Source organism: Leiobunum rupestre, chromosome 1 (genome assembly GCF_980474605.1).
Source record: "Leiobunum rupestre chromosome 1, qqLeiRupe1.1.hap1, whole genome shotgun sequence".
NCBI classification, from domain to species: Eukaryota; Metazoa; Arthropoda; class Arachnida; order Opiliones; family Sclerosomatidae; genus Leiobunum; species Leiobunum rupestre.
In genome coordinates this window covers 94,304,509-94,376,597 of record NC_143384.1, presented here as the reverse complement: position 1 = coordinate 94,376,597, position 72,089 = coordinate 94,304,509, and the positions used below count along the sequence as shown (strand labels likewise).

The 72,089-nt window shown below is 38.4% G+C and overlaps 2 protein-coding genes across 3 annotated transcripts; one reads left to right on the top strand and one right to left on the bottom strand.

Moving 5' to 3' along the window:
- Window positions 1–17,374: 17,374 nt before the first annotated feature.
- LOC149969004 (fatty acid synthase-like) lies at window positions 17,375–54,969 on the bottom strand. Of its 2 annotated transcripts, XM_090155078.1 has the most exons (14): window positions 54,861–54,969; window positions 52,676–52,907; window positions 52,377–52,529; window positions 49,673–50,170; window positions 48,987–49,217; window positions 47,535–48,626; window positions 47,225–47,411; window positions 37,597–40,010; window positions 37,082–37,537; window positions 35,788–37,017; window positions 34,344–34,828; window positions 26,111–26,368; window positions 25,106–25,360; window positions 17,375–19,311 (listed from the first exon to the last, which is right to left on the bottom strand). In XM_090155078.1, the coding sequence occupies exons 2-14, from the start codon at window positions 52,893–52,895 to the stop codon at window positions 19,189–19,191; spliced, it is 7,602 nt and encodes a 2,533-aa protein (XP_090011204.1). In that variant the 5' UTR covers window positions 52,896–52,907; window positions 54,861–54,969; the 3' UTR covers window positions 17,375–19,188. The 2 variants fall into 2 exon arrangements, with proteins under 2 accessions (XP_090011204.1, XP_090011203.1); XM_090155077.1 differs by having other exon boundaries at window positions 47,225–48,626.
- A 14,726-nt stretch (window positions 54,970–69,695) lies between these two features.
- Window positions 69,696–70,310, top strand: LOC149969003 (uncharacterized). The gene is made up of 3 exons (XM_090169828.1): window positions 69,696–69,958; window positions 70,025–70,180; window positions 70,249–70,310. Exons 1-3 carry the CDS (start codon window positions 69,703–69,705, stop codon window positions 70,308–70,310), a joined length of 474 nt encoding a protein of 157 aa, XP_090025954.1. The 5' UTR covers window positions 69,696–69,702.
- The last annotated feature ends 1,779 nt before the right edge of the window (window positions 70,311–72,089 follow it).

Here is a 72,089-nt window from a genome sequence, read left to right as displayed (position 1 = left end):
CGGTTCCTACTTTGAGGAGAATTAAATCACTGCTAACTTGGGGCCCGGTGCAGAGACATTTTTAAGAATCGCCAAATTGCGATTCATCGCCAAATTAACAGAAAACGCGCGTGCTATCGAACTTCGCGCCGAATCGGTGTGCAGAGACATCTCGCTCGCAAAAATAACAGGAAGTCGCTCTGTTTATTTTGCGAGTGGTCTTGGGCAGTCGCTAGCCGCCGAAAAGCTCGCAAAAATAATGGCAGATTGTGTTACATAAAGAGCTCTGGAAATAAATTGAGAAGTAAACGCTTTTTACCTACTTTAATAAGATAAATTTTACAACACGATAGGTCAGAATCTTTTAAATTATTAAAATTTGAGTTTCTAGCTCATTATCGCTTCCCGAAAAATTTTTTTGTCGAATTATTGTCAGAGCCAAGGCCTAACCACAATCACGATTTACGAAACACTAAAATAAGCCAGCCACTCTTACAAATTTTACAGGTAAGAATAAATTATAATAGGGAATCTTATACACTACTACTTTGGGTGTATTCAAAGCCTTGGTTTATTTATAGATCCTTATTTGCTGGTACTGTATGCAGTGGGTTTTAACTAATGAGTCGGTAATGACATGGTGAATTGGTTCAGTGTATCAAGGATCTTAAGCTATCAACCAGCGTTTATACCAATTCATCTACCGAGAAGAAACCTTTCCTCAGGTAGACTAGGGAGTTGCGATAAAAGATGTATTGGAATATTCAAGTTTATTTGGCATGCATCAAGAGCTTACCGAGCCAATAATTTGATGTATTACCTTAAAAGTGTTCGTCAGTTAATTCTACACGCTTATATCATTTGTTACAATTTATACCTGGATTAGGCTATGTAAATGCCAGATAATTAGGTAGAACAACAACTTTTATCAAATACTAGGACCATTGTTTTACGTGTGATCAATATAGGATATTTCGCTAGAAATTGCTTTAGACAATTACCATTTTTTGTAACCTCGTGAAATTGCTGTTTTTTATTTATTGATTTATGTTATAACTAGTTTTATTTTAATTGCTATCAGCTAAGTTTTTAAATAAATATTTTCCTAAAAACCAAATGATACGGCTCATTTTCTAACAGAGAATCATTTTCGGAATATGTTGGCTTATAATAGTAATGAATCTTTTTTTTAATTCGTTATTTTATTGATGTACCAACCATATTATAAAAATATATCTTTAAAATAACAAAACCATTAAACTGTGTAATAAATGCAACCAATCTAATAAATAATAAGAGTAAGAAAATGATATAATCAGAAGAAACTAATTTTCATGCACTATTTAAGGCTTTAAAAAGATTTTGGATAACCTCTCATTCTTCAGAAACTGTTTTGCTTTCCCTTCGTGGCTATATTATATAAATTTATTTTAATAAAATAACGGATTTAACTATAAAAATTATAAAACCTAATAATATAATTAGAGTTAGGAAATTATTAATTAGAAGAGCCAGGATTTCATCGTCAAAATACAAACCAAACATAACCACGTGATAGCTTTTTGCGTCAGAAATGGAGCTCTCCCATTGGTCCGTTACTTGGTTAAAAAAATTTGGAAAAATAACAGCGTCGCCGATTAACAGGAATCGCTAAAACGTCTCTGCACCGCGATTTCGATTGCGAGGATCGCCAAATAAACAGCTCGCCAAATCTGAATCGCTAAATTGCGATCGTGTTAAAATTAACAGGAATCTCAAAACGTCTCTGCACCAGGCCCTTGGTGGTTTATAAGTAGGTAGTAAAATGGTACAGTGTGTCTTACCATAAACGGGAAACATTGAACGCCATTCGCTCCTACCGATGTTTGAAAAATAGCCGCGAAAATCCAGAATTTAGTCTCTTTCCTCTCGATAGCAGATCTGAGCAATCGTATTCTGCCATTGAGAACTTGGACGTAAGTATGAACAGACGATTTGATGAGCCAATTTAAAGCTCGCCATTTCGACCATTAGACAATTAGACAGGCTAAGACCACCCTCTCGAGAACGTGTCAGGGAAACATTTAGGAGTGTAGATGTAGCTTAATAATAATCATAATAATAGGCTATGTCGGTTTCAAACGAAAATGACACGCAGCGCCTCTCAAGGCGAGATCACGCGTAACTTGGTTAAACGTTTTTCCCCGCCCCCATTGAAATTAATGTAAAGTTGGCGATAATTAAACGTTAATTATTCTACCAAATGATATAAGAAATATTCCACTGACAATTTTTCCCGTTTATATGAACTTAAATGTAGATAATCAAACAGCTGCTCGTCTAGGTAAAGTTTGCGTTGTCAACGCGCGTATTAGAAAGCAAAATGAGATTTTAAAAAGTAGGTTGTAATTCGGAACGATATTAATAGTTTTCGCGAATTTTGTTATCAGTTAATTATAAATATGACTTGAAATAAGTTTCAAGGTTTATTTAAAAGCTAGTTTAATAACTTTTCATCCATTGGTTCGTTCACAATGTATTTTTTAAGTAGACGAAAATTTTAAGGCGTTGACTCTTGCCCAGTCTTAAGCCTCGGTTTAATCCACCGCGTATTTTGAAACGCAAAAACCCGATTACTAACGTTAAATGATGGCGAACGCTAATTGTAATACGAAACAAAAAACGAAATACGTGGGATATTTGCGTTAAATGGACTTAGAAAATATTTTTGAGAACCTACGTTTAAAAAAGGTCAAGTTATTTTGGTAGGCAATCGTATATCTAACGTTAGGGAAACAGTTTACGAAGACAGCTCAGTAGTTCAAGGGCAATGCATACGAGAGACGTCGGTGACTAAAAAAGTCTACGATATAACAATTAATGTAAGTAATTTAATTTTAATTGTCATATAATTTCTATAAAATATTACTCTCGGTTGTACAAAGATAGAAGTATTTAAATTATCCGGTAATAACCGCAGTCTCCCTAGATATATATCTAAGCATACGCGTTAACTTCGAGTCCACTTATTTCGAAAATAAAACGATTAAATATTTCTAAAAGGCTTTTTTTGGGTTTCTTTTAAATTCATTTATAATGGAAAAATGTAAATCAAATATTTTACTAAAAACGATTTGTTAATTTACTTAAGGTCATCGCTACATTTACATTAGCGTCAACGGGAATTGTAGTTTATTTTTAACCAAGTTACGCGCGAGCTCACCCCTAGAGGCGCTGCGCGTCAATCGCTCGTACTCTACAATAATAATAATAATAATAATAATAATAATAATAATCAGCTAGGCTAATACCCTTGGCACCACCTTAGGCCTAAGTCATCGAGCTACTTTTAAAGCCTTTAATTCAGTGGGCCGGGTTACAATGCGTAGGAGGGTTGCAGCTGAAAATGTTCTTGAGAAAATATATGTGTGTAACTCATACCATGATTGATAATTTAAAATACATAAAATGTGGCCACCGCGAAAGAATTTGGTTGAAATAAAGATCCTAGGGAATTTCCACCACAAGCGGGAAAAGGATAATCTTCACTGGCGTGGGCCTCTATCACCTCAAAAGACGGTTGTAACTATCTCGAATTAGAATAAATTATCTTTTCCAATAACAAGTACGCGGATAAGCGCTTATTGTACGGACGGACACGAAGAAATGGTCTAGACGATCAAAGATTGTACCAGTAGCATATTCCTCAAAGACATTCGAGACTGTAGTTAGGCAGCTACGAGAAAACTGACCAATCAATCTTTCTTTCGATTTATATAACTCAACCGGTACTGACCATTTTTTAATTAGATGTTAATCATGTAATGATATGGCGAATTCTACACCAATTCCAGCCATAGCACTTACCAAAAGTACAAGCTTTAAACGAAGCTGACTATCCTCGTCAAGTGATATGTGAACAGAGTAGGCCTTCAGTTAACCTTCAGTTCCTCAGAACTCTGCTAACATCCGATGAGGTCAATTTTTCCCACAACGGAATACTTAATTTATATAATTTTGAGGTCTCACCAACAGCAGTTAAGCCTACGTTTTTTGCCAGATATTTCACTATACTTACTCAAAGATGCGGGTGTCAGAATCGCATACCTGAACAATATAACTTTTAAAAATGCGATTTTTAAATATTGAGTATTTAAAAACCTACCAGTTGGACTTAAATGGAATATATAACACGGTATATGAACCTGGACACAGCTTAATGGTTTAAATTTGAACTCTAACTATACTGCTGGGAGACCTTTACTGCACTTCCAGTAGCAGCTTAATGGTTTGAATTTGAACTCTTACTATACTGCCGAGAGACCTTTACTGCGCTTCCAATAGCAGCTTAATGGTTTGAATTTGAACTCTTACTATACTGCTGGGAGACCTTTACTGCGCTTCCAATAGCAGCTTAATGGTTTGAATTAGAACTGTTATTATACTGCCGGGAGACCTTTACTGCGCTTCCAATAGCAGCTTAATGGTTTAAATTAGAACTGTAACTATACTGCCGGGAGACCTTTAATGCGCTTCCAATAGCAGCTTAATGGTTTGAAGTTAAACTCTTACTATACTGCCGGGAGACCTTTACTGCGCTTCCAATAGCAGCTTAATGGTTTGAATTTGAACTCTTACTATACTGCCGGGAGACCTTTACTGCGCTTCCAATAGCAGCTTAATGGTTTGAAGTTAAACACTTACTATACTGCCGGGAGACCTTAACTGCGCTTCCAATAGCGGCTTAATGGTTTGAATTTGAACTGCCAGATATTTCACTATACTTACTCAAAGATGCAGGTGTCAGAATCGCATACCTGAACAATATAACTTTTAAAAATGCGATTATTAAATATTGAGTATTTAAAAAGCTACCAGTTGGACTTAAATGGAATATATAACACGGTTAATGAACCTGGACACAGCTTAATGGTTTGAATTTGAACTCTTACTATACTGCCGGGAGACCTTTACTGCGCTTCCAATAGCAGCTTAATGGTTTGAATTTGAACTCTTACTATACTGCCGAGATACCTTTACTGCGCTTCCAATAGCAGCTTAATGGTTTGAATTTGAACTCTTACTATACTGCCGAGAGACCTTTACTGCGCTTCCAATAGCAGCTTAATGGTTTGAAGTTAAACTCTTACTATACTGCCGGGAGACCTTTACTGCGCTTCCAGTAGCAGCTTAATGGTTTGAATTTGAACTCTTACTATACTGCCGAGAGACCTTTACTGCGCTTCCAATAGCAGCTTAATGGTTTGAATTTGAACTCTTACTATACTGCTGGGAGACCTTTACTGCGCTTCCAATAGCAGCTTAATGGTTTGAATTAGAACTGTTATTATACTGCCGGGAGACCTTTACTGCGCTTCCAATAGCAGCTTAATGGTTTAAATTAGAACTGTAACTATACTGCCGGGAGACCTTTAATGCGCTTCCAATAGCAGCTTAATGGTTTGAAGTTAAACTCTTACTATACTGCCGGGAGACCTTTACTGCGCTTCCAATAGCAGCTTAATGGTTTGAATTTGAACTCTTACTATACTGCCGGGAGACCTTTACTGCGCTTCCAATAGCAGCTTAATGGTTTGAAGTTAAACACTTACTATACTGCCGGGAGACCTTAACTGCGCTTCCAATAGCGGCTTAATGGTTTGAATTTGAACTGCCAGATATTTCACTATACTTACTCAAAGATGCAGGTGTCAGAATCGCATACCTGAACAATATAACTTTTAAAAATGCGATTATTAAATATTGAGTATTTAAAAAGCTACCAGTTGGACTTAAATGGAATATATAACACGGTTAATGAACCTGGACACAGCTTAATGGTTTGAATTTGAACTCTTACTATACTGCCGGGAGACCTTTACTGCGCTTCCAATAGCAGCTTAATGGTTTGAATTTGAACTCTTACTATACTGCCGAGATACCTTTACTGCGCTTCCAATAGCAGCTTAATGGTTTGAATTTGAACTCTTACTATACTGCCGAGAGACCTTTACTGCGCTTCCAATAGCAGCTTAATGGTTTGAAGTTAAACTCTTACTATACTGCCGGGAGACCTTTACTGCGCTTCCAATGGCAGCTTAATGGTTTGAATTTGAACTCTTACTATACTGCTGGGAGACCTTTACTGCGCTTCCAATAGCAGCTTAATGGTTTGAATTTGAACTCTTACTATACTGCCGAGAGACCTTTACTGCGCTTCCAATAGCAGCTTAATGGTTTGAATTTGAACTCTTACTATACTGCCGAGATACCTTTACTGCGCTTCCAATAGCAGCTTAATGGTTTGAAGTTAAACTCTTACTATACTGCTGGGAGACCTTTACTGCGCTTCCAATAGCAGCTTAATGGTTTGAATTTGAACTCTTACTATACTGCTGGGAGACCTTTACTGCGCTTCCAATAGCAGCTTAATGGTTTGAATTTGAACTCTTACTATACTGCTGGGAGACCTTTACTGCGCTTCCAATAGCAGCTTAATGGTTTGAATTTGAACTCTTACTATACTGCTGGAAGACCTTTACTGCGCTTCCAATAGCAGCTTAATGGTTTGAATTTGAACTCTTACTATACTGCCGGGAGACCTTTACTGCGCTTCCAATAGCAGCTTAATGGTTTGAATTTGAACTCTTACTATACTGCTGGAAGACCTTTACTGCGCTTCCAATAGCAGCTTAATGGTTTGAATTTGAACTCTTACTATACTGCCGGGAGACCTTTACTGCGCTTCCAATAGCAGCTTAATGGTTTGAATTTGAACTCTTACTATACTGCCGAGAGACCTTTAATGCGCTTCCAATAGCAGCTTAATGGTTTGAAGTTAAACTCTTACTATACTGCCGGGAGACCTTTACTGCGCTTCCAATGGCAGCTTAATGGTTTGAATTTGAACTCTTACTATACTGCTGGGAGACCTTTACTGCGCTTCCAATAGCAGCTTAACGGTTGGAATTTGAACTCTTACTCTACTGCCGAGAGACCTTTACTGCGCTTCCAATAGCAGCTTAATGGTTTGAATTTGAACTCTTACTATACTGCCGAGATACCTTTACTGCGCTTCCAATAGCAGCTTAATGGTTTGAAAATAAACTCTTACTATACTGCCGGGATACCTTTACTGCGCTTCCAAAAGCAGCTTAATGGTTTGAATTAGAACTGTTACTATACTGCCGGGAGACCTTTACTGCGCTTCCAATAGCAGCTTAATAGTTTGAATTTGAACTCTTACTATACTGCCGAGAGACCTTTACTGCGCTTCCAATAGCAGCTTAATGGTTTGAATTTGAACTCTTACTATACTGCCGGGAGACCTTTACTGCGCTTCCAATAGCAGCTTAATGGTTTGAATTTGAACTCTTACTATACTGCCGAGATACCTTTACTGCGCTTCCAATAGCAGCTTAATGGTTTGAAAATAAACTCTTACTATACTGCCGGGATACCTTTACTGCGCTTCCAAAAGCAGCTTAATGGTTTGAATTAGAACTGTTACTATACTGCCGGGAGACCTTTACTGCGCTTCCAATAGCAGCTTAATAGTTTGAATTTGAACTCTTACTATACTGCCGAGAGACCTTTACTGCGCTTCCAATAGCAGCTTAATGGTTTGAATTTGAACTCTTACTATACTGCCGGGATACCTTTACTGCGCTTCCAATAGCAGCTTAATGGTTTGAATTTGAACTCTTACTATACTGCTGGGAGACCTTTACTGCGCTTCCAATAGCAGCTTAATGGTTTGAAGTTAAACTCTTACTATACTGCCGGGAGACCTTTACTGCTCTTCCAATAGCAGCTTAATGGTTTGAATTAAAACTGTTACTATACTGCCAGGAGACCTTTACTGCGCTTCCAATAGCAGCTTAATGGTTTGAAGTTAAACTCTTACTATACTCTCGGGAGATCTTTACTGCGCTTCCAATAGCAGCTTAATGGTTTGAAGTTAAACTCTTACTATACTGCCTAGAGACCTTTACTGCGCTTCCAATAGCAGCTTAATGGTTTGAATTTGAATTGTTACTATACTGCTGGGAGACCTTTACTGCGCTTCCAATAGCAGCTTAATGGTTTGAATTTGAACTCTTACTATACTGCCGGGAGACCTTTACTGCGCTTCCAATAGCAGCTTAATGGTTTGAAGTTAAACTCTTACTATACTGCCGGGAGACCTTCACTGCGCTTCCAATAGCAGCTTAATGGTTTGAATTTGAACTGTTACTATACTGCCGGGAGACCTTTACTGCGCTTCCAATAGCACCTTAATGGTTTGAAGTTAAACTCTTACTATACTGCCGGGAGACCTTTACTGCGCTTCCAATAGCAGCTTAATGGTTTGAAGTTAAATTCTTACTATACTCTCGGGAGACCTTTACTGCGCTTCCAATAGCAGCTTAATGGTTTGAAGTTAAACTCTTACTATACTGCCGGGAGACCTTTACTGCGCTTCCAATAGCAGCTTAATGGTTTGAAGTTAAATTCTTACTATACTCTCGGGAGACCTTTACTGCGCTTCCAATAGCAGCTTAATGGTTTGAATTTGAACTCTTACTATACTGCCGAGAGACCTTTACTGCGCTTCCAATAGCAGCTTAATGGTTTGAATTTGAACTCTTACTATACTGCCGGGAGACCTTTACTGCGCTTCCAATAGCAGCTTAATGGTTTGAATTTGAACTCTTACTATACTGCTGGGAGACCTTTACTGCGCTTCCAATAGCAGCTTAATGGTTTGAAGTTAAACTCTTACTATACTGCCGGGAGACCTTTACTGCTCTTCCAATAGCAGCTTAATGGTTTGAATTAAAACTGTTACTATACTGCCGGGAGACCTTTACTGCGCTTCCAATAGCAGCTTAATGGTTTGAAGTTAAACTCTTACTATACTCTCGGGAGATCTTTACTGCGCTTCCAATAGCAGCTTAATGGTTTGAAGTTAAACTCTTACTATACTGCCTAGAGACCTTTACTGCGCTTCCAATAGCAGCTTAATGGTTTGAATTTGAATTGTTACTATACTGCTGGGAGACCTTTACTGCGCTTCCAATAGCAGCTTAATGGTTTGAATTTGAACTCTTACTATACTGCCGGGAGACCTTTACTGCGCTTCCAATAGCAGCTTAATGGTTTGAAGTTAAACTCTTACTATACTGCCGGGAGACCTTTACTGCGCTTCCAATAGCAGCTTAATGGTTTGAATTTGAACTGTTACTATACTGCCGGGAGACCTTTACTACGCTTCTAATAGCACCTTAATGGTTTGAAGTTAAACTCTTACTATACTGCCGGGAGACCTTTACTGCGCTTCCAATAGCAGCTTAATGGTTTGAAGTTAAATTCTTACTATAGTCTCGGGAGACCTTTACTGCGCTTCCAATAGCAGCTTAATGGTTTGAAGTTAAACTCTTACTATACTGCCGGGAGACCTTTACTGCGCTTCCAATAGCAGCTTAATGGTTTGAATTTGAACTCTTACTATACTGCCGATAGACCTTTACTGCGCTTCCAATAGCAGCTTAATGGTTTGAATTTGAACTCTTACTATACTGCCGAGAGACCTTTACTGCGCTTCCAATAGCAGCTTAATGGTTTGAATTTGAACTCTTACTATACTGCTGTGAGACCTTTACTGCACTTCCAATAGCAGCTTAATGGTTTGAAGTTAAACTCTTACTATACTGCCGCGAGACCTTTACTGCGCTTCCAATAGCAGCTTAATGGTTTGAATTAGAACTGTTACTATACTGCCGGGAGACCTTTACTGCGCTTCCAATAGCAGCTTAATGGTTTGAAGTTAAACTGTTACTATACTGCCGGGAGACCTTTACTGCGCTTCCAATAGCAGCTTAATGGTTTGAATTTGAACTCTTACTATACTGCTGGGAGACCTTTACTGCGCTTCCAATAGCAGCTTAATGGTTTGAAGTTAAACTCTTACTATACTGCCGGGAGACCTTTACTGCGCTTCCAATAGCAGCTTAATGGTTTGAATTAAAACTGTTACTATACTGCCGGGAGACCTTTACTGCGCTTCCAATAGCAGGTTAATGGTTTGAATTAGAACTGTTACTATACTGCCGGGAGACCTTTACTGCGCTTCCAATAGCAGCTTAATGGTTTGAATTAGAACTGTTACTATACTGCCGGGAGACCTTTACTGCGCTTCCAATAGCAGCTTAATGGTTTGAAGTTAAACTCTTACTATACTCTCGGGAGACCTTTACTGCGCTTCCAATAGCAGCTTAATGGTTTGAATTTGAACTCTTACTATACTGCTGGGAGACCTTTACTGCGCTTCCAATAGCAGCTTAATGGTTTGAATTTGAACTCTTACTATACTGCCGAGAGACCTTTACTGCGCTTCCAATAGCAGCTTAATGGTTTAAATTTGAACTCTTACTATACTGCTGGGAGACCTTTACTGCGCTTCCAATAGCAGCTTAATGGTTTGAATTTGAATTGTTACTATACTGCTGGGAGACCTTTACTGCGCTTCCAATAGCAGCTTAATGGTTTGAATTTGAACTCTTACTATACTGCCGGGAGACCTTTACTGCGCTTCCAATAGCAGCTTAATGGTTTGAAGTTAAACTCTTACTATACTGCCGGGAGACCTTCACTGCGCTTCCAATAGCAGCTTAATGGTTTGAATTTGAACTGTTACTATACTGCCGGGAGACCTTTACTGCGCTTCCAATAGCACCTTAATGGTTTGAAGTTAAACTCTTACTATACTGCCGGGAGACCTTTACTGCGCTTCCAATAGCAGCTTAATGGTTTGAAGTTAAATTCTTACTATACTCTCGGGAGACCTTTACTGCGCTTCCAATAGCAGCTTAATGGTTTGAAGTTAAACTCTTACTATACTGCCGGGAGACCTTTACTGCGCTTCCAATAGCAGCTTAATGGTTTGAAGTTAAATTCTTACTATACTCTCGGGAGACCTTTACTGCGCTTCCAATAGCAGCTTAATGGTTTGAATTTGAACTCTTACTATACTGCCGAGAGACCTTTACTGCGCTTCCAATAGCAGCTTAATGGTTTGAATTTGAACTCTTACTATACTGCCGGGAGACCTTTACTGCGCTTCCAATAGCAGCTTAATGGTTTGAATTTGAACTCTTACTATACTGCTGGGAGACCTTTACTGCGCTTCCAATAGCAGCTTAATGGTTTGAAGTTAAACTCTTACTATACTGCCGGGAGACCTTTACTGCTCTTCCAATAGCAGCTTAATGGTTTGAATTAAAACTGTTACTATACTGCCGGGAGACCTTTACTGCGCTTCCAATAGCAGCTTAATGGTTTGAAGTTAAACTCTTACTATACTCTCGGGAGATCTTTACTGCGCTTCCAATAGCAGCTTAATGGTTTGAAGTTAAACTCTTACTATACTGCCTAGAGACCTTTACTGCGCTTCCAATAGCAGCTTAATGGTTTGAATTTGAATTGTTACTATACTGCTGGGAGACCTTTACTGCGCTTCCAATAGCAGCTTAATGGTTTGAATTTGAACTCTTACTATACTGCCGGGAGACCTTTACTGCGCTTCCAATAGCAGCTTAATGGTTTGAAGTTAAACTCTTACTATACTGCCGGGAGACCTTTACTGCGCTTCCAATAGCAGCTTAATGGTTTGAATTTGAACTGTTACTATACTGCCGGGAGACCTTTACTACGCTTCTAATAGCACCTTAATGGTTTGAAGTTAAACTCTTACTATACTGCCGGGAGACCTTTACTGCGCTTCCAATAGCAGCTTAATGGTTTGAAGTTAAATTCTTACTATAGTCTCGGGAGACCTTTACTGCGCTTCCAATAGCAGCTTAATGGTTTGAAGTTAAACTCTTACTATACTGCCGGGAGACCTTTACTGCGCTTCCAATAGCAGCTTAATGGTTTGAATTTGAACTCTTACTATACTGCCGATAGACCTTTACTGCGCTTCCAATAGCAGCTTAATGGTTTGAATTTGAACTCTTACTATACTGCCGAGAGACCTTTACTGCGCTTCCAATAGCAGCTTAATGGTTTGAATTTGAACTCTTACTATACTGCTGTGAGACCTTTACTGCACTTCCAATAGCAGCTTAATGGTTTGAAGTTAAACTCTTACTATACTGCCGCGAGACCTTTACTGCGCTTCCAATAGCAGCTTAATGGTTTGAATTAGAACTGTTACTATACTGCCGGGAGACCTTTACTGCGCTTCCAATAGCAGCTTAATGGTTTGAAGTTAAACTGTTACTATACTGCCGGGAGACCTTTACTGCGCTTCCAATAGCAGCTTAATGGTTTGAATTTGAACTCTTACTATACTGCTGGGAGACCTTTACTGCGCTTCCAATAGCAGCTTAATGGTTTGAAGTTAAACTCTTACTATACTGCCGGGAGACCTTTACTGCGCTTCCAATAGCAGCTTAATGGTTTGAATTAAAACTGTTACTATACTGCCGGGAGACCTTTACTGCGCTTCCAATAGCAGGTTAATGGTTTGAATTAGAACTGTTACTATACTGCCGGGAGACCTTTACTGCGCTTCCAATAGCAGCTTAATGGTTTGAATTAGAACTGTTACTATACTGCCGGGAGACCTTTACTGCGCTTCCAATAGCAGCTTAATGGTTTGAAGTTAAACTCTTACTATACTCTCGGGAGACCTTTACTGCGCTTCCAATAGCAGCTTAATGGTTTGAATTTGAACTCTTACTATACTGCTGGGAGACCTTTACTGCGCTTCCAATAGCAGCTTAATGGTTTGAATTTGAACTCTTACTATACTGCCGAGAGACCTTTACTGCGCTTCCAATAGCAGCTTAATGGTTTAAATTTGAACTCTTACTATACTGCTGGGAGACCTTTACTGCACTTCCAATAGCAGCTTAATGGTTTGAATTTGAACTCTTACTATACTGCCGGGAGACCTTTACTGCGCTTCCAATAGCAGCTTAATGGTTTGAATTAGAACTGTTACTATACTGCTGGGAGACCTTTACTGCGCTTCCAATAGCAGCTTAATGGTTTGAATTTGAACTCTTACTATACTGCCGGGAGACCTTTACTGCGCTTCCAATAGCAGCTTAATGGTTTGAATTTGAACTCTTACTATACTGCTGGGAGACCTTTACTGCGCTTCCAATAGCAGCTTAATGGTTTGAAGTTAAACTCTTACTATACTGCCGGGAGACCTTTACTGCGCTTCTAGTGGCATCTTAATGGTTGGTGTTTAAACTCTTACTATACTGCCGGGAGACCTTTACTGCGCTTCTAGTGGCATCTTAATGGTTGGTGTTTAAACTCTTACTATACTGCCGGGAGACCTTTACTGCGCTTCAAATAGCAGCTTAATTGTTTTAAGTTAAACTCTTACTTTACTGCCGGGAGACCTTTACTGCGCTTCTAGTGGCATCTTAATGGTTATCGTTTAAACTCTTACTGTACTGCCGGGAGACCTTTACTGTGCTTCAAATAGCAGCTTTATGGTTTTAAGTTAAACTCTTACTATACTGCCGGGAGACCTTTACTGCGCTTCTAGTGGCATCTTAATGGTTGGTGTTTAAACTCTTACTATACTGCCGGGAGACCTTTACTGCGCTTCTAGTGGCATCTTAATGGTTGGTGTTTAAACTCTTACTATTCGTAAGGTATATTTTCTTACGAATATTTTCCGACGTTTTCCCTTGGAAATTCGTAAAGTATATTTCCTAACGAACATTTTCCGAAGTTATCCCTTGGAAATTCGTCAGGTATATTTTCTTACGAATATTTTCCGACGTTTTCCCTTGGAAATTCAACAGGTATATTTTCTTACGAATATTTTCCGACGTTTTCCCTTGGAAATTCGTAAGGTATATTTTCTTACGAATATTTTCCGACGTTTTCCCTTGGAAATTCGTAAGGTATATTTTCCGACGTTTTCCCTTGGAAATTCGTAAGGTATATTTTGTTACGAATATTTTCCGATGTTATCCCTCGGAAATTCGTAAGGTATATTTCTGTGGAAATATTATTTGATGTTTTTCTTCGAATATTTTCTGTAGTTTTCCCTCAAAAATACCAAACATATATTTCCTTCACTCTTAAAAGGGTTGGGTCAAATGGTACCCAAAATATGTTAAATTTTACCCAAACCTTTATCACTATTGCACCTATCCAAGAAGTTGGGCAAACCTTAAAATACCTAAATTGGGCCAAAAGTATTACCCAAATGTGGGTCAATCTAAAATAACCTAAAATTTCGGGTAATATAATATTAACCCAAAAATGGGTTATATTCAAAATAGCCCATAATTTAAGTTTAAATTTTTAATTTAACTCAAATATCTTGGTAGTTTAAAATACCCAATTAAAAGGGTTGATTGAAAAAGTGGCTCAATTAAAAGAGCCAAATAATATTTTTGACCCAAAGAACTGTATTACTCCATCAGAAATTTGACATATATTCAGTCGTGAAGGTACTTATTCCACCATTCCCAATTTTCCACTGTTGCTAACCATTACACACCCAGGGTGCCCTATATGTGAGCGGTGCATTGAATTTTACAGCAATGTTATTCACCTTCTATAGCATGACGATCGCTATACAACAGACAGCTTTTAGGCTCGAGCCTCTATTTGAAGCTCTAACGTTGAGAAATATATCCAGAGTTAAAATTTCAGTCAGACATTCCAACCGCAGACCGTTACCACAAATTGAGGCTAATCAACACTGTGTAGGAACTCCGTCTCTACTCGGAAGAAGCTGCCGATATCATTAAACTAATATACATCCAGGGTTCCCTAAATGTGAGCAATCCATTAAGATTTATAGTGAAGTTATTCACCTATTATTGTATGGTGGTTGCTATACAGCAGACAACGTTTATGCTCGGGTTTCCGTTTGAAAATCTAACGGTAAGAACTATATCAAAAGTCAAAATTTCAGCCAGAGATTCCAACAGTAGACCGGTTCACCCTATTCTCTGAAAGAAATTTTGACATTTAATATCATTTTTAACGTTGGATTTTCAAAAGGAAGCCCTAGCATAATTGTTGTCTGCTGTATAGTGACCGCCATGCAATAATAGGTGAATTACCTCACTATAAACTGCCATGGACTGTAGTAAACTTGATCAGTGGCAGCCATATTGTTAGTAGGCCAAATGACCAAAACCCTTATCTTATCAGGCCTAACACCCAAGGGCACCGGTGGTGGCGCCAGTGTGGGAGTTAGTATAAAAGGAGAGAAGCAGAGAGAGAGAGAGAGAGAGTGAGAGAGAGAGGCATTAGGGGCCTTAAGAGGCATTCAAGCAGAACTGTAGAGTCAGTGGTTAAAAGCAGTCAGGAAATAGTATGGGAGTGGCTAACTCCCAGCTAGCCTGCTAGTCAGTTGTAGTTTTTCCCCCAGTGGCTGCCACGTTGCATTCTCTTCCCTTGGTGGGAATATCTAAGAAATATTAGTATCTTATTATAATAGGATAATTATTGTATAGTTCGCTCTAAGGCCTCCGAAGGCACGTTACCCAACCTTCTAGAGTAGATTGGCTATAGGACTGCTCACATTTAGAACACCCTGGATGTTTATTATTTAACTGATATCGGCCGCTTCTTCCTCGCCAAGACGGAGTTCCTACAGAGTGTTGATAAGCCCCAAATGGGGGAAACCAATTTTGAGTTGGAATCTCTGAAAATGAAGTAGAAAAGGTAGAAAATGTACAAGAAAAATGAATGTAAATGGAAAAACTAAGTATAAGCAAATGAAAATAAAATAAAAGGCTTTTGTTGAAGTTATCTCTAAAGGAAATATTCTTTGGCAATCTTAAGAAATCTTAAGAAGTTATTCTTTAAAATCTAAAGAAAAATTATTTTTAAAGTCTTCAGAAACATTATCCTAAGAAATTTTTACGAATTTGTTATTAAGAACTCCTTAGGGATTTGGTGCAAAGAAATCCTACAGGAATTGTTCCAAAGAAACTCTTAAGAACGATCTTGGGAAAAAGGTGCCAAATTTAACAATAATTCCCATGATTTTTCCCTAAGAATTTCTTAAATTTTTTCCCTTCTTTTCTTAAGAATCTAAAGGAATATTTTGTAAGGGTACGTACATCACTCGCAAGACCTATCCGGACTCCATTCGCCGCGTTCATTTCCAGGAATCTCCCTCCATTGTCGAATATTTCCCCGATGACATGCCCTCCTTCATCGTGTCCCGTTGCGATGACCAACACCCACCCCCTTTCACGCCTCCCGTCCAAAACATCATATATCCCCCCCACGACCCTTCACCCCCACCTTCCTCAGCTGCTTCTTCAACCCTGGAGGCTCCTCGACGCTCTACTCGCCGTCGTAGCAGCCCTATTCGGTTTTCACCTTCTTCTTTAATGTTTTTTATCCCACTGGTAGTTCGCGTGTGTGCCTTCTTGTGCTGGTCGTAGTCACTTTCGCTCTGCATTTTTCTTTCGGCTCAAACATTCGTCCGCCATCCGCGGCGATCCGCCATGAAACCGTGAGCCACACGCCGCCAGCAGAACTTTAAGGCTCACGTGAAAAAGATGAAGCTCACTGCTCCTCTCAATCCTCGTGTCCTGGGAAAGATCGCTTAACAGGAAAGACGAAATCTACGCCGGCTACAACGTGCGCTTGTGTCTTCAGTGCCCAACCAACCAATTGCCGCCGACGATTTTCCATCCCTCGACGCCGATGTCATCACCGATCATATTGATGCCGACGAAGAATTTCACCTTCTGGAACAGGTTGATCGCCAAGGCGGCTCTTTTTCGCAAGGGGAGCTGTCGCGCCCGCGGACGGACAGGACGGCGGGAGAGGGAAACGGCATTGACCATCATGGTGAAATAGGAGAGAAAAGGGAATTTCGCCACGTCGCTTCACCAGCGGGGTATAAAAGGAGTTATAAAAGGTATTACTCCTACTTCTTAAAATAAAGCATCTTCTTCTACCAAACATGTCAATTTCAATTAGTTAAAGCATTTAATTTTAATATTATTATTCCGTTTTGTGAAATCAGAGGATGTGTACGAAGGGTATTTGATTGAAATATTTGTAGCTAAGCCTTGGTCAGAAAAACCGATCGTTCTTCAAAATTTGACCAAAAAAAGCTCTTCTGTGGCCAACACGTGAAAAGGTTTTTTTTTTCTCAGTCATATGGAGCAAATTAGTTTTGGTAGAATTCATGTCGAATTGATCATTCTATGGACGTATCACCCATTGTGTTGGTATAGGAATCTCAGATCTTTGATGAGATTAAAATTCAGCTCATTTTAAATTGGTGATGTATACTTAAACGAAAATGAATTGCAAAAATTGGTCACTTGTTGGGTTTTGTGTTTTTACACAATTGTTTTTTGCATTTGAACACTTTTTTGATGAACTTAAATTCCAAGAAAAAATTTATTCAAAAACCATATTTATTTATTTTCAAGCACAGATTATCAAATTAAGTGTTAACATATTTCGTCCTGGGGTTGATAATTTAAAGTTTTCGTCTTTTCGACCAACCATTAAAGCAAGTGCCGGCTCGACGTGAAGTAGCTCTTTTTGCAACAGATGTCGCTATCGTGGACATCAAAACAAGATAGTTAGGCTACATCGTGACTCAAAAGGAGTTACTTATAGGTACCCCTCGCGTTGATTGAATCTTTTGTAAATTGGTCAATAACATAAATTACAGTAATTTTAAAGAATATTTTTAGATGCAATAAATTAATTAGGTTAAATCCCACTAAATAGAGTATAAGTTGTTAATATATAATACTCTAATATGGCTCTCTGGTGACTTTATCATATGGCTATTTTGAATTTTAGCTTCCTTTGCCATTAATAGATGGCACCACGCTCTCCACTAAAGTCGTTTTTTTTTTTCGAAAAGTCTGATAAATTCATGGCCCTCTCTAATAACAGTTGCTTTAAGTTTTCCGTATTCTTCAGGCGAGATGAGGTGTTAGGATTTTTCGAGCGAACAGTTCATTATATCAATCTTAGGTTTTAATGTACGTATTTATTAAACCTAACGTTAAGCGGCTTAAGTTATAAGTAATGAGAGAGAGGGGGGGTGCGCCTAGCCTTGTTCTTTATTCGAATGACGTATACCGCCAACTGGTGGCAATGCGTTTTACCAGCAGCCTATAAGAACAGAAGCCTCTAACTCGCCCAAAATCGTGAAACGTCTCGTTTTCGAACTAGAGGTATTCGGAGGGGTACAGATTTGTTAAGGCGATATGTGCCCAGAAAAAGTAGTCCTCTCGATATATTCATACCGAGGGACTTCAGTTGTACAAATCAGCAGTGAAATTACGTAAATTTGGTAGCTTATATAACTTTAATCAATTAAATATTGAAATCACTTGAAATCTGAAATCGGATGTACAAAATGTCTAACATTGGAATGATTGGATAGCCCCTCGAATCATACGCGAGAATACTTTCAAAAATGCGGACGATTCTTTACATTTTAGCTCGTAGAATTCCCATAGGATTTTGAGAGACTCTCCTTGTTTTGATTGAACTTGGTAATTTCTACATTATAAAGGTAATAAATGTTAAAACTATTATTTGCTATCATTAATATACATACAAATGAACAATAATAATGATTCTGAAGGCGATTTATCCGTATAATTTTCTCAATAGAGTAATGGCACTGTGACGTCCCAGTACGTCACCCATGTTCTTTCCTATAGATAAAAAATTTGCGACCAAAATGCCGGCCATGGCCAAAGGTACGGAGTGCTACTACTCTATGCGCTTTGAAAAACCTTAAGCCTTGCCCACCTTTCGCCTTTAAAGTTTTAAACCAAGGATGATCTATACCTACGTTTCAGGTTTGCCAACCGACGTGTTGGACAGCAAACTATTTTTTCTCTACAAAGACTAAATATAGCGGTCACTAGATTCGCTAGTCTCAGGCCGGCGGCCGCGTTAATTTCTTCTTCGCTCCGTGTCGAAAACAAGACGTTTCAAAAGTTTTATGTTGAGGGTATCGGGAGTTAGAGGCTTCGCTTATTATAGGCTTCATGTTTTACAAAGAGGTGGAAGTGAGAGAAAGCCCACTTCCGAAAATTGGTATCGCCATCTAACTTGATGGCGATGTACTATCGTTACATGTTTCATAATTATAGATTAGATCAAAATTACATTCTTCCATAGTTAGATACTTCTCGTAAGTAATATAATATATTCTGATTATATTTATATAATTTTGCGTTTCTAAATTTCAGTAATTCATTTACAGGTGGCGTTTAGTTGAGAGTTCATTATTTGAGCCACTTGTTGGGCACTTGGTCCTTCCAGGAAAGAAACGTGGTTTCCAACGACCGTGTGAACGTCAATCTTGCCTTCGACCATCTATAGAAAAGATTTACTTGTATTAAAACCATAAGAAATTTACGCATTAAATTATCTTCCTAGTACTTCACTAGCCAAAAATACTCAAAGCACGAACGTCAACTTCCAGACGTCATAGTTTATAATGAAAAATATCAATTAGGAGGGGGCGAATCAAAAAAAAATAAATGTATAGGGCGTAAGAGACCCACTGAAATCTTGATTTTATACCTTTCGTATTTGCTGTCATACGCTTTCGCGCTCCCATTATGTTTAGCCTTGTACGATGGGTAGCTTTATGGATAAACCACGCTCAGTCGCTTTAATATAAGAAAACAGCTCAAAATGATTTTTATTAATTTTTTCAACGGTTAATAAAACGTTTTAGCAAACTGTACTATTCATAAAATCGTCAAACGATAAAATGACTAACTTTTTTAATAATAGAATTTAAAACCAAACGTCACGTTTACGTGAATTCACGAGTTGCGAAAAATTTATAATGGTCGCACTTTTACAATTGAAAACAAGATGTCATTGACACACAACCCTCTCGATGTATTAACTATATTTTAAATATTAAATTTGAACCAATTTCCAACTGCTTGTACATTAACTTAATAACCCCAGATTAATTTTATCGAAAAAGAATTTTTTGAGTTACCTGGTTTTGGAAATAAAGTAGCGAAACGCGTACACTTTAATTTCAATTATTTTTTTACAAACCGAATTTTTCGAGTTACCTGGTTTTGGAAAAAAAGTAGCGAAACGCGTACACTTTAATTTAAATTAATTTTTTACAAACCGAATTTTTCGAGTTACCTGGTTTTGGAAATAAAGTAGCGAAACGCGTACACTTTAATTTAAATTATTTCTTTACAAACCGAATTTTTCAAGTTACCTGGTTTTGGAAATAAAGTAGCGAAACGCGTACACTTCAATTTAAATTAATTTTTTACAAACCAAATTTTTCGAGTTACCTGGTAACCAGATAGATAGGTGCCGGTTCAAAAGGACAATATAAGAAGTCTCAACGGAATCAACGCAAATGTAAAACGTTATAAGACCGTTAAGCTTCACTGAACGTAGCTACGTAAGATGTTTTATTTAAGCGCCTACGCGTAGGCGCTTAAATAAAACATCTTCCCAGAAATTGCCAAGAAGTAATATTTCCGACAGCCAGGTATCATAGGTAACTTTTATATAGTGCTTGTTGAAATATTAGAAAGCTGGAAACTTTTCTCGAACATAACATTGGTTTTTTGCTAAGCCTTAACATGCCAAAAAGTTACCTGATTAAAAGGAAACACTTGTTGCATACCGTACTGCAAAAGTAATACGTCTAGTTCTAAAGGAATTAGTTTTCATCTTTTTCAGAAAGATAATTTTATACGAAAGAAATTAACTCTGCCTCAATAAGAAGCCTTAAAATTTGCCCGGTAATATTCCGTATAATTTTAATTATTTATACCATAAGAGGATGATAATAATAATATTATCTTCTTATATTTAGTTTTAGTAACATTATATATTTTACCTTAAAATATATTATCGAAAATTAACATTAGTCGACGCATTTCTTATCTGACGTAAAATTCTCATGGGGGCAAAAACGCATCTCCAATTGGCTTAAAAATGACTTTTTGGCTAGCTTTTCTAACCGTTTAACCGACCGACCGGAAATTGTTCCTTCCCAGGTAAATTTGGAGAGGGGAGTAAAAACCGAGTATCTTTTATTGAAGCGTCCAATCAAAAATATTTCTACGTGCTTTCCCTGTTTTTTCTACGTCACCCACCACCAATTTCGCTAAAACTAAACAAAAAGTTGTCTGTACTTTTTGCATTTGCCTTTTGCATTTTACCCGGAGCTCGGGTTAGGCTTAGTGACATCGAAGTTCTAACTGATTTTTTTATTTTCGATTCTTATTAAATAAATTATTATTGAAATACTCATATCAACTCGGTGAAAGTATTGTTTATGCTTAGATATTTACTAGCTAGTAGTTTATGGTAAATAACAATCTTTACCCAGTGGCGATTTTCCCCACAGGCGCACGAGGCGCGCGCCCTAGGGCCCCCCATTTCTAGGGGCCACATTTTAGCCGAAAAACCGAAATCCATTAGAAATGTTTAAATGTGCGAAGTAACTTTATTTTTCGTAATAAATATTTTAAACAAATTTAAATTTATAAATATAAATAATTATTTATTTACATACATGTCAACATGAAATACAATTTTCAGGCCATACCAAGCAATCCTGGATACGCCCTTGGCTTAAATGGGCTTGTGAAAAAAGGGGCCCCAAAATCAAACTGCGCCTAGTGCCACAATTAACCTGAACGCGCCGCTGTCTTTACCTGATACACTACTGTGACTGTCAATGAAATGTCAAGCCTTAGTTCACAAGGCTATAAACTGTTAAACTTCATCGAAACCGTACTACATTTTTCGTTATTTAAATCATCTCTTTTTATGACTAGTGAAGTAAACGAAATACTTTTATACTTTGCACATTTGATATAAAAAATTTAATAATGTCACTTGGATTATTTTTAATCCGCCGTGTTTTGTAAATACTTACACCCGGTAGCAGACGACATACCGAACTCAAAGACGAGCGCTCAAAGGTCTAGCGACGGTAAAAACAAGGAGTAATATATAACGTTGATCTAAATCATCCTTGGCAAAACAGTTTTCCTCTCCCTTCTTACCGTAACGATTATTTTATGGAAAGTTCTATTTGCTATTTAAGGTGAATTAAAAAGACCCTTAAATTTTTGTAAATACCATTTTCTTCATTCCCGAACAACTTCAGTAAGTTAAGTTATTGGTAGTTCTGAAATACATTTTCTAGCTAGTTATTGTCCGTTATCAGTTTCCTAGGCTTTGGAGAAACCGAGCAGCGGCACCGATTCTTGGATGCTAATAACCTTATAAACGTTATATTATTTAAATTTCAATGTTAACGGAGATATATATAAACCTGGTGATAATGCAACATTAACATACCTCATATTTCCTACCAACATTCCAAATTAAAGGTTTTACGTTACAGAAAGTGAAAATATTGCCAAGAATAAGCCCTAAAGCCAGTGTCGATCGAAGTCAAGTACCTCTTTCAATCAACTAGGCTAATACCCAAGGCACCACCTTAGGCCTAAGTCATCAAGCGACTTTTGAAGCCATTAATACAGGTGGCCGGGTTACGATGCGTAGGAGGGTGGTAGCAACAGCTCCCTTTTTTCAACAGATGTCGCTATCGTCGACATCAAAACAAGCGAGTTAAGCTACATTTTGACCCAAAGGGAGATGCCTATAGGTACCCCTCGCGTTGATTGGTCAATAACATTTTTATGGGATATATAATTTAGGTTAAATCCCACTAAATAGAGTATAAGTTGTCTAAATATAATACTCTACAATGGCTCTCTACCGACGTTGTCATTTAGCTATATAAAATTTTAGCTTCCTTTGCCATTAATGATGGCACCACGCTCTCCACTAAAGTCGCATTTTTATAATACAGGTGGCAATGATAGAGCCGACAATTTCTTTAAGCCTCGAGCGAAAAGCCAGTTAGAACTAAGGACAATTTACGGCGCTTAGAAGCGTTGTACATTGTAGTTCCCTTTCTGGTTGTATCCATCCGCGTAAAAACTCGAGAAAGGAGAGATAGATCAAAGGCGGGAAAATTCTAGAAAAGTGCCGTCTCTTTAAATTATCAATGATGCGGCACTTGACAGTATATTGTAGTTCATTTTAGCTCCTACGCCTTGGTTGTTCAAACCGGTTGCTTACTAAAAAAAATGGCCGTCGGTTTATCAGAAAGAGAGCTTAATGTGCGAGGGCATAATCGGCATTTGAGATTCTATGACGTTAAATATTACATCAAATATGACGTCAAATATTACGTAGATTACGGACGACGCAATATCTGTGAACAAACCGTTAGTGAAGAAATAGAGCTAGTGGCATACTTTTGAGTAATAATGTAACATATGGTAACATGAATAATATCCTACTCTTAATATTCAGTTTTTTACTCAAAAATTGATGTATGTTAGCCTCTCGAGTAAAGTCTTCAAATTGTTAAAATTTCCATGAACAAACAATTTTATTATCGTTAAAACAATACTAAAAGGTTCAATATGTGTCATTTTGAACAGGGGTGTTTAGATAGTGGGGTTAGGTTCTAGTTCAAAATATGACATTTTGGAAAAGGGGTGTTTAGAATATGGCGAACTGGCGCTAGGTTCTAGTTGAATATGTGACATTTTGAACACGGGTGTTTAAATTGTTGTGCTAGGCTCTATTTCAATATGTGTAATTTTGAACAGGGGTGTTTTAATTGTTGTGCTAGGTTCTATTTCAATATGTGTAATTATGAACAGGGGTGTTTAAATTGTTACGCTAGGTTCTACTTCAATATGTGACAATTTGAACAGCGGTGATAAGTTTGTGGCGATACGTTATACAGGGTGTTTTTTTTTTGCTCGAAAATGTGATTTTTTTCAAAAACTTTGTTTTCTAGAAAATTGAAATTTGTACCGTAACGTGCCGGGGGACACGTTTTACCAAAATTGCATCTAAATCGAAAAATATTTTCACGTTTTTTGAAAATTTAAATTTTAACCGCTAGGTTCTATAAGAAAATTGTCAATGAGAAAATTGTAGAGCGTCACCGATAACGTAGAAATAGCGTTGGCGCGAAAAAAATAGACGTCTTTTTCACTGACAAAATACTACTTGAAAAAGTGACAAGTTGGGCAAGCTAAACTTACTTTTTTTGAATTCCATTGGGAGAGTAGTGTAACTTTATGAAAGTCAGAAATTTGTTAATCTGGTGTTTAATGCAATAAACACCGCTGAAAAATGGAGGAGACAATGGCGAAGAAATTAAATTAATTAATTAAATTATTAATGGCGATTTAAATTACGTAAGATCTGGCGACCTTGCTGGCCAATGTGCCGAAGCGTTTCACCCTATTCATCGTTTTGAAATACAGTATTTCAAAAAATTCGCATTTTTCATCCTACGAAATTAAATCGTGTAATACCTTCTTCGCCAGATTAACAAATTTCTGACTTTTAAGTTACACAACTTTTTTTGAATTCCATTGGGAGAGTAATTTTAGCTTGCCCAACTTGTCACTTTTTCAAGTCGTATTTTTTCAGTGAAAAAGACGGTCTATTTTTTTCGCGCCAATGCTATTTGTACGTTTTCGGTGACGCTCTACAATTTTCTCCTTGACAATTTTCTTATAGCACCTAGCGGTTTAAATTTAAATTTTCAAAAAACGTGAAAATATTTTTCGATTTAGATGCAATTTTGGTAATGTACAGTACAAATTTCAACGTTCTAGCATACATAGCAAAAATATCACCCTGTATATTGCTATATGTGACATTTTGAACATGGGTTTTTCGATAGAGGCGCTAGGTTCTATGTTTCAATATATTACAATTGAGATGTTAAAAATCTGCGAAGTTGGAATATTGGGTTGCTAACACTGTTGGAACAGTTTGTGACGCATAAGTTTTGAAAAACGTAGTGCAATATGGTAGTTTTTGTGTAACTTGATAGATTTAGTTAATATGCGTATTGAGAGATGGCGCGAGCCTCTCATTAATTAGTCTTAAACACAGAGACAACGAATGAAATAGTTTCAAAAGTCAGAGTGTGACTTTTAGTGAAAGGAATGAGTAATGTAAACGCGCACCGCGTCGGATAAATAAATGTTTGTTGTTAACTTAGAACTGTTCTTTCGTTAAGCAGTTATTCGCGAAACATCACAAATATGTTGCGTTATACCTTGCTGAGACCGTAGTCCTGGGGTAGTTTCGAAGACAAGTTGACGCTTTCCTCAGCTTTGATCAGAGTGACGTCACCCTGGAATTTCCCAGATGTTTGATATTGGAAGGCTGCCAGTAGTTTCTGGTAGTAGGTTTCAGCCGCTCGCTTGTAGATCTCCATGTCGATGTCCAAACCCGTCGATTTGGCTAAGATTTCTCTGCCCATCGTCAGCTGCTCTTCCCAGGAATTAAGTTTTTGCAGTTTGTCAAATAGCTGTGCAACAAAATATAAAAGTATTTTAACTATACATAATTATATATATTTGACCATAATCAGCTATATTTAATATTAATAAAGAGTAGTTTTAGGAATCTATAAATGTTATTTGGAATTCCTGTCATAACCCCTTTGACTAAAAATGGATAAGGTACATAAGAATAGGAGGTACTATCTTTAGCCTCTGGTACCAACCTCGCCTACTTCATACTTATAAATCGTCTGCTTTTTAATCACAATTTTGTCTGCGTGAAAGCGTGTAACGGAAAATAGGTCAGGTTTAAATTATCAACATTTGCACATTCTTAAGGGCTTGAATGTTAGGATAGGCTCGGAAGAATAAAGCCTGCAGGAGTAGCGGACGGGTGGAAAGTTCGGTGTCATCAGAGGCGGAAATCCCGTTTCATGTTCATTGCCGCTTGGCGACATCCATACTCTTGAAGATAACTAATAACAAGTAAGGTCATAGTTCTGTCACCTTAATACAGATGGCCACACCCAAAATGACCCTTATTGGAGGTCGAATTTACATTTGCATGGCGGCCACTGATGAAACTGAACTCTCCGCGAGGTTATTATTCCTGCATCCTCCAAGTTCTCTTGAACGCTTTTTGGTAGGAGAGTTTTATATCAATTCAACGCGTTCAAAAAATTATTTTATGTCATAAGGATAGTACATATCTGTCTACGGTTCGGGATGGTAATAGGCAGCGATAAGCATTCCAAGTGAGAGGGACATTGTCTTACCTCTGAGGACTGGTTGTTTACGAATCGAAGCAAAAATACCCTAAGAGCAGTGATTCGTCCCTCGGTTTCGATGTTCTTCATACGGCCAACCTGGATCGTCATGAAATCCGGGGCTCCATCCAAAAGCGTCAACGAGCTGACGCCGTGTTTGATTCCCAAATCCTGCTGGAGTAACAGCGCCATCTCGAAAGCCACCAAGCCGCCGAACGAATACCCACAGAGATGATAGGGTCCTTCCGATTGAACAGACTTGATTTGCTGCACGAAAATAGGGTTTTGATTTATAGAAACCGAGTTTACTCTTCGAAATTGTGCGGGTAAAGAAGGGACCGAAATTAAAAAGTTATGAATTTCCTTCAGTGTTCCGAGGTTGTAATTAACAGATGGTTTGCGTATTGACAGATGGCGCGAGCCTCTCATTAATTAGTCTTAAACACAGAGACAACGAATGAAATAGCTTCAAAACTCAAGAGTGTGTCTTTTAGTGAAAGGAATCATAGGAATGAGTAATGTAAACGCGCACCGCGTCGGATAAATAAATGTTTGTTGTTAACTTAAGAGCTATTCTTTCGTTAAGCAGTTATACGCAAAATATCATATATATTTTGCGTTATACCTTGCCATCTCTCAATTAGTTTAGTTGTATTATGTCACACTATAATACATTGATTTAGATATCCCACATAAGATTACTAGTTTGTGGGGTGTTATTACTCCTACTTCTAGTAATTTGAATTTAAATATTTCATCAAGTCAAAAAAAAATAAAAATAAAATTTTTCACAAAGTATGTTAGGCTCACGGACACACTACCGATCAACATCCGTTACCCATTTACGAATAAGTTTTTTATATATAATGATCGACGGTTCATTTCTTATAATTATGGAAGATTGTTATATAAATATACACCATACGTGAACGCGTGATTATGAGCGAATCAACTTGAAGTTTTTGGTGGAACAATTTTCTTTTCATATATAAATCTTGAAAGATAATCATGGCTACTTTTTTTATACTTATTCAGGTTTTTAAATACATAAATTAAGCTTACAAATTTATATACCTGGTCAACAGACACAGTTTTAAAATCTTTATACAGTAAGAAAATAGGGTAATCAAAGGGTTTTTTAAACAAATTCTGATAATACGAATTTTTAATCCAAATTAAGGGCTGTAAATTTGTTTTAAAAACACTACCCCAACAGATAATGCCATATTTTATATAAGTGTATACCAATCCAAAAAAAAACATTCCTTAGTGTTGCGTATGGTAGAATATTCCTCAAAAAATGTAAACTATAGCACACGTATCTTTGTTTTTTAACAATATGTTCAATATGTATATTCCACCGTAATTTATCATCAATGTAAATACCCAAATACTTTTGGAATTTAACATTTTTTAATTTAGGGCAATCGCAAGAATTTCTCAACGCGCAACTTGGCGAGTGAATTATTTTAGTTTTGTCTAATGGTATATTACTCGAGCGAATAGAAAAGGTTATGTAATTAGTCTTTTTAACCTTATTAATACGATTTTCAGCTTTATAAAAAACATAATTCCAATCTGGGTCAGAAAACACTAATAAAATATCGTCAGCAAAAGACGTTCACACAACGGATTAATATACAACCAAAATAAAATTGGGCCTAGTATTGTTCCTTGTGGGACTCCGTCACTAATTATTACGTCATCACTCAACATTTTATTAATTATCACTCGATATTTTATCATATTCCAGTAGCTACGAAACCATGACAAAGTAACACCTCGAAAACCCAATTTTTCAAGTTTCAATAATAGACTTTAATAGTTTCTGATGACTTATTGAGTCAAAAGCCTTAGCTAGATCCATGAAGATCGCAATAACCTTATTTCCATTATCAATGTTCGTGGTAATATTACGAGAAAACTCATAGAGTGCATCATCAGTGCTTAATCCCTGCTGGAACCCATATTGATTTTTGGATATAATAGAATTTTTACCTCTCCGAGGGGACAAAGTCCCCTAGGAGGGGTTATACAATCACCGTGTCTGTCTGTGGGTCTGTCTGTCAGGCCTGCGAACGCGTTCGCATTTTCGGGGCAAAGGGTAATCACTGCGTACGCAGTTTCTCGAGACCTCTGCGTTCGCAGTTTCTCAAAGGGTTGGCAAAACCACCGTGTGACGGTGAGCGTTAACGGATTCATTTGCGGTTTGGTTTGGATAGTGTTTTTTCGCTCACCGTCGTGACGGTTTGGTGTATTACGTTTTTGTAATGTTTATGCGTAGGTTGTGAGTGTTGAGTTTGTGTTCTGATGGTTGTGCATGTTGAGTTTGTTGTGTTTGTATGGGCGTTTTCTCTCCAACTTCTTCTTAATGACTTTGGCACGGACCAAGTGCTGAGTGTAATGCTACCTCTCATCGTCCAATGGCAGGGTTCCCACCAGTTGTACACGGTATTCGTCTTAGTATCAATTTGCGATCGCATCGGGCGGGATTTGAACCCGAGACCTCCTGCTTGACAGGCGGACGTTCTACCACAGAACCACCGGCACTTGTTACGATTTATTGAAAATTAGACCTTCAGCTTTATCGGAAGCGTATTTAATATTACGAAATTTTGGTTTAATTGAAATAGAATTGAAATTGAAATTTTTGCATCGAAGAAATTCTAATTTAGCGTTTCTCTATTGATTAAAAACAAATGCGCCACCCAGGTTTCGAACCCAGGCCATTCGGCTTGGCAGTCGAGCGCTCTACCACAGAACCACCGATAGCTGCTTAGGTTCACTGAAATTAAGACACGCATCGTAAGCATAATAGGTAATAAAGTCTTTTTTTATTAATGAATTTATGAAGGCCTAATCTGGTTTTTTTACGAATGAAATTTTAAAGGTTAAATCTTGTTTTAGCGCAGTCAGCCGAGATAAGAGGGTTAAAGGGTAGACCCTGTGGGTGGTCCGCTTTGTTAGTTTTTTTATTATTTATTTACGGGTATTCTTAACGACCTATATATAGTTGTGTTAATTCAAAGGAGATAATTTAACGTTAGTCAAGTGGCTCTCTGTGCTTTGTTGATGGTAAGGTTTTTGCTTCTTGTAAATATATTTGGTGTGGATATTTGGATATCTACGATTTCTAACGCAGTCAATGATTTCCTGGGTGTGCGAGTCATTATATGATATTGGAAATTGGACGGCATTGGTCTTTTTCATGCGGTATGTGTCACAACGTCAACTGGAAGTCTACGAGCGTTGAAATAAAATGAGCGTTAAAGATGCGGCAAGTATTTCGTAAGTGAGAAAAATACAAATACCATCTGTAGATATTTCTTTCATTAAAATTTGCTTAGTATTATATTCAACTGATAAACATGTACTGTAAAAAAGGTTAAATTCAATTGTGCATTGTTTTAGTAAGTCTAACTCGCTGTTGTAACTACTTAATTTATAATATTCTGAATAAATTAAACTCGATTGTTTCGTCTCAATTATTTAAATTAAAATTAAAATTTTATACCGGGCAGGGTCTGAACCGAGAATACGTTTTTCGTAAATAACTCTGAATTGCGGAGATATCTTTCGGGGTCGTGTCGAGAAATTAATACCACTAGGGACCATTCTTCCGAGGAGAGGTATATTTTGGCTTGCCAACTTGTTAGTAAGATACGAGAGCCATAGGCGTACGTAGGCATTTAAAGCAGGTCGGGCCAGCTTATTTTTTACGCCCTTTTAAGCTCTTTCGCCCTCTATCCTTTTTTGTGAAACTTATTAAATACCACGGCGCTCCTGTGTAGTTCCATTCTTTCTCAATAGATGTGGCTAGACATTGCTACAGTAGAGTATGTGACGAAACAATAGAACTTTTTATTTTAAACTAGACTAAAAACCAATATAGTTTACTAAATTACATTGCCACGTGTTGCTTTAACAAAAACGTGTTCTCCTTTTTAAAATTTGATTTTCATAATCCCATAATATCACATTACTACTATATTTAAAAAAAATCCGTCAAACCTTTTATTTTATCCTTTTAAATCCAGGTATCTAGTTTTCGTGTTTGATTTATTACTAGCTTTCTACCTCTAGCCTTTTTGGACGTTTCTTTTTAAAATCGTTGCCCGATTAACGTTTTCGATTTAACGTATTTATTTCTATGCACTGGTTCGCGAAGCAATGCGAAGTGGGTTCGGCGGTTCGGCGAGCAGTTTCGGCTCGAGCTTCGGCGGGGAAAGCACTCGTTTGCATCTTTTTCTGATAAAGCAGGATACACGAAAAAGAAAAAGTGATTGAACGACACTACAGCAATGGTAAAAATCCCATTGGACTACAGTCAGGTACGTCATTTCTGGATTTTCAGGAGGGGCCAGAACTTGATTTAATTACAACTTACAAGAAATTATGTCTTATTTTCTTAACAACAAACTAGGGAAACTCCCCGACAGCGTTACACTACACCGATTACAGTCTGCAGCCCTAGGTACTACCGAAAATGCCGCAGTTTGGGTTAGAGTTTCCTCATACAGTTCAGTCCTACTAAAAACGCCACAATCCGTTGAAAACTTCCCAGTTTAAAATCTAAAAAACCAAATCAACGGCCGGCCCGTCGCTCGTGGGACGATTCGACGAAATAAAGGCCTTAACCATTTTTAGAGTAAAAAAAATAATTACAACTTGCAAGAAGTTACGTCTTTTATTTAAAATCCTCAACAGCGCGACACTACACCGACTACAACCAGCAGCCCTGCGATACTACACCGAATACAACCAGCAGCCTTGGGTATTATTGTCCGTGGTATATCCTACTGAAAACACCGTTGTTTTGGTTATAGTTTCCTCTTACAGCTCAATCCTACTAAAAAAGCAAAAACACGTCGAAAACTTTCCAGTTTAAAATGTAAAAACATCAATGTTTAGACCGTCGCGTGTTTAGTCACTGAAGCTGCATAGTGTATATGGATATCGCCGAACTACTTAAGAATTAAATAAATAATAGCATTCAAGCGGAAACAATGTGTACATGAAATTAAACATGACCTTTCTAATGTAGTTATATGACATTTTTTCGTGACCATTTTGGCTCACAAAAATGTCGGGGGGCAATGCCCCCTGCCCCATTCTAATGACCTCCCTGACTAGAGTCCATGCTTAATATTCCGTCGTCATGTATTTCGTTGTAGCAAATATAGCTACGAGGTTGAACTAACGAATCTTATTTGTTATTTAGGGCTCGTGTGAATTACATTTAGTAAACTAGCATTGAAACAGTTAAACCGTTTTTAGCATCTAGTTTAAAATGTACTATCGAATCGCTTTCGCAGTCGTGTGACCGTGGCTACAGAGTCCCAAGAAAACGTATCCTAGCTCCAAACGACTAATTTAGCGCCAGTGTCCGTCAGTCGCCATTTTCACAAACAGTTTATTAAAATGTAAAATACGTGTCCGAAAACGCCTGGGAGTGAATCTAGAATATCACCAAATAACAATTATTAGCATGTTACCGATAACTATACTTTTTTACTTGTATTTTACATTCTTATCTTTTTATCGATTTTCTCTTGTTCTAGTTTAGAATCTTATTTTGGTGGATTTTAGGAAATTTTGGGCACCTACAATGTTAAGGCTTGCTCCCTTTTTTCCCAGATTTTTTTGCACCCTTTCAGTTTTCAGGCTGGGCCATGGCCCACCCTGGCCCTATCGTGCGCACGCCTATTATGAGAGCATTCTGGTTTTAATAAATTTTTCAAATATTTTTGGGAGGTGGCATAACATTGATATTGGTCGATAATTTCCCGGGATAGACTTATTTCCAGATTTCAATATAGGAACAATTATATCTACTTTACAATAGTCAGGAAATATTCCCTTTATAAAGCTAAGGTTCTGTGGTAGAACGCTCACCTGTCATGCAGGAGGGCTCGGCTTCGAATCCCGCCTGATACTAACACCCAATGACAAAAAGACGGCTATTTTGGAAAAAGCTTTTCCCTAATTGCAATAAGCTGCGAACGCAGTGTTTACACTTTGCCCCGAAAATGCGTACGCGTTCGCAGCCCAGACAGACAGATCCACAGACACGGTGATTGTAAAACCCCTCCTAGAGGGCATAGTCCCCTCGGACCGGAAAAATTGAATCATATATTACTTTTAAAGGGTTTTTATTCTAGACTAGTCTAGAGGTTTAGTTTTACGTTTGGATTCGAAAATATTTCTGGCCAATTTGCGGAACCCCACAACGCGCGTATATTTGAATTTCTTGCCTATTGATACAGGCTCCATCTAACTCGTTCGCGTTTCGCTAACTTATTTCCAAAACCAGGTAACTCGAAAAACTCTTTTTCGATAAAATTCGTCTTGGGTTTATTTAGTTAAAGAACAAGATGATGGGAAATTTGTTCAAATTAAAATTTAATATTTGAAATATAGCTAATACATTGAGACGATTGCGTGTACTTAAATTTCCGTGACATCTGCATGGTGTTCATTTTATTCGGAAAATTACAGAAAATTTCCCGAATTACAACTCTAATATTTACCAATGATATTACAGTGGTATTTTGAAAAACTAATTTCCTGTGATTTTAAAAACCACCATGGTGCCAGCAATAGGCAGAGCTATGCGATTGAGTTGACTCAGTTGAGAATAATATAGAGCCCCAGACCTGATTTTCTCCATAGGCTTTAAGCTTACCAACGGGCCTGAAAATCCAGGAACTTTATCAAAGTACGCCTGGCGCCTACTGTTGACAATATCAAACAGCCTTTGACAGTGCATTAATGTCTCATGGACTTGCATGCGCGTGTAGTCTCGCGCGAGACGAGAATGCATTGTAGAAGGTATATGATAGAGTTAATTGATTTTTCAGTCCCGTTGCCAGTAATGGTAAGCTTAAAGCCAATGGAGAAAATCCGGTGTGGGGCTCTATATTATTCTCATCTCAGTGGGCTCTGCTGCTGGCTACCTGAGTTACAGAAGGGCCCTGCAAAATTTGAAGTAAGGAACCTCGAAAAGTTCTAAAAGGAGCCTCTTAATTCCAAATTAGTGACTCAAGAGCCAATTTTCTCCTAAAATATTAGATTTTGAACAACCTTTTTGTATTGTTTATATTTTTATCTTTTTCTGCTGTATGCATTGAATTGTGAATAATACTGCTAGAATTACAATTACGATTTCGGTTGCCATGGCTACGTGGGACCTGTTCTGATAAGACTATACGAAATTCATCTTTATAATTAGGCGGTAGCGCCATCTATATTTTGTAAAGTTATACAAACCCTCCTACGCATTGTAACCCGACCACCTGTTTAAAGGCATTAAAAGTCGCAAGATGACCTGGGTCTAAGGTGGTGCTTTGGGTATTAGCCTAGCTGATTATTAAGATAAATAATTATTAGCTAACTCACCGTAACTTGAGTTAAAAAGGATCGTGTTGACAGAATAAAATTATTTTTGAACTTCAAAGGTTTGTTTGTTACGAGTAATCAAACATTTCAATTTCGCATCAGATTCGCGAAAAAATTCAATCGCAATATAGTTGCCACCACTGAAGACAGATGCCGCCACGGTAGAACGATATAGTTGATAAAGTCACCTTATTGAAAGAAATTGGTCCCGCGCCAGCCAGATTTAGTTGTACCTCTATTTATTCCCAACTCAATGACTTTCAGCAATTGAGTTCTCTGCAGCATTTTAGCTGGCTTGTTTCATTTTAGAGTGAAGCAGAGTACACGACAACGCAATACGATGTTTGCACAAAAGTGCGGCTATAGACTTCTTTTTTAGGCTTACTCTTTCGTCTTTGTAATTGAAAAGATAATACTATAACACTGGCAACGTATTGTCTTGACTCTTTGGTTCTGGAATATTACGTCAACTTTGAAAACTCCAAAGACTAGAAGCAACTCTTTTAGAATTGTCAACTTTTACCCCAGTAAATGTCGATTCCGACATACGGAGACAAATGAATAACTCATTATTTAAAAAAACGAACTTTAAAGGGATCTTGAATTTGCATATTTATCTTGGATCATGAAATTTAACATTAACAGAAGTTATTGATCGGCGCTAGTTACGTTGAAAGCGTAGCGCGCGATATGTTTCCATTTATTTCCTACTTCATTTAAAATTTTAAACCCATGGTCTATTAATAGGAAAGTTGACTCTAGAAGAACAAGCAGTGCCATACTGATGTCAATTATGTCGTTTTTGGTAAGACAAAAACAAATTTAAGGTATGAGCACTTCTTACTTGTACATAGAAATTGGCCAGATCCTGAATGGTGTCGATGGGAGCCTTCGCCGTGCACTGAAGACCGAAGGAAGCTGTGTTGAGATGGGAACTCACGGCTCCTAGCATGACGGAGAATCCTTCGATGGGATGCACCATGAAGACGGCTTTGGAGGACTTTATGTTGTTCAGAGGAATGATCACTTGTTCGGGAAGCTTCAAGTCGATTACTTTCGGGTGGTTGGGAGTATCACCGTTGACGCCGTTCGTGGTATTCGGTTCAGTTGTCTTCTTGACGGTTTCGTCTGACTTGGAAATGGCGCTGGAAGTTGAACCACCACCGATTTCAATCAACTTCTTGATGTTTAAGACACGGATTTCTTGGATGGAGAGATTAAGTTCGTAGTCCCTCTCGAGGGTTTGCTTCACTTCGACGCCCATCAGAGAGTCCATGCCGAGTTCCGCCAGAGTCATTTCGCTGTTCACTGAAGCGATGCTCTTCCAACCTTCGTGGAAATCAAATAATTAAATTAACTACTGTTATAGGTTAAGATATTAGTTTTTAAGGCTAGTTTGCACTATGGCAAATACGCCGCAATGACAAGCGTCGAAGCAAAGTTATGTTATTACTCATTGAGTCGTACAACCGTGCTTTGAAACGATCTCTATGACATTATTTCACATCCGAAATTCGAGGCAAAATACCCTACGATCATGCGATGCAAATAATCACGTGACCACAACGGGTAGGAATTTGTATACCTTTAAACCTAGTATATTAATAATCCTATATCATAATGCCCTGCGATAAAGTCCACTACCCGGACGGGTGACTAACAGTAATAAGTAGAAGGAGAGCCACCCTACTGACGGTCACACCACGGACACAAGTCTTTCAACTCTCCGAAATGTTCAACAGTGGGACGACTCATAATGAGACCAGCCGTCGCACAGCCGGAAACCAAATCCCCCCGAGTATCGTCGGTGTAAGGACAATCATGTTAGCCTGAACCGAAGCAAACGTAGCAACCCTTGCCTGACCGAAAGGGTAGGAGTAGGAACAAGGGTAACATCTCCCAGTACAGAGCAGCGCAACCACTTTCCGACACCATGGTAAAGTACACGAGTAATTAGACCCCTTATCCTAGGCATTTCCGAAAACGCCAATGAAAAGAGTCTGGTTCTTTGACCCTACGTTGTTATTCTTCACTCTTAGAAATAACATTTAACTGCGACCACTAGTGAAAATCAAAGATTTGGTGGCCCTCCTAAAGATAAAATAATTTTTATTAAAGTTCGACGATATAAATATTATCTGACACCAAAATAAATTGCAATCTTTAATGTGCCTTTAAAATAAATAGTTTTTACAGTATTCAAGTTAATTTATGTTACCTTTAGGGAGTCCCAGAAAGGTTTTTTTTTCGTTGTTCAGAGTTTAAAGTACCGTTTCAAAATAATTTACCTAAAATTCTTCCAATCGATTGCAGAAGGTCTTTCTTTCCTCCAGATTCAGAACTCGCTACCAGCTTTTCGACAGGGACGAAGCTGGACACAACGGCAGGACCAAAGGGACATTGACCATCCACTGAGTCGTCGGATGACAACTGCAAGAAATTGTCGAGGGTAGACAAGCAAGACTGGATTCTTTGAGGAACAGAGCCGCCGATGACAACGTCATTGCCTCCCATCATCTCCTGGACGACGCCGACATCTCCGATAGCACCCCATTGAATAGCCAGCCCTGGAAGGCCATCGATCTGGCGCTGTTCGCAAATCCTCTCCATCACGGAGTTGGCAAACCCGTAGTTCGTTTGACCAGCATTGCCACGACCACAACTGACCGACGAGAAGGCGACGAACCAATCCAGTTCGGGGCACAGAGATCTCGTCGCTTGGTCCAAAAAAATCGTTCCTCGTACTTTCGGGTCGGTGACTTTTACATAGTCATCCACTGTCAGGTTCTCCAAGAAGGCGTCCCTCAAGATCATAGCGAGATTGAACAAACCACCAATGGGCCCCAACTTCGCAGAATCTTTTATCAGACCCTCTGCCCCTGCTTTGGTCGAAGCGTCTTTGGTTGAGACTTCCACTGAGGTTCCTCTCTTCCTCCACCTCTTCAGGCATAGTTTCTGATATCCGGTACGCGCTCCCGTTCTTGAAGTGACTACCAGCTTCTTGCAGCCCCGGTCCACCAACCAGGTGCCTAACTCTAAACCGAAACCACCAAGGCCTCCGGTGATAATGTATGTCTTGTCCGGATGACAGAAAGACTTTGGAATGGCCGAAACATGAATAGGGACTGGCTTGACTTGTTTAAGGTTCTCTTCTTCTCGAACCTTGATGACGACTTTTCCGATGTGTTTTCCACTGGCCATGAATCGGAAGGCGTCCTCGGCTGTGTCCCAAGTGAACAGCGAAGTCTCCAATGGTCGAACAGTTCCATTCTTAATTCCTTCGGTGACCAGTTCCACAACCTCTTTCTTTGCGGAGGAGGTTGCCATGGTTTCGTTGAACAGAGCGTCCAGGAAAACGCCGTGGAATGATATGTTTTTGAGGAAAGCCGACATGCCGAGTGGGTTGTTGGCCGACAGATCGAACTTGCCAATTTCGAGGAAACGGCCGTGTTGAGCCAAACATCGGACGCTGGCCTGCAGTTTCTCTTCAGACAATGAATTCAGGACTAAATTGACCCCTAATCAAAAGCACAATCAATCATTAGTGTGTGGAATTTTTTCAAAATATAAACATTTGTAAACCTCTTCCTCGCGTTTCTCTTTTGATGTCGTATTCGAAAGTCACTTCTCGGGAATTGCTGAAGTTCCTGTCCTGAAGTTGTGGGAATCTTCTCTTCATATAGTCTCGTTTTTCTTTGGAGCCCACTGTTGTGAAGACTTCGCAGCCCATGCTAAGGGCGATACTGATGGCAGCTTGCCCCACACCGCCACTTCCGGAATGAATCAGAATGCTCTCGCCTCTTTTCAAGCCGCCCCGGGTGACCAGGGCATAGTAAGCGGTAGTGTAAGCTACCGGAACTGTACTGGCCTCTTCTAAAGACCAGCTTTCGGGAATTGTCCACAAAAACTCCAAGTCAACGAGGACAGTTGTGGCGAGACCTTTGGCTTCAATGAGACCCATCACTCGACGTCCTCTGCAACTGTCTTCTCGACCAGAAAATTCAAGACCCAATATGCAATCTTGGCCTGCCAAGTCACCTAAAATATGTAATTTTAGAGATAGAGCTAAGGATAAGAGAACTGATTCAATGGTTTACCAGGAACTGAGTCTGAAGAGAGTTTTCCGGTGGCTAACATAACGTCTTTAAAATTAAGGGCTGCGTAGTATACGTGACACAATGTTTGTCCATTTTTGCTTTTCATTCGGTTGTAGTATCTTAGAGGAGACTGGACCCATTTTAAACTGGACAAATCGCCTCTGGTCAAGACATTCAAGAAAGCGTCTTGTGAAGGAACCCCGGAATCTTCCTTCAGCGAGGCCAGTCCGAAATGGCGGAAGCTGCCCCATTGTCCGTTCCTGTTAATATTCATCAAAAGATCCTTTCTGATGATGTCCGCGTAGAAGGGATCGCTTGCTTTGAACTCAGGCAACGGTTGGTTGGTGAGGTTGGTGTTGAAGATACACCTGATTTTCTTTCCGCCAGCTTCTTGGCGTAGGCAGTTGACCAAACCAACAATTCCGACGTTGGCTTTCTCAGCGACCAGCCACAGATACTCCCCATCTGGCGCTCCCTCTTGTTCCCGAATTTTCTTCTTCAACTGTTCCACCCAAGCGTCATAGTTGTTATTGTCTACTTTTATAACAGTTTGTTTTTGTTGGATCGTAGGAGGTGTCTTTTGCTTCCTCAGTAAGTAAAGGGTTGAGGTAACAGAGTCCGTCTTTTTACCAACCACAATAAGGTTTATATCTTTGAAAGCCGTTTCGAGGTCCTGTTCGCAGTTCTGAGGTAGATTTTGTTCGCTAACCTCATTCAGGAATTTCTCGGCGGGAGTCAGTTGGGTTCTTTCCATCAAGATAACGAAACCATTGTCCTTTGCGGCTTCTGCGACAGCACGAAGGGACGATTTCAAAGTATACCTAGTGTCTGTGTTTGAGAATAAGTCTTTGGCGACTACCAAGTCGTAGCTCTCGGATGGTCCTTCTTTCGAGTTTAGATCCCACTTGATGGTTTTCACACCTTCTGCGAGACTACCAGAGTCCAAAGAAGTGTCGCTTACTTGGCCGACTATGTAATCCGCCTGGATCGTGACGTGGTAAGTGTTTACGTATTTAATGAGTCGAGTAGAGATGGAATTGTCCACCACGGCTTCGAGAATTCTCAGCTTGTGGAGGTTTGGAATGTTTTCAATCACTAAATCCAAAGATGCCCTGAGGGAGTTTTCTTTCAAAAGGGTATCAGATAAGATATCCTTCTTTAACGCTGCGCTTCGGTCTGAAATTATTTGTTTTAAAATTAATGCTAAGTTTCCCTTGTTGGCGGATGACATCGTCACGTCCAGAAGATCCTTTAAAGTATTCAGTAAAGAGAAATGTTCCTTCCTTTGATTAAAATACTGCTTCAGAATGTGGTCGGGAGCTTCTTTGAATCCGGTCATTACTTTGCTGATTTGTGTCTTGTTTTTTCCACTCGCTTCTAAGATCTTTCGGGCCAATGAAGAGCAAACTTGAGTGTACTCCTCGATGATCGTTTTCTCTTTCCTGGAGAGAACATTGGAGTCATAGTTAGGCACAAACTGGTATGATTCCAAAACAGGCGCACTCTGGCCGCCAGCACGACGAGGCGCCATACTGCACTTCAAACCTTCGATTTCGACCGCGCCAGCAGTGCAAACATTGATGTAACGATCGTGGTACACGGGAATCTCAGACACTTCCGATGGATTCGGCTGTTTTCTGGGGTCAACTTTTATCTTTTGGAATCTGGTGGGCAGATATAGGCCTCTATTCTTCATGCCGAGAATAGGGAATTGCAGCATGGTGTCCATGAAAGTGACCCAATTACCATCCCATCTCAATTTTCCCGATAATCCGGTGGACTCAGCCTCAATTACTCCTTGAAAAGTAGGACCGTAATCATAACCTCGGAGACGCAGTTCTTTGTAGAAATCTTTGCAATTTAGGTTAAATTCAGTCGTTTCACTTTTATTTAACGGTGATTTCGCGACTTGTTCACTAAGTCTTAACGAAGGATCCTCTGGAACGTACATTCGACCGCTGACCACAAGAGATCCGCCTTCGAAAATTTCGAATTTACCCGAGTCGGACAACACAATGCGGAAGCGAACGTTGCCTTCTTTTGGAATGACTGTGGCTCGGTGCAGAGTCACGTTCTCGAAGACTACAGCGAATTCGTCAAATTCGCATTGCAAGTGTCGCGCGAGTAATTTCCAAGGCAGCATAAGATAGCCAGTGGCTGGATAGAGAACGCGACCGTCAATTTTGTGCCCAACCATGTAGTAGTCCGGGGATTCGGTGTTGGAACAGTCGACGTCCACGGTTAAATCCGCCGCTTTTTTCGTCGAGGCGAAATCTTCCAAGGTCGGTGTTTGCCAAGAGTGAGAGTGGTCCCATCGCACTAAGCTCGAAAGACTTGGCGTTCCTCGAGGTACTGGGAATGTGACTGTCGGGTACAGAGACTTCACATCAGGATTTAAACCGATGTTGTAAAGCCTTAAAAATATGAATAAAAATGTACAAATAGTTTACAGGACTGTTAAAATTGTAGTCTTATTTTGTGAACTATATTTCCCTTGCTAGTAGTGGTCTTAGTTAACAGGGATGTCGAATATAAATTAGCTGAAAAATAACGTTTACTTAACCAGGTAAACTATTAAAAAATATAAATGGATGAGTTATTTAATTTTTATTTTTATTTATCTTTTAATTTAGTTTAGCGCATTTTATTGATACTGTCATAGAAGAAATCCAATAAGTGGAATCGATTGCGCTCTTACTGCGCTCCTATACGCCACCATCAGTTTACTATGCGCTGCATTCATTCGAAAATTAAACACGAAAACAAGTGGGGGGGCTAACTTAATGTCATAATTCAATTAAAAAATATTTGAGGTACGGAAAGGGTAGCGCACGTCATGCGCTCTTATGCACCACCATTAGTTTTGTTTGCGCCGACATAGTTCTTCATATAACCAAAATAGCGGAATATTATAAATCTAACTTATGGAATCAATGGCGCACAGCCTGCGCTCTTATGCGCCACCATTAGTTTTGTTTGCGCCAACATAGTTCTTGATATAATAAAAATAGCGAAATATTATAAATCTAACTTATGGAATATATGGCGCACAGCCTGCGCTCTTATGCGCCACCATTAGTTTTGTTTGCGTCAACATAGTTCTTCATATAATAAAAATAGCGAAATATTATAAATCTAACTTATGAAATCAATGGCGCACAGCCTGCGCTCTTATGCGCTACCATTAGTTTTGTTTGCGCCAACATAGTTCTTGATATAATAAAAATAGCGAAATAATAGCAATCTTACTTATGGAATCAATGGCGCACGTCATGCGCTCTTATGCGCCGCCATAAGTTTTGTTTTCACCGACATATAGTTCTTGATATAATAAAAAAAACGGAATATTAACAATCTTACTTATGGAATCAATGGCGCACGTCATGCGCTCTTATGCGCCACCACCAGTTTACTATGCGCTGCATTCATTCGAAAGTTAAACACGAAAACAAGTGGGGGAGCTAACTTAATGTCATAATTCAATTTGAGGTACGGAAAAGGTAGCGCACGTCATGCGCTCATTAGTTTTGTTTGCTCGAAGATCTTAGGTAATATATCGAATTTGTCGAACGCATCGTTAAGGATAATAGTCTAGTCAAGATTTCAGAAAATTGAACTTTTAGAAGCATTTTAGGTTACTTTTGGGCAAAAGGTCATTTCCCCCTTTTTCGACCCTGCTGAATCTGAATCTGCCGGTTGCCCAAGCAAAATCTCGATCAGAAGTGAGATATTTAAGATGGAGCCCAAAATGGCGCCGAAATCCGAAATCGGCACTGTAAAGTCCCCCATTGACACAGGAATGCGTCCAAAATGTGCAATTATATGTTTTTGAACACGAGGAATACCAATATTAATATTAAAAAAATCATTGGTAAGGTTTTTCAATAGAGCGGACAAGATGGCGGCCTAAATGGCGCCGAAATCCGAAATCGGCACTGTGAAGTCTCCCTTTGACACAGGAACGCGTCCAAAATGTGTAATTATAGGTTTTTGAGCATGAGGAATTCAAAGATACACAAATAACCTATATAGATCAGCTTTGTTCTCTGAAAGGAATAAAAAGTTACTCCAGTTCTTTGGCAACGGCACGTTAGAGTCAGTGATGTTCCTGCGTACTGGAGCGAAACCCTTGGCTCTTTTCTTCCTTGTTCTAGCTTTTAAAGATTGAGACAGGTACCGGTCAAACACAATGTAAACTTCCTGGTACTTAAATCCATGACTCAATATTCTTTTAATGAAGCAGTCAGAGTAATCACCAAATGTTTTAGCTTCATGCGGGCGGCCCAAAGACAAGACAAAAGCCATCCCATTAATTATGATAATTGATTCAGATTTTTGGTTTACAGGTAGATATTTCGGGCACTCTATTCCCTTCACAATTTCCTTCACTAGTGAAGCCTTTTCTGCTGTTCTTAGCTCGCCGTTCCCCAAAGCTAACGATATAGGAAAATTTTAAAGCTCATGCTTGATAATTTATTTCAAATCAATAGTCCTTCCCCCTTCATATGCGGCGATCAATACGCGCAAGAAATCTCGGTCAGTTTTTATAATATGCTTTCTATTATATTCTTGAGACGTCTTCTCCTTGTACAGATCACCTAAAGTGAGTGCCTTGTTCTTATGTAATGTTGCGTGGTAGCTAACTGTAAACGTTTCAGTTTCTTGACTTTTGATAAGCCTTTGCTGAACGAAGACTCTTACTAATTCCACCCCGAGTTGTTTTGCTGTTAGAAGAGCGTCAGAAATCTTTGGCGTAGCTATATCCATAGGAGCTACATTGCTCACTACGGTACAAGATCTATTCACAGCTCCAAGGCTATAGGTTTCCATCACCTGTAAAATTGCCTCTTCATCTTGAATTTCCCTGGCCCGTCTAGCGCGTGTTTCTTCTTTAGGACAAGTTGTATTTGATGCCTTTGTCAACATATTGTACGTTTGCTCTGATATCTCACTTATCCAATGAAGGGAGAGTGCCCAACGCTGAAGTGTTCTGGCGTCCTGCGTTATACCAAGAATGCCACCAGACGCACTTCTACAGGTAACAACAACCCATTCCTGAGCATGATCGGGATCTACTTGAGAAAACTTATTTTTAGTCCTTAACACAGCAAAGTCACCAGACAAAAATCCAGCCTCGACGTCGGGTGGCAACTGATTCATGTCTGCAATGTAAACAGAGAGGGACTTCAAGTAGCTTCCATGATCATACAAAGCTATGTAAGTGAGCATGTCTGAAAGAGCACCACGGTAGGTTTCCCAATCCCCACCCCGGATTCCTCTAGTAAACATTAGAAGAGTCAAGATCATGTCAATGTATGTCCACCAAAGACTGAAGTTTTGACCTCTTCGGATCTTTCTTGCAAGAAAGTTGACAAATATTTCAGGAAAATTTGACAACGGAGATATTCTCTAAGTTCGTCAACATTGGCTGCTTTTGTGGACAAATATTCTGCTTCCGGGAAATCTTGCTCATCGAGAAAATTCAGGAATTGTGGGTGCAAGAGTCGCCAAAAGGCGTGTAATGTAAGCTTGTGGGCTCTTTTGCCTTTTCCGTAGACTTTTCCGTCGAGGACTTTAGTCACTGAGCCTTCCACCATCAAACCACTAGCCACCCACAAGTCTCCAAGACCACTGCCTGACATATGCTTCCCTATCACCTGCATAAAATTAAGAGATATGTGAAGCCCGCCCATTCGGAGGACAATACGATTTTTGAAGATCTGTGACGCCCAACGGAGCTCAACAAGTTTGTAATACACTGATTGATCAGCTGTAAGAACTACATGTTTTTTCCCAAGTTTGTCCGCCAATGAAATGCATCTTAAAAGAACACTGTGAAAAGTTGAAAACTCGTTTTCAGCGTTCAAAATTAAGGGAAGGAAGCCCATGGCAGAAACATCAAGATTGGAATTAATTTCGTTCCTGTTAAATTCTGTCCATCCGATTTTCTTCTCACTCTCAGATCTGCCAATAACAAATGTTAGGTCTTCTACCCTTGAAACCAGCACTGCTTTTGGCATTCCCTCAAAATTGAATGTATTAGAAGCAGTATACCACAATTGATCCAATGGTTCATCAGAGTGCGGCTCTTGCTTGTCGAAAAATGGAAAAACTGGCAGCTAGTTTATTTCTTTGGGAATTTGAAGAGTGGTGTGCTTTGCAAGACTGACTTCGGCCAGAAATTGTGCAGTATCAGCACCTTTTCTCTGGAATGCTACCATTTGGGTTGAATGAAAAGTTTTTTTTCATCAAGAGTATCAGTTAAAATGTCAATGCTGTCAGCAGTTACGTGAAGAATGGGATCAGCATCGTCTAACTCAGAGAAAGGTTTGAAGTTCATAGGAACAATCGTACCAGTTTTTTTATCAAAACTTTTTAAGGACAGAGAAGCCAAGCTGTAATCAGCCTGCAAGACGTTGGTGTAGGTCATACAATGACCTGCCGCATGCAATAAATTGACCAGTTTCTTGCTTCTTGTAGCCTGATGAACTGTCAGAGCACTATGTTTTGGAGTTAATGTTTTTCCTTTACTGACAGCATATATTATATCCTGTGCTATAGAAATTCCGGCATCACCGGTTAAAGTTGGAATTTTTTCAGGACATTCATCGTCATCACTGTCACCATCGCTGTCAAGTGCATCATCATCAAGGTCACTATACAAGGTGTCCCAAAGATCTTTTCCGTTCAACAGCACATTCATGAAAAGATGCAAGGAATCAGGCACTATTTGGTGCATGCCTCCTTTGAAATTCCAAAACCAGATTGACCTGGCGATGATAATAGTTCGCTTCTAATTTTCAAAGCAGCATGCACTATAGTTTGAAATTCACTGTCCTGGGCTGGCTTGAAACTAGGCATCTGTTTGATGTCATCGTCATAGAAGTCATCAGCAGAAAGTCTCTTACTTCTGCCAATTGGAATCAACAGCATCTGGCGTTCACTGACTCCGCGGTTAAGAGGCTGGAAAAACTGGAACACATCTCCGACCTTTTCTTCGAGCTGACTTTTAAATGTTCAACGTCTTGACTGAAAAGACAGAGGAACGGCAACATTGATACTGCTTCCTATTCCCTTGTACCTATTCCATACATCATTTAATGTCAACACCTGTACCAAATATACAAGAATAATATTATTTTCTACAAAGTACAGTTGGTCGCAAAAAAATCCCAGCTTGCGTTTGCTTTCCTGCTTACGAACACCGACGGACGCAGGAAAGCTAACTCACCCTGGAACATTCCTTGCGACCAACTGTACATAGCCTTAATTTGTAGCATACTACATCGCGGTACTAACCTGATCGAGGGAGGAAGCGACTCGTAGTTCTTAACAGATTTGTATAAAAGGAAGGTTTTCCTTTCGATCGTTTGGCTTAGTAGCTTCCCAGCTCTTTTTTAATATCTGGTGACTCAACAAACAGCTATCAAATCTCCAACTGCACTAACCCTGACATGCAGCTTGTAGTCAAAATTAGACAAATCCAAAACTTTCTTAATCATGTTTGTTGTCATTATGAGCTTCAATTTTTCCTTTCCTTTTTCCTTCTGACAAAACAAGCATTTTTCTCAGTCAGTTTTTCCTGTCCTTGAGCGAGTCATTAGATTGCTTTTTGCATTTTTATTTTCATCCTGCTTTTTACTTTTGTCATTTTCTTCTTTAGTTTTCCAATTTTGTCAGAAGAAGTAAAGGTGGAATAACAGCTTTTGTGATAGTGCCACGTTAGATCATATTCCTTAAGCAATTTCAAAATCCTGATGATTGCCTCACTGAACTGGCTGTCAAATGCCTCTTGTCGTTCTTTCTCACATTTCAACAATTGTGTTCTACCATTATCTCCAATCTTTCACAAAGCTTGTTTCGGACTCTGCTTCTGACATATTAAACACAAACTGAGATTAACTGAGTCACTGCCAAACGTGTTGTCTCCCATATTAATAAAAAGCCTAAGGAAGTAGAAAAGTGATACGAAGAGAAATAGCAATACCACAACAACAAAACACAAGTAAAACACTCTCCATATAATTCAGATTTCAATGTAGTTAAATGTACCAACACTAAAGAAGGAAAACAAATTCAGCCATAACCTGATTTGCTTTCACCATGTACGTAAATGAAACGCACAAAATTCACCCCGAAGTTGCAAAAAATACTTCCAACAAAGAAACAATAAGCTATATCTAACAATAAATTAATGCCACTTACTACTCACAAGCAATATTTAATTGTTGAATTCAATAGATATCACTTGGCACTGCACTGATTCACAAAGTAAACAATAATACACTTAAGCACGACAGGCACCGACAGGTTGCAACTCGCTTGCAGGTGGAGAGGGAGGGGGAGGCTTGGTCAGTCGGATGAGAGTGTAGTATTGCCACACGTCGCAGTGCTGCCAACCTTTTATCTCAAACGTTCGAAGTGTTGTTCAAAGGAATAATAGATATGCTCGCATAGGCTATGCACCATAACCCACGATAATCCTTTAATATAAGTAATTCAAATGACGGATTTATTTTTCGCAAAAACCTTAAACCTGGAATTTATTTACAATTTCAAGTGAAAAACCTAACCAATGTTTTTACAGTGTATTTTTAATTCATCATGGTCAAAAACCTATAATTACACATTTTGGACGCGTTCCTGTGTCAAAGGGGGACTTCACAGTGCCGATTTCGGATTTCGGCGCCATTTTGGCCGCAATATTGTCCGCCATATTGAAAAAAACCTTACCAATGATTTTTTAATATTAATTTTAGTATTCCTCGTGTTCAAACACATATAATTGCACATTTTGGACGCATTCCTGTGGCAATGGGGGACTTTACAGTGCCGATTTCGGATTTCGGCGACATTTTGGCCGGCATCTTAAATATCTCACTTCTGGTCGAGATTTCGCTTGGGCAACCGACAGATTCGGATTCAACAGGGTCGAAATAGTTGGAAATGACCTTTTGTCCAAAAGTAACCTAAAATGCTTTTAAAAGTTCGATTTTCTGAAATCTTGACTAGACTATTATCCTTAACGATGCGTTCGACAAATTCAATATATTAGCCAAGATCTTCGAGCAAACAAAACTAATGAGCGCATGACGTGCGCTACCTTTTCCGTACCTCAAATTGAATTATGACATTAAGTTAGCCCCCCCCCCCACTTGTTTTCGTGTTTAACTTTCGAATGAATGCAGCGCATAGTAAACTGATGGTGGCGCATAAGAGCGCATGTTGTGCGCAATCGATTGCTATTACATGTTCGTCGATACAAAGAAGTGGGGGGCCATCGTTTAACTGGCCCCCCAATTTTATTTTTAACTTTTTGAAAGAACCATAGCGGCGCACGGTAAAAAATGGTGGCGCATAGGAGCGCAGTAAGAGCGCAATCGATTCCACTTATTGTATTTCTTCTATGATAGGGTGGGGGGGGGCAACTTAATTGACCCTAAACGGTTGCTTAAGCTTCTTAGTTATAAAACTAAGAAAATCATTTTTAAACAAGATAACTAAATTCCTAAACCGATGGCAATGCTGGTTCCAATATATGCTTAGACATCTTGTAGAGTAAACCAAGCATCGTTACCTCTAGTTTAAACAGGGTTTTAGTAAGATGATAATTTCCTTAAAAACTTACTTTCCAATGGCCGATAAGAAATGCTCAACGTTGTTGGGATGTTTTCTCTTCATTAGAGACACGTAAGTGCAGTCGCTTCCCAGTCGCCTCTTAACAATGGCTTGCAACAACCCGTGAGGAGCTATTTCGATGACAGTGGAGTTTGTTGGAACGTGTGCCAGAGAATCGTGGAACAGCACCGGCGACACTAAGTTATTGATGTGATAAGTGGCGGATGAATACTTGGCCAACGGTTGATTCCAGCGCGACTCTGGTATTGATGAACTGACCCATCTTGTGGACCGTATCTTGGGATTAGGAAGAAGCTTACCTAGAGCGTCTCTAAGTTTATCGACCATCGGGTTTAGGTAATGACTGTGGAAAGCGATACCACAAGTCTTCACCTCTCGCGCGAAGATATTCTCCGATCGCAACTCTTCCAGAAATTGAGCCACTTTGTCAGATGGACCCGAGATGGTGACGGAATCTTCAGCGTTGTGACAGGCTGGAATGACGCCCTCAGGACACCGTCTCTTCGCTTCTTTCCAGGACAATCCCACTGCCGCCATTAAACCAGAAGGTAGTGGAGTGTCTTGGCAGCACTTTCCTCTCCAGTATGCCGTCATCAGCATCTGTTCGCGGTTGAAGCACCCGTCAGCGTACGAGCAGCCTAATTCGCCAGCGGAATGCCCCACGATGCCGTCCGGAGTGATTCCGAGATCTCGCAGCATGTCCACCAGGGCAATCTGAACAGCGGCTATCGTGACGAAGGACGCCGTAATTTTACCCAAATCTTCGTCGGTCCCATTCGTCACTAATTGAAGCAGGTCGACGTCGTACGGTTTTAGAATCTGAGCTGATCGGTTGATGGATTTGGCGAAGGCCTCCATGGTCATCATTTCTTTGGCCATTCCTGACCATTGAGATCCCATGCCGGAAAACAAAAACCACAATGGTTTTTTCTCCAGTGGCGCGTGCTCGACGAGTTTGATCGGTTTTTCGGGGTTCTTGACCAGCATGTAGCCCCTGTACGGCATTCCTGCTGTCGGCGCTTTGCTGACCTCCTCCAAGAGCAGCAAGGCTTCATCCGGGTACTTCTCGGTTTCAATTTTCCCGAAGATGAAGTCGATCGCTTCTTCAGTTCGGCCACAGGCAGTTACCAATCTGGGGATCATCCCTGATGTTGAACGGGAAATCGACTCTTTGTTGTTTCCTTTGAGGACCAAGTGGGCGTTGGCCCCGCCAAATCCAAAGCTGTTTATGCCGACAATAGCTCCGGTTTCCAAGGGAACATTGTTCTCGACCACCTTCAATCGGCCATCGTGTAATCCCTTGATGGCGGGATTCGGGTTTTTAAAATGTAAGTTTGGCGGGATGAGGCCTTCCTCCAGGGCTATGATCACTTTGGCCAAAGAGCACATTCCTGGACACGATAAAACAGCCGTCAAATATTAAATTCGAAAAAAGTGCTATCATAAATATAATAATATAACACTAAAGGAACAGTATATGTCTCCTAACACACCTAATGTTATTATCTCGAGCCATGTACATTCACAGGCTACAAAATACTTAAACCATTACACTGGAAAAATATACTTTAAAAATGAATAAGTAAATATCCCTAAGCAGTTAAATTTTAACATTTCAGGTCGTTAAGCGGAGTGATACCCGAGGCATATATCCAGCCATGAAGTGGTGCATGCTTGGGCGGGAAATTTGAAACAGAGGTATACTTTTCTCGAAGGTACATTATAAACTTTTGATTTTAACAAATACACACCCGACGTTGACTCAGAGTGTCCCATGTTTGATTTGACGGAACCGATAGGCAAAGGCCCAATCCTGTTTTCGCAGAAGACGTCCGTGATAGCGCCCACCTCTTCGGGGTCGCCCACTTTAGTTCCGGTGGCATGAGCTTCAACGTAAGCTACATCTTTCGGATCAATTTTCAACTCGCTGTAAATTTCTTGCAAAAGCCGTTTCTGCATGGCGCCCGAAGGATATGTGATTCCTACGAAACGTTATGTATAGTCAGGAAATTATAGAAGTAAACAAGACTCCGGTGGCCCTGATGATTTCCATAGAAACGGGTGTGTTTAACAAGCGAAAATATTAACAGTAAATACCTTTAGTTATGATTTTAAACTTTTTTGAAGAACAAATATTTTTCTAAGAATTACAGGTAACTTCGTTTGCTGACTGGAACGCGCAATTTCGGAAGGGTTTTGTGGATGAGTCAAAGAAAAACGCCTGTTTCCTAATTGGCTTAAGTGATTACGGAAAACTAAGAAAGGTGCCGCCCATCCTAGACCTAGATGTTGAAAAAGATACTGATATACTTTGATATTCTAGGTTGGAATGAACACATTCATGGTTTTAGTACGTTCTAACGGGCGTGAAAGGAAGCCTAATACACTTACAATAACCTAAATACGTTATTGGTTCATCCAATAAAAGGAAACTTACCTTCGCTTTTGGCGCCATCTGTGTTGATTTTAGAATGTAAAATGGTGGCGTAAACTCGTCTGGCGTTGCTGACCCGTTGCAGCAGAACCGCCGAGACTGCTTCGGCTCTAACGTAGCCGTTCGCGGAGGCGTCGAAGGATTTGCATTTTCCGTCAAGTGACAACATGCTTAGTCTGTGGAATTGAAGACTGTTGGTGGGTTTGAGGGTGATATTTACTCCGCCGACGATGGCCGCTTCGCATTGGTTGCTGCGAATGGCGAGCAGAGCCTGTTGCAAGGCGTAAAAGCTGGAAGAACAAGCCGTGTCCAAGGTGTAACTGGGGCCTTTGAAGTCGAAAGCGAAGGAAATTCGATTGGCTAACATGGCCCTGCTGCATCCAGACAAAGCGTAGCCGCTGACTTTGTCTTTGTCCGACGTGTAGGCCTCTTCCGATTCTGACAAACTTTGGCCCATGAAGACTCCGATGTTCTTTCCTCTCAGTGACTGGGCACTGTAACCTGAAGTTTTTTAAAGTTAGCGAGTTTACTTAATAAGTTGGAGTAATAAGTTAAGTTGAAAGATGTACCGTAGCCTTTGCGTTTGTTGTTCTAGTTCCCCTATTCCCACTAGGAGCGCTGTTGATTGACATTTAGAACCTAATTCTATTGGATTCCCTATTCCCACGCGCGTTCCTTTGACTTAAGTGGAAGCGATAATTTCGAGTCACTTTTACAATATATGTCGAACTTTACAAATTCTTTGCCTTAGGATATTTTTAGAATGATACTAGAACAAGTCGGCCCAGGCCGTAATATTAGTTCCACATCAGTGTATTCGAGTGGGCAAACCCATACACCCTTAGTAGACACAGGTAGGCAAACTAATACAAAAGCTGTTGAGGCTACGTGATTTCTTATCGTTTGATATATAAATTGCCATCCTAAGTTAAAGAGTGGATGCCGCCCACCATCAGGAGACCCGGGTGGGAAAACTGATATAAAAGCTGTTGAGCCCTGGTTATTTCCTATTGTTTGATTTATAATTTACCATTATATGTTAAAGAGTGGCCACCGCCCACCCTCAGGATACGCGGGGGGGGGGCAAACCAATACAAAAGCTGTTGAGGTCATGTGACTTCCTATTGTTAGATATATAAAATTCCACCCTAAGTTGAAGGATTAAAACTTGGGCACCACCCACACTGCAATTCAAACTTCCCGCCACGCCCGTGTCACCCTTCGCGCAAAATTCACTAGGTTGGGGGGGGCGGTGAAGTTTGAGGTTCACTTGACCTTAAACGCCGTAAATGTACGTAAAATAACGCGGAAAAAGGAACGACAATTGTGACAACTTAACTAGCCAAATCCCCCGCGTCGCTAAAAACGACTTGGAAGTTCCGAGATTACTTTGTTGACAACGGCGTAACTCGGTTGGTAAAGGGGTCGGTTGTTGGAGATTACGTGGCTAGCAGCTATCTGGGTTCGGATCTCGGTGGCGCCAATAATATAAATTATTTTTCGCAGCTCCAACTACCGTGTCATTGCTTTCCACGCCCAACAAACAACACTTAACGACATTCCATCCATAGAAATATATATATATCTCGTTGTGGAACTAAAAACTGTTATAAAAGTATTGTACATTTATGGACAGCCAATAGTTTTTCAATTCTAAAGATGAAGCGAAGATCCTCAAATAACAAGTGGAGATTTTAGAAACATTTTATTTTACAAATCGAAGCAGACGATATTTATTCAGGGTGGCAACGCATTTTTTATTATGGACTTTTTTGCGTATGTAATGCATTACATTCCATAGGTGGTTTTAATTAACTTTAACTTAATTCCATTGGATTTCGTGAAGTTTGCGAATTAGAAACTCGTAAATTGCGAACCATATCGAGAAAATATATCTCGTAGAAAATCAATGGTTCTTCCAGCAGCCATATTTTTGGTAACATAGACGAATAGCATATGGTTCCGGAAAGGTCTTGCGTAGTCAATATGAACTCTTTGAAACGGTGGTCAGCGTGGATCCAAGGGGGAAGTGTAGTTTTCTGTGGGTTGCATTTGGCCTTCAGAACATTGCTTGTCAATGGAAGGTTGCTCAAATGGTTAATTTTAACTATCTCGCAACAGAACGTGTCGATAAAGGAAGGCGAGATAAACCGTTGGCATCGCCGTGTGGCGCGGAAGGCTTGTATTTAATCGTGAAGTTATGTCCCGACCGTAGAACAGCCATCGCTGGCGCCGCGATAACTGAAGTTACTGAATGTTCTCCGAATATACGAGTGAGAGGTCGTTGGTCGGTGTTATTAAAAACATAACTGATGTATTATAGAAGAATAAAAATTTGGTCATGTTTAATAAGATTCCCCAACAAGAATAAACTGTGTGCGCTGTGCTCTCGATTTTAAGCATTAAGAGTTTGCTAATTAGATTTTACTCGCGCTATATGCGCTTCGAGGGCCCCCGGATTTTATGGGCCCCATTTTGCTAATTCGAGGGGTTGGAAAACGTGACATTGCCATTCTTTGAGTCAGGTCTCGAAAAACGGCCCAATCTCGCCTAGCGGCCTCAAATGGTATAAAGGCGCCCCTGCTGTGATATGTAACATAATAACTCATCGGAATACTCTGAAGGTCGAGATCGTGTTATTTGGGTAGCCTTGCACTTGATAAACTAATACCAATCGCCGTAAGAAAGGAATTGTAAAAATAGTTACCCGAATCAACAATGGCTTCGTAGACCACCTCCAGTAAGGTTCTGTGTTGGGGATCCATACCATCCGCTTGCTTGGCATGGACTCCGAAATATATCGCGTCGAATTTCGTAATGTCCTTCATTTTTCCTTGTCGAGTTGGAAGTCCAAATAGACCTTTTTTTTAAGTAAATACGAGTCACTGTGTTGTTAGTTTGTTACGGTTAGTCTTAAGTTTAATAAAATATTAAAGGTCTAGACAATCGCTTGAAAAGTTCAGACCAAATTTCCTTTCTTAAACCAGCTTTTAAATAAATTAATACCGGGTTTCCATCGCCTGCCGTCTTCGGTAGAGAGATCAACTTTGTCGAATAAGTTCTTTTTGAATTCGTCGATGCTGTCAGATTCGGGAAAGCGGCCGGAAATACCGGATATGACGATGTCCTCGCTGATTTCCCATCGGGGCATCTTGGAGTGGATAGGGCCATCGAGAAATAGTCCGTCGTCAGTTGAAACTGGCTCGCTCACGAAATGGGCAGACATCTAGGTTCCGCACTGTGGTATTTTTCATAGAGGTCACAAATATTGTTGATTTTGAAAAGAAGAATCATGCTCGATCAACAAATAAGGGGCCTGGTTTCCAAATGACAACACGTTGCGCGCGTTCTCTGGTGATAGATTTTTGAAATATATATACTTATACTATAATAACATTAATACTCTATATTTATAACATCTATTGCAACAGGTCTTCAGGCTCTCTTAACAGCGATGCACGGAATTTAAACCACGTGGGAGAGTTATGACAAGCCTTGCCACGTATAATCACTAGCATCGTTACAATAACTATCGTTTTAAAACCACATCAGCAAGTTTTTATGGAAAGAGAAAACCGAAAAACTCGGAAGAAAACCCCTTTTACAAACAAGGAGAGAACTGGAAAAATCAACACGGAAGGAGTGGTTCCGTGTTTTCACCCAGTGCCATAAGCTGGGATCGAACCCGGCTCCATTTGTTGCGAGGCGAAAGTGCTAGCCACTTCACCAGCCTGAAGTTCCCAAGGTTAGATAATCAACTAATTTTGAAATTTGAGAGCGACCAAAATTTCCCAGGCTTTATTTAATAAAAATTCAAATTTAATTGATAAATATAATATTAATATCATTTTCGATCTAATTTTTAAAAAAGAAATCGACAGAATTGGGTTCCTTAGGCTTTTCATTATCCCTAAACAGCCAATCAGAGCGTGTAAGGTTTTTATAAACTGCGCCTTCTCCTTCAATATTCCAGTTCAATATTCATGGTGTAATTGAATGTGGTTTATACTATAATAATGTTAGTGGCCGAAAACAGTGAAAGCATTTTGTACCTGTTATCTATATGATATTTTACAGATAATTAAACAATAAATTATAAAATCTAGATTCAAAAACGTTCACAAGTAAAACTCCGAAAAAATGTTCGATTCCCAATTAAAATAAATTAGCAAAAAATCTATCAGCGAAAATAGGCAGAATAAAATGTACTTCTACTCACGTTTTTATCTTTTTAATAAATGTAGTAATCTCAGGTAATACTCTATATAATAGATTTCTCTATTATTTAAAAATAGATAAATTAAAACTGAAACTAGATAAGATATATCTAAGACATACCTATCGCTGAACAATGAAATGGACCAATATAATCTTTAATCATAAGATATTTATGTTGTTAAACACGGCATTTTGTAAATTTTATAATTGGTTCTAGAAATGCTTTAGGTAGCCCGTTAAATATCGTATCATAGCTGATTTTTAAATATAATTTTATAAAAACAAACAGTTTGACTACGATTTACAAAATGTATTGCGTGGTAAAAATATTTTTTGGATTAAAGATAGAATAATGTCGTGTGGCTAAGACCAAAGTGTATCTTTTGGTATAAGCTCCTAGACATACACAACGATGTCCATCGCTAAAATTAATTCAATCTCTGCAATTAGCAGGGCAAGGTTGGTTTGCTGCCCACGGGAGTTGCAACAGGAACCTTCAAAATTTAAAAGGGCCACAAAGTTCTAAAAAGGCGTCTTGAATTTCCAAATTAAGGAGTTCTTGTTAAGGTTAGAGGATTTCAGGTAGAAACTCTACTTAATCTGGCCCTAAAGTGGCGTATTATGTTCCTTTGAGGCCCTAGATGCAATTTTCTCATACGTTGCTTTTAAGTAAAAGAGGTTTTTGTATTTTCTATTGCTATGTAATATTTGAGGCCCGTGGCGCGCGCCAAGTGCGCTAAGGTAGAGTTGACACACACTTTTGAGTCTTATGTCGCTTTTGGTTTTAGGCTTACTACAGTGTATTTCGTAATTGCAAAGATAATACTGTAAGACAGACAAGCTACTATACTATACTATGGTCTATGAACGTATTTCGTAAGCCTTTTTAAACTATCTGAAAAAATCTTTGCTTCGCCGATTTAAGTATAATCCTACTTCACCAGCAAGGCAGACGAATTTTAAAATCACTTACCGTTTTGTGGAAAAGACGTGAGGCTGATGTTAGATAATTTTGTGCAACGCTTATAGAAATTTCCGAAGCACTATCCTTTCAAATCCGAGTCTGTGATTTGAATGGAGGAACTGAAAGGGTGTTTAGGGGTATATTACTGCTTCAACCACGATTGTCCTATAAAGTAAATTATTGGAGGAAGTCATATCGACGCGACAATAAACATTCACAAATCTCGAAAACAATTTAGTATTCTTGTTACATACACGGTGTTTTTTTTTCTCTAAAAAGTGATTTTTTTTTCAAAAACCATGTTTTCTAGAAAGTCGAAATTTGTACTGTACATTATACGTGCCGGGGGACACTTTCTACCAAATCTAAACCGAAACATATTTTCACGTTTTTTGAAAATTTAAATTTTAACCGCTAGGTTCTATTATAACCAGGCGACGACTCGACCGCTTCGCGGGCTGGTCGCCTGGTTATATATAGGTACCTCAACTTTTAACATTAAACTCACGCTATGGGAAAGTTAAGGGAAAAAGTTGGCGATTTGGGTGGTGAGATGCCGTTTTGTTTTTTTAATCATAGTAATTTTTCCACGCGGGTACACGTAAAAAGGGTTGTTGTATAGTGGTAAAACTTTTAAAGGAACTGCGATTATAGTTTCATTGAGTGCCTTTGCTATATAATTTATATTAAATTTAAATAGAAAATTTATAATTGATTTTCTAAAAATATTGAATATTTCCAGATGGCGGTAGCGTTTTGGTCAGAAATTTTAACCTTGTTGTGTTAGCCTCTTTTACTGACTGGTCCATGAAAAATAAAATGGCGTCCATATGCGATGCATAACCTCGAGATTCTTAAGCCTTGGTCTTTTAGTAAAAAAATATGGGATATGAAAATAAGCGTTAAGCGTGGTAAATTGTAGTGGTTATAGGCGTTAAATTCCGTCGTAATGTGGTTCGAATCTAGAAGGGGCGAAAATTGTAAAATGGGTGTCATTTGGATTTTTGAATCCATTCCGTGTCAGTAGGAATGTATTTAAATTATTTTAAATGTAATTAAATTATTATAAATGTAATTAAATTATTATAAATGTAATTAAATTACTTTAAATGTAATTAAATTATTATAAATGTAATTAAATTACTTTAAATGTAATTAAATTATTATAAATGTAATTAAATTATTTTAAATGTAATTAAATTATTTTAAATGTAGTTAAATTATTTTTAATGTAATTAAATTATTATAAATGTAATTAAATTATTTTAAATGTAATTAAATTATTTTAAATGTAATTAAATTATTATAAATGTAATTAAATTATTTTAAATGTAATTAAATTATTATAAATGTAATTAAATTATTTTAAATGTAATTAAATTATTATAAATGTAATTAAATTATTTTAAATGTAATTAAATTATTATAAATGTAATTAAATTATTTTAAATGTAACTAAATTATTATAAATGTACTTAAATTATTATAAATGTTAAACGTGCGGGGTTCTTTGTTCTTCGAGGACCAAGTTTCAGTCCCGTGCTGGAAAATACACGTTCGTCACTCGTTTGTGACGCGGGAATACCTAGAATTCTTTTAGCTATATTTTTTCAAAGTACGCCGAGACACTCGACTTGCAAATTCGCAATTTAACGCCGGGAAATCGAAAGTAAAACCAAAACTAAACGTAAGAGAAGAATAGGCGAATCGGACGACTGAGAGGACCTTGAAATGATAGTCAATAGACGCTAGTCGCGCTGCTCGCAGTACTCATTACGTCACTTGATATTTCCAAGCTGCCACTCGTTGCATTTCTAAAAAATGGTTTTAATGAAAAAATTAAGTTCAAGACAATACTTTGAATAAAGTAGTAATAATAATATTCAGCTAAGCTAATGCTTTATGAACCCCGTTGGCTTTAGTAAACTAGCGAATTATAAAGTCGTGTCTGGGTTATGCTTACAATGTTAGTTTATAAATGCAGGTTTTTTTCAATTCTGCATTTTAAGGTCAGTGGGTTTGTTGAATGACGATGTGGCACCAGAACATTTATTAAATATGGTATAATGTTATTATGAAGTTTAAAATCATTTTCATTTATAGATAGAATATAATTTAATGAAATGGAGAGAAACGTTACTGTATGCAATTTACAAAATAATTTAAGAATTTCACTCAAAATGTATTTATGGTTTGATTTGAAAAGTAACATTGCACATATTTTGAAAACTATTTTATTTTTGGAATCACAAATTTATTACAAAAAATAATATATTTCAATATTGAATCAGCAGCTGTTTTGATTTATAAGTATAAACATGAAAAAGGTTATAATCTGTGTACGTCATAATTTTAAAAACAATTAAATTTGTATCTCAATGTACATATTTTAATTTCAGTTTACTATATTTAATATAACAGTACATGCGCTGTTTGGTGTTATTTGGAGACAAAATAAATAACTTAAAACGAATAACAACTTTTTAAAAGGAGCTAATTTTTATTGTAAAATTGAAACCCCCTTTATTATTGTTTACATTAAAATCTAGTACAATGGTCCTGAAATTTTATTTTATTCCTCAGTTCAGAAGAAGGGTCAGATATTATCGGAAAAAGCTCAGCTACGCTGAGAAAAAAAGGGATATATAGGTACACCTGGGCATTTAACTGCGGCTAAGAAGGGACAGGTATTAGTGAGGATGGTATTAATTGAAAACGCCCTAACTGACATCGTACCTAATGACATCTTATTTAGTGACATTGTACGAAAAGATCGTTCTTTCTTCTTTTCGTTTTAATATTAAATACAAATAATGATATACGAATTCTTACCTGCGTAGCAGAATCTATGGGGCGCCCTTCAATTCGGGCCTCGGCCATTCCCATTTGTAGCTCAATAAACGCGGTTTCAGGTAAATGTTTGATTGGTAGTGCCAAAAATCCTTTTTTTAAATCAATTCATAGTATTGGGACACTCACGATACATTATTTTCAGTGGGATGTCTGTTTCGATGTTTTTTACACCTTGATATTTCACATTAGCTGGAAGAAACTTCACCGCCATTTTCTAAAAACATTTCGCCTCCTAACGCATTTACGAGAGCTCAGTAGCTCTCGTAGAAATACTAGACTTTTTGTCTCGTAAAAACGTCTCTGGAACGCGTTTTTGAAAAAGTCTCGTATTTCTACTAGACACGCCGCCTTTTTCGTAACTTCACGAGAGTTTTTCGTCTCTGGAACGGGCCCTTAAACAGTTGGCCTGGTTACATTTAATTAAAGTACCTATATAATTGGTGCCCCCGACCCCATTCTCTACATTTGTCACTCTTCATATCTCTCCTATATTTGATTAAAATAGTCCACTCTGCGCATTGTAACACGGCCACCTGAATTAAAGGCTTTAAAAGTCGCTCGATGACTTAGGCCTAAGGTGGTGCCTTGAGTACTAGCCTAGCTGATTATAATTATTATTATTATTGTTGTTATTATTATTATTATTATTATTATTATTCCCAGCCCTTAAAAGGAGGGAGTATTTTCACCGCAAATATAAGCGACGACCACAGGTGGCTGGCTGCGCAGGTCGACTACAAGTGTTTACGCAAAGAAGTCAAAACCCTACTAAGTCGAGACAGAATACTGTTCTCTCAGTCAACGTACGAGAAATCGCGAAAGGATCCCAAACACCTATGGCGCTAATATTAACGACAGGCTTAAGAATAAATCGCCGCCCATTTCACTTAAAATTAACGAAATAATTACGTCCGATCCCGAAAATCTAGCTCAGTCATTTTCCGACAACTTTGCTAACATCGCAACTGACTCCCTCTCTGACGTCACTAACTACTCTGTCGAAAACACCAACTCTGTGCACTTTAATATGTCGCATATAGACGTTAGTGAGGCCTCGATCCACTCTGCCATAAAAAGAATCAAACCGTCCAAATGTACTGGTATCGATAACATTCCCATTTTTATAATTAAGGGCTGTGCAGATATCTTTGTACCACTTCTATTTCATTTATTTAATCTTTCCATCGAAGCCGGCACCTTCCCCTCTCTGTGGAAAATTACCGTAGTCACTCCAGTGTACAAATCTGGTTTCTCCGGGGACGTCGCTAACTACCGCCCTATTTCACTGTTATGCGGTTTTGCCAAAGTCTACACTTTTTGTGTGTTTGTTCTTGTATATTTACGGAATAAGCTTTAACGTATATGGATATAACTGATTTATTACATTGATGAATATATACATAATATGAAATGATGCATGACCCTCGTGTCGTAGTACCGGACTAACTAACTAACTTCTAGTTTCCTATCTATCTCGTTGACTGCCTCTACTATATGCGCCACCTAGCGGTGTCTATCTAAAGAGTCTATGATGTCATACACTACAACCACTTTCTTTTTTTATAAGAATTAAAGTTATCTATATCAATAGCTTGAGAGTTCAATTTTTCACTTCACAAATTCAATGTGACAATTGGTTTCGATTTTCGCGTACTTCTCTTATATGGTGTGTACACTGTTTCTGAAATGTCTTTGGAAAAGTCTCTTCGAATTTGGATTGTCGATTTTGCGTCACGATTTGATCGTTATGATGCTGTTGATGTACTGGACACATTCTGGGTATGATTGTCCTCATCTCTTTGGTCTTCAGGATCTTTTCTGGGTCTAGTCTCGCTGATGTCGTCTAATTGATTAAGTTCTCTCTCGTGATTATTTTGGTCATGTTGTCGTGATGATTGATTGTTCACTGTATTGTCAGGCTTACTGGTTCCGGGAATCTGTTCTACTGGGATTGGATATTATTCCCTGAATTGATCGTTGTCTCGAGAATGAATGCTCTGATTCTCTATGTCTGGATCGGGTCGGTTGGCAATCTCATGATCGAATTCAAGGTCACTGCCTGGGATTGTCTGATAGCTGGAATTCGGTGATGACTTGTTACTGGAACTTAGTGATGACTGGTTACTGATATTTGGGTGCGCTCTAGTTACAGATCGGTATCCGGCATCAGGATTATGACAGGATACTGTAGAATCGCAGCCTATTATCCACGACTCTGGGGAGAGCTGATTGCTAATTTTGATTACGGAGGACCGACTGAAAAATTCCCCGGAATAACTTGCTTGTTTTTAAAACTATTACATTAATGAAACATTTGGTTTCGTACTAACAGTTTATTTCAATGCAAATTAAACTAACTATTTGGCCATATGGACCTACACAATTCCTCTCTTTTGGAGAGCTACAAAAAAGGGCTGCCTTTTTGGCGCGCGATCTGATCAAAATCTGCCCGTTGTTCAATTTCGGGGCATCCCCAAAACTTGAATTTTCCGTTGGCGGAGAGCCGTTTTAAAAAATACCGGACCCTCTCGTCACCGGATATTGATGGGGTTTGCCCCTACGTCACTACAGTACAATAGATAGGAAATTTTGGGATTCCCGAGCAAAGTTACAATTTGAGAGGCAAATTGTCTTATACGAAGAAAAATTAAGAAATGTTAAATTACAAAAAAAGTTAAAGATGTTACAAATACAGAATTACTACTATTATTATTATTACAAATGAATTTAAATACACTATTTCTTACTAAACAAATTACGTGATTAAACAAGTTGGTGATGTTTATTGCGCGCGATTTAACAGATACACCATCTCTCGGATAGAGTGCACATTCTTTGTTTTCTCTTCTATGAGGTATCTCGAGATGGGTTTTCTGCATAACTCTTCTCGGTCTCATCTGATTCTGGTGTCTTCTGACTATACCTCTTCCGGTCGCAACTTCGTACATCATGTTTCCTAGTCTTCTCTGTATGACTCCTTTTAACCATTTGTCTCCTCTACCGTAATTCTTGACCAATACCATTTCTTCGATCTGATACTTCCCGTAATTGTACTGATAGTTGTTTTGTCTACCTTGATGATTCTGAGAACTACTTTTCTCCCATCTTTCTTCGTTTGAGTGATTTGGTTGTATTATGTCCAATTTAGTTCGGATAGTTCTACCAAACATGATTTCTGCAGGTGATTTTCCGGATTTCTGGGGAGTTCTCCTGTAGTTAATAAGAAATCTTGCTATCCTCAGGTCTAAGGTTCCTTCATCAAATTGTTGAAGTCCTTGATCAACGGTTTGAATTGTCTCATTAGAAGTACCGTCTAATTTCTTCAGTGTCGTTTTTACTGTTCGAACAGCCCTCTCCGCTTGTCCATTGGAGGCAGGATGATATGGTGCAATTGTTCGATGTAAAATACCATTTTTCTCCATATAGTCCTTAAATTCACCACTAGTGAAACAGGTTGCGTTATCGCTGACTAAAGTATGCATTATTCCGTAACGAGCTAAGTTTTGTCGCAGAAATGTAATAACGGAATGCGAACTTGTGTTATTCGTTACTCCAATCTCCAACCATTTTGATGTTGAATCAACCATTATTAGTAGGTATTTCCCATTTATTGGTCCAGCGAAGTCTATATGAACTCGCGTCCATGGTTGTGATTCTTCTTTCCACTTAGAATATTCAGCTCTTGGCAATGCTGCGTTCTTTTGGCAAATTGAACATGTCTTAATTTTATCTTCTATATCCCGATTTAATTCAGGCCACCAAACTTTACTTCTGGCTAACTGCTTGGTTTGTACGATGCCTTGGTGAGTACTATGCAATTCATTGAGTATAGCTTCTTGGCATAACTTTGGAATTACTACTTTGTCGGAGGCTAGTATAACACCTTGATGGATTGTAAAATCTTATCGTCGTTTCCAATATGGTTTGAAAGGTTCTCTGACATTGTCAGGCCATCGATTCTCAACGTGTTGGTATACTAGTTTCAAAATCGGATCGTTGAGAGTTTCTTCAGCAATTTTGCTTGCAGACACAGGTCCTTCTTCCAACTGTGATAGTGCGAATACATATTCACAAGGGATAAGTGTCTTTGCTGGCTCCAATAACAGTGGTAGTCTACTTAATCCGTCTGCATTCGAATGATTGCTTCCCTTTTTGTACCGTATCTCATAACTGTATGCTCCCAACATGAATGCCCAACGTTGAAGTCGGCTTGCTGCTGTCTGAGGTATTAGCTTTGACTGTGAGAATATAGTGATCAATGGCTGGTGATCAGTCAATAATATGAACCTTCTTCCAAGTAGATGGTCACGGAATCTTATCACTCCGAAAATAATGGCAAGGGCTTCCTTGTCCACTTGAGCGTAGTTAAGTTCTGCTGGCATCAAAGATCGACTTGTGTATGCCACAGGTTTCTCTTGACCATCAATTATTTGTGATAGGACTGCACCGACGCATTTTAGACCATTAAAGTGGTTAAAACTTTTTCCAATATTAAAGACCATTCAGGGTTTTATCATAAACCATATTTAAACCTTCTGCTCCCCAAATTCAACCCTTTTGTGGAGTGTTTAAGAACTAATTTTACACTCTTTTATCCATTTTATTTCATAAACAGTAAGAAGTTAATCCTTTTTAACTTTATTTTCAGTCCTTTATATTTGGGTTATCATAGTTTGACGGCTTAATCAATATCCCCTATATTTAAAATCTGTTATCAATTTTTTAAAGACTTAACCTTAGTTAAATATTCTTGGTGATTGGAATTTCTTCGTATTATGTTATTTTAAAGGAAATATTAAAAAAAGAAATAACGTAGTATTCAAATACTAGTCTCGAAATTGGCCCTTATCATTTTTTTCTTCGTTTAAGGGAATTAAATGGGTATTCAAAAGGACTAAATGTTAGAACATAACTTTTTATACCTTTACCGCCACGACTGGAAAAGGTTTAGTCTTAGGTCTCGTTCCCTTTCAATACCCCAAAAGGTATTGTATTAAACACGAAGGAGTAAAATGGGTCTAAAATAATTGATCAGACCGTTTTTAGAAACCAAATGGTTTGAAATAAATTTAAAGTCCAATTTTGGTCGTTTTATTAACCTTTATTTTTAACAGTGTACGACGCTGCAATGCCGACAATTATTTACGACTGGTTCAAGCCCCATTTCACCGATTTTCAGCACGGGTTTCACCGAACCAGATCGGTTGAAACAAACCATGTAACTTTTTTCAACGATGTTATGCCACCAGTTCTAACTCGTGCCCAAGTTGACGTCGTGTCAATTGATTTTTCAAAAGCATTTGACCGAGTTTCGCACAAAATGCTTCTACATAAGTTACACCAATACGGTCTTGTCGGCAAGGCGTCGCTCTGGTTAAAGGACTACTTAAGTAACAGGACCAACAGACCCAAATGTAATGGCAGTCTGACTTCAGTCTCGTTCCCTACCACCAGCGGGGTCCCCCAAGGCAGTTCCCGGAGGCCACTGCTCTATAATATCTATGCCAATGATCTACCATCCGTCGTTCACCACTCTAAGTTCAAACAATTCGCAGATGATCATAAAATCTATAAGACCGTCAGAAACATCGATGATTGCAAAGAACTACAGGGGGACCTTTCCAGAATCTCATCGTGGTGCACTGCAAACAATTAAATTATCAAATAAACAATCAGAGTGCCCTATATGTGAGCAGTCCAGTGCAATTTATAGTGAAATTCTTCACCAATTATTGCATGGCGGTCGCTACTCAGCAGACATCTTTTACGCTCGGGCTTCCGTTGAAATCCAACGTTCTTCTAGAATTCACTATAATAACCTTTTCCCTATACAGTAAACTTATTATTTTATTTAATTATAAATATGTTTCTTCTAGAATCCAATAAAATAACATAACATCTGTAAAGTAAAGATGATATTTTATTTTATTCTAAATAATTTTCTCTTCAAATAACGCCATCTCAATATGTTTTTGATATTTAAAGTTTTTTTGTTGGAATCAGTTACAGTAGAATTACTTCATTCTGTAATTAATAGTAACTTGAATCATCAAGCTCCATTTATTTCAAAAAGGATATCAAACAACACACCAAGCTGGCTAACGCCAGATATAAATCATAATATGCATCTGAGAAATGCGTACCTAAGAAAGAGCCGGAAGAATGCGGTTTTTAAAAATCAATAGCCAGAGTTCCTACACAGTACTGATGAGCCCCAAAAGGGCGAAACCGGTCTACTGTTGGAATCTCTGGCTGAAATTTTGACTTTTGATAATTTAATTATCAACGAAGCTAAGAGCCAACTTATTACATTATCAATAAAATGCCACGAAATCATGGACAATTACCAAATGAACCACTCGGTAGTACCCCGCACTTGCGCATTAAAAGACCTCGGAACCATTTTGGACTCAGGGGGCCTATTCTTGTCTCGGTTCAGATTTATCGCCTCCGCCTTATCGCCTCGCCATAACGACATGACGAATAACGACATTGGCCAAAAACCCTATTCTTGTCCACCTGTCGTTATCCGAGATGTCGTTATGCCGGGAATATCGCCAAGCGAGTTTTCGAACGTCCTTCCTGTTTAGTTAGCCAATGAGCAGCCGAATTTTAGAGAGTGCGTCATTTCATTTATGCGTCGGATTCGTCTGCTGTTGTTTTGAGTTTGACAGCTTCATTTGTCTTTTCACTTTCAACTTCATTGTAAGTTTTTTTCAAAATAACAATGAGTCGTACAGCTAAAGTAACAGGTGAGCAAAAGTTAATCATCGTAGAATTTATGGAAACAAACGAAAGATTTGTAACCAGAAAATTTGACGCGTCATTTACAAATGACTCTTACGATGCTTTGTGGGTAAGCCTTGTGGAAAAGCTAAACTCTTGTGGTGGGGGAGCGGCCAAAGAAGTAAAACAGTGGAAGAAAGTAAGTTTTAATTTTAAAAATAGTCATTTTTATTACATATATAATATTTACAGAGTTTGACAGACTGGAAGTCTGCAACTAGGGCGAAGGCTCTTAAAATCCAGAAGGCAATTGAGGAAGGTGTTGCAAATCCTGGACAGCTTTCTCCGATTGAGCAGCGCTTAGTTAATGTTATGGGTTTAGGTGGAACATTTGGCCACAGAGAAGTCCCAGAAGCGGGTTTTGGTGACATAGTTGCAGTAATGGATGCAACTTTAGCTTCTCTTACCTACAGTCCCACAGTTTCTTCTATTTTGCCCCCTGCGTATTCAGTCCCTTCTGCCAATACTTCTCCGTTGCAACCCCGTCGATCTCCCCGACTGAATCAGTCTCTCCAACCAAATAACTCTCAGGGAGATAGGTAATCCCCAGCTGCATCTGTCAGGCAATCCCCAGCTACATCAGTAATGAATTCAAATTTTACAGCAGCTGCACAAAGTAAGTAAAAATACTCTTATTTAATCATATTTCAATAAATTGTAATACTTATGTTGTTTAAAGGGCGTAATCAACAGCGGCAGCCAAAGGTTCGTGCAACTGGACCTTATGCTAGGGCTCAAGAATTGTTTGAGAAAATAAATAAAAATCTGGATAAGCAAACTAAGATTATGGAGGATCAGTTAGAAACTTGGTGCCATTTAGCTAGTTCTCAAAGGAGAATTTCTAAATCTGAGGCTGAGAAGGCTAAGGCAACCATGATTCAGGCTAAAGCCTTAAAATCTATTGCGCAAACCTTTCAGAGTTTTCATGGGGTCAACTCAGATGATGTCGAGGAGGAGGAAGAAGATTAATTGTTTTTGTATAAAAAGGCCCTTTTAAGGGCCACTTGGCAGAAGTGTATGTATAATAAGATGAAAGTGTTTCTTCTAAAGTTGAGTATGGTAAGGGTGTATGACAGTGCCTTTTGGCACTTGATATCTTTACCCTTCCATTCTTGGCCTTAGAAGTTTTACCTTTCATTTTGTTATTCCTATATTTCTGCCTTGTGACACTAGAAGTTCGGTTTGTTCGGGTTTCTAAAAGAAACCCAGACATCGCGAACATGTACGGAGTACCTACCTCCACGATTGGTTAGCGCTGGGAACTTAGCCACATAACTAATTAAATTTGGAAAATTCCTTTTGGCCTACTTTAAATAGATTTAAATTGTATTCTGGTACACCTAAATTTTAATTTCAATTTGTTTTTCTATGCAAAATGGTACACGTTTACTTTTCTAACAGTGCACATCTATAGTGTGTAATGAAACTTACCATATTTTTTCAGTATAAATTTCTTTAGATATGCATAGATCACTTCATTCCAGAAGATTAAAGCTCCATCAAGTGTTCTATAAAACCTACCTTAAAAGCAGCAAATATTTAATGGTGAGATAACCGTGTACCTGTTAGCCTTAAGCCAAAAACTTTTAATTGGTTTTTACTATTTTTTTCTAGTTTCTAATTCCAAGGAAAAATAGTTCTATGACTTAAGTTACCAACACTAACCTATCGTGGAGGTAGGTACTCCGTACATGTTCGGGATGTCTGGGTTTCTTTTAGAAACCCGAACAAACCGAAAGAAACCCGAACAAACCGAACTTCTAGTGTCACAAGGCAGAAATATAGGAATAACAAAATGAAAGGTAAAACTTCTAAGGCCAAGAATGGAAGGGTAAAGATATCAAGTGCCAAATGGCACTGTCATACACCCTTACCATACTCAACTTTAGAAGAAACACTTTCATCTTATTATACATACACTTCTGCCAAGTGGCCCTTAAAAGGGCCTTTTTTTCTTGCCTACAATTGAAAGCGACATCTTATCAAACTGTCCCTGACAGCTTGACCACGTCGATTCCAATTTTCTGGTGCTGGTGGTTCTCTTGGTGGAGGTGGCACTTGATCATCTGGGAGCTAGGGTAAATTTGCCAACTCATCATCATCCCCATTATACCCTTTCAAGCGCCGGATGTTATGGAGCACACAGCAGGCATTTACGATACAGCCAGCAAAGGCAGGATCATAATGGAGTGTCCGGTCTTTTAATAGACATCTAAATGTCTGCTTTAGCACTCCATTGCACCGCTCAATGACATTGCGGGCTGCCTTCTGCTTCTTGGTATAACTTTCTTCTGGTGTACCACGTTCTGGTCTTAATACAGGGGTCATTAACCACGGTAGTTGAGGATACCCACTGTCTCCTACAATATTGGATTGTAAAAACTATTTTGGGGTTTCATATGCTTAGTTTTAAAACATGGTAAGTGAAAAATGAAAAAATTTTATTTTGTAGAATCTTTTACAAATTCATTAATAAAGTTTTGAAAAGAAAAATAGTTGTTTTTCTGACACCCTCATACTTACCATTATATTGAGAAGTTAATACCCAAAACTTACCTAGCAACCAAGAACTCTGGAGATCATTCCTAAGGTAAATTTTTTCCAGATATCTTGAAAGCATTGATGCCTTGTATATGTGGGCATCATGAGTACCCCCAGGAAACTTGGCGTTGACATTTAAAATTACCAAATCACAATCGCAAACCTAAAAACAATGTAAAATTTGAATGCATATATATATATATATATATATATATATATATATATGCTTATAAAGCTTACCAATTGCACATTTAAGGAATGGTATCGTTTCCTGTTAATGTACAAATGTTCACGATAATTTGGATCTTGTGAATTTGGAGCAACAATTGCAATGTGCGTGCAATCTATTGCAGCAATAGCCTCCGGAAATCTGGTCTTCTCCATAAATCTATACACATGGTTAAATAAATATTTCTCTACTGTGAGAAGATTTGATAATTACCTCAACTTTGTGGCTTCCCTTTCCACTTTACTCAATGGAAATTTTATCCATTTTGGCATTAAAATGCTGTTTATTGCATCGGTTACTTGATGCAGACAGTGACTGACCGTTGCCTGACTGACATCAAGAAACAAATCTTGGCCAATCGCTTTCTGGTAACAACCAACAGCATAAAATCGAACAGCCACTAACACCTAATGAACCATATCATTATTAAAACTCTAGTAATTACGAAATTTAATTTTTAAATTCATGGCTCACCTTGGAATCTACAGGGAGATCCGTACCTCTTACGTTGGACGCGTTTGACTCTAAAGTCGCTTTTAGATTCTCACAAATCTCTATTATTAAAAACTTATCAAGGCGAAATAAACTTCTAAACTGATGTTCCGAAAGTTCAAAAGCTTTAGAACGGTCCCTAAGAACGCGTTCTCTCCTTAAACTCTTATTTTCTTCAATCTCAGCGAGACGCAAAAACTCAAAACACCCGAGCTGTAAAGCTGCCATTTTGAAAATACCGCGATTCGAAGCGAAAAATGACGTCATAACGACAAGAAAACGCGATTCCGACACCCCATACCCTGTCGTTATAATTCGTGGCGATACGGCGATGTCGAAGTGAATTTTGGAGACAAGGTTTTCGCCGGTCGATGTCGTTATGGCGATATTTTATCGATTTCGCCATAACGACACGGCTATCGCCAAGACAAGAATAGGCCCCCTGGTCTTTATTTTCGTGAGCACGTAAAGATGGTAGTAGGGCGATGCCGAAGATCCTATTTTGGAATTTAACGCCTTGCAAAAGATCTAGGCTTGGTGAACTGTTTCTTAGCCAGAAAACCACATTCGGTAGCACCGCACTTGTTTCTCCGTTAAGCAGAATGCAGGCGACATGCAATTCGTTTTCCGAAACCATAGATATTCTTTCGTCTAAATATGCTGGCATACTAAATTTAAAAGAAAACAAAGAACCCCTTGATTATCGTTTGTAAAATTTTTATAATTGTAAAATATCTCCACATACTCCTAGTTAAAAAAAACTATTCGCTAGCGAAACAGGTATAGGCGGCGTGCCAGTCGCTACCCCTGCAGCTTTTTTTTCCTTCGCATATGGTTGATCAAAACAAACATGGCGACAGTTATAGACTCGAGGTGGAAGGAATTGTGCCGTACCTTTATGTCATAATACCGCTTTTACAACATTAAATGAACACGTAAATTCTGAAAAACAAACGTCGGTATTATCGTTTCATAAATTTCCCACTGGCAAGAATTTGCAGCTCACACTTTGAGGATTGTGACTTTTTAGAAAGTAATGGTGAGTTGATAAACATTTGTTATTAGTTTATATAATTATTTTGAATGAAAATAATTATATTTAGATGGAAAAACGGTGAAGCGCCGATTAAAATGCAATGCTATTCCCAGTAAGAATTTGCCAAGTACGCCTATTATTGAACCAACTCTAATTGTAAACAAAAAGCTGAGAGCCCAACGTTGTGCAAATCGTTCTAAAGGTTGTGTATTTATGATACACTTGTAATATAAAAAATTTAAACTATTCATTTAATTTCAGATCCTGTCATTGAAACTTCTACCTTGGATAATTTCAGTTCAGATCCTGTCATTGAAACTTCTACCTTGGATAATTTCAGTTCAGATCCTATACTTGAAACTTCTACCTTGGCTAATTCGAGTGAACCAGTTTTGCCTGATACTCCTGAAAATGTTACTAGTAAATTAGCTATGCTCACTCAAGTGGCAACTAAAGATCTTGAAAAATCCCAATTACCTAATGAGGCTCTGCCAGATGTAAGAAAACATTCTATTGGAATTCAAGTTTATTTGGACAAACTTAAGAGTACGAAGCAAACAGCAAGAGCTGGGCTCTCTAGCGATGGGATGATGGCTAATGATTTGGTATCTCTTACTGGGATTGGAATTGAATTATTTGAGAGTATTTCTACTGACGTTTTGGGGCTTGAGAACAACAGCGACCTTCCCGATTTCCTTATGCCTGTGAAAGATCGCGTATTATTAGCGCTGATGAAGCTGAAATCTAATTTGACCTATTATGCTTTAGCTGCACTATTTGTGATTTCTAACCGATCAGTTTCAGCATACTTCAAAAGAACATTATGCGCCCTCTCCGAAGTTTTAAAAAATTTCATCTTTTGGCCAGATTTGGATAATATTAGAAATAATATGCCTTAATGTTTTCAAGAATTTATGAATACTCGTTGCGTATTGGACTGTAGCGAGGTGCCCATGATGAAACCAAATAGTTTTCATGACAGAGTTGCAACCTTCAGCCACTACAAAGGGACTCACACCATAAAAATTCCCATTGGAATCTCACCATCTGGCATGATAACTCTAGTCAGCGATCCTTGGGGAGGGAAAGTGAGTGACAAGGAAGCAGCCATTGATAGCAATGTCATAAACCAATGTGAACAATTTGTAGATGCACTTATGGTTGATAAAGGTATGTATTGCAAATCTATGAAGAAATAGTACTATAATTTAAAATAATATAAATTTTCCAAACTAGGGTTCCTCATTGAAGATGAATGTTCTGCTAATGGAATCGGTTTACACATACAACCTTTTTTAAGAAAAAACCTCAGTTTAGCAAAGAAGAAAGTGTTAAAAACCAGAAAATTGCTTCTGCTCGAGTTCATGTGGAGAGAACTATCCAACGAATCAAGTTATATAAAATTTTAAGTGACAAATTTGATCTTGATTTGGTTTCATATTGTGATGAAATTTTAACAGTTATATGTGGCTTAGTAAATTTACTTAAACCAATTTTGGCAGATGACAAATTTAACCGTTAAAAGTATTATATTACTACTCAGTTTAAACGATTTTCTTGGATTTTAATAACTCAAATAATTTTTCAAATGAATTTAATGGAATAAAAATTTTAGACAAAAATTACACTATATATTGATATCTTATTTGTACCTAAATTGCCTAGCACCAAAAACGTGTCTTCGTTTTCATTAATACATTTAAAAGTGAAAACAACATTTAAAATATGAATTAACTTGACTAGTTATTCTTCAAATAGGTTTTTCAAAACATCACATTTGCTTTTCTCTAACATTAGAAATTAATTTGACTATGTTTTGCTATTGAGAAAGACTAATTGGGGTTATTTAAAATCTCATTTACATCAGAACTTATAAAATCTCAAACTCAGTTTTAACCAGGAATGTATTTCAATTTTAAATATTTGGTTATTCAGAGTTTTCTTTTCACCAAAGTAGGTAAATAATATTTAAAATAAAAATCCTTTAATTTAACTAGGTTTTCCTTCAAAAATTCTTTATCTCTCTTAATTTCAATTAAAATATAACCCTTAGGCGAATATACAAAAAAGAGCACATGTTGAGATTTAAAATGTAAAGTCCTAATTGCATTTGAGCGTAATATCCTCTGCAGTCATTAGAAGGAAGATAAATTCCCTTTTCTCCAGATTTCAAAAACTTTGTTTTGCATAACAGCATCTTCAATTGTAATTTTTTTAGCAACAAAAGGACATTTAATTACTAAAAGTTAAGTTTCGCCATTCTATACATATAGTTCATCTGGGCTGAAAGCTAAATATGGATTTTTAATACTAACTATCAAACCACATTCAAGCACTTTAACTTTCTTGATAAATGAAAATTTAGCACGAGCAACTTTCTCCATCTTATTACCATAAACCACAGAAGGAACTGTTAGTTATCTCTTAGATTTAAGTGTTTCTAGAAACTTAACCACAGTGTTTTGTTTATATTTGGATGACAGAATTTTTTAACTGTAGTGCCAGTTAGCCTCAACTTTCTCTCCTGTTTCCAGTTATTTGATTTTTGTTGTAAATTTGCTATTAATTTTGCTCTTTCTAAATTAACCTCCACAAAATTCTTAAAAAAATTGCCTTTTTCGTTAGTCATATTAGTCACAGACTGGTTCTCATCTTGTACTGTAAGAGATTCTTGCAAGAGGCTGTTTATAAAATCATCTTTTTCTAAATCGGAGGGATCATCAATTTGTCGGCGCTTAGGAGGCTTGTCTACCATTATACCTTCGGTCACTTCCAAATTCGTATTATTTTCAGGTTTATAATTCCAATTTATATGTTCTTTTAAGCTTGAAGGTAGATGTCTGGCGCACATTGGTTCATATGGAAGAGAAGAGAGTATTCGTTCCTCACATTTTTCTAAACTTTTGAGGAAAAAAATTGGTTTGTTGACTTTCCTAACGCAGTCTAAATCTCTAATTTTCTTTGCTTGATAATGATCTTGAACAGTTTTTTTTCATTTTACCCCACTTCTGAGGCTTTGATGTACATGAGAGCTCTTCAGAAATCCGTGTTAACTAACCATAAGAATTTATAAAGAATAAACCAGCTAGTAGCTACTGCGTGTTCGCAAAATCCAGAGTTTCTAGGAAAATAAGAAAATATGATACAATTCTAAATTACAGATTAGCAAGAGAAAAATTTACCCGCTTTTCAATACCGTGTTTTCCATCACTGACTGTAAATTTAAACTTTAAGGAATGAGGTTCCCCTGATGGTGCACTAGTTTGTATCACAAATCCTTCTATTAATATTAGATCAAAAC

Coding starts and splice junctions, on each gene's coding strand:
- LOC149969004 (XM_090155077.1), bottom strand. CDS start 52,895: ATGTCTGCCCATTTCGTGAGCGAGCCAGTTTCAACTGACGACGGACTA. Junction 37,018..37,081: donor AAGAGAAACGCGAGGAAGAG/GTTTACAAATGT, acceptor GCTTTTGATTAG/GGGTCAATTTAGTCCTGAAT. Junction 34,829..35,787: donor ATCGATTGGAAGAATTTTAG/GTAAATTATTTT, acceptor ATTTCCACGAAG/GTTGGAAGAGCATCGCTTCA.
- LOC149969003 (XM_090169828.1), top strand. CDS start 69,703: ATGAATACTCGTTGCGTATTGGACTGTAGCGAGGTGCCCATGATGAAA. Junction 69,959..70,024: donor TGCACTTATGGTTGATAAAG/GTATGTATTGCA, acceptor TTTCCAAACTAG/GGTTCCTCATTGAAGATGAA. Junction 70,181..70,248: donor AGAACTATCCAACGAATCAA/GTTATATAAAAT, acceptor AAATTTTAACAG/TTATATGTGGCTTAGTAAAT.